The sequence below is a fragment of the Erythrolamprus reginae genome, chromosome 2, assembly GCF_031021105.1.
Source record: "Erythrolamprus reginae isolate rEryReg1 chromosome 2, rEryReg1.hap1, whole genome shotgun sequence".
NCBI classification, from domain to species: Eukaryota; Metazoa; Chordata; class Lepidosauria; order Squamata; family Dipsadidae; genus Erythrolamprus; species Erythrolamprus reginae.
In genome coordinates, this window is record NC_091951.1 from 287,964,638 (window position 1) to 288,036,726 (window position 72,089).

A 72,089-nucleotide genomic window follows, 5' to 3' on the forward strand; every position below is an offset into this window, starting at 1 on the left:
ATTACTATATTTTTCAGTGATGAATTCTCAGAAGAGAAACAAGGACAATTTAAACCATGTTCCAGAATGTAAACTTCTTGTCTCGAAACACAAACATTTTGCTTTGTCCACAAGTTCATGTCAGCATTTGTTTGCATTCTTCTTGGATATTTATCTGGCCACAGCTAACCTGTTTTTTCTGTGTATTCCAAATTCAAGCTACTGTTTCAGACCTCATACAAGGTCAGCTTTTTATGCCTTCAAGGTGTCCTTTCCCATCCTTGGCAGCCAAGCTGCATTTATAATTTCTAGAGGCATTTAAAATGTTGTATTTATGTACCAGCCTAGCAGATTTTTGTGGACTGAACTGTTGTCGGCAAAATGTCCAGTTAAGTAAGGAACCAACACATTTGGGGATAGATGAAACTAAGTAAATTTTATTGGCATGCTCAACTATAGTAATCACTGGGTCCCTCAGTGATCCCCAAGTCTGCAAAGATGCAGATTATATACCTTCTGAAATGATACCTAGGAATTGCAAAAGAGTGCAACCCAACAGGACCGACACAGACTTCAGAGGATAATCAGAACTGCAGAAAAAACAATTGCTGCCAACCTGCCTTCCATTGAGGACCTGTATACTGAACAAGTCAAAAAGAGGGTGGGGAAAATATTTACTGACCCCTCACATCCTGGACACAAATTGTTTCAACTCCTACCCTCAAAACGTCGCTACAGAGCACTGCACACCAAGACAATTAGACACAAGAACAGTTTTTTTCCGAACGCCATCACTCTACTAAACAAATAATTCCCTCAACACTGTCAGACTTTCTACTAAATCTGCACTTCTATTCTACTAGTTTTTCTCATCATTCCTTTCACCCATTTCCTCCCATGTTGACTGTATGACTAATTTGTTGCTTATATCCTAAGATTTTTATTAATATTGCTTCTTCGTTGCTTATTTGACCCCTATGACAATCATTAAGTGTTGTACCACATGATTCTTGACAAATGTATATTTTATTTTATGTACGCTGAGAGCATATGCACCAAGATAAATTCCTTGTGTGTCCAATCACACTTGGCCAATAAAAGTTCTATTCTATTCTATTTAGAAAAAGAATATGGAATCTGATAGCATGGGTTCATCTGACAACAGTATGGGGCAACCCAGCGCTACCACTGCATTTTGGTTCCAAGGAGGCTTCAACCCTGCCCTTTCTATTGATTCTAGTGCCTTCTAACATAAAAAATTTCCTTTATTGTCCCTTTATTGTGTCTACGGAGAGGGGCGGCATACAAATCTAATAAATAATAATAATAATAATTATTATTATTATTATTATTATTATATATGTATATATATATATATATATATATATATATATATATATATATATATATATATATATCTCTCACTGGTGTCAAACTCATGGTGTCACGTTGCCATCATGTGACATATCGTGATGTTTTTCCTCTTCACGGAGCTGAGGTGGGTGGAGCCTGCATGTGATACATCCGGCTTGCAGGCCCCCAGTGTGAAACTGAGTAAACATAGTCTTCCTTCACACCAAGGAAAAGTCAACAACCTGGTTTATATTATCTGTCTCCTTCCTCTCCAGGGTCAATAGGCAGTTTGAGTTGGATATACTTTGAAAATGATTTGTAAGGGATTTGGAAAAGGTGGGAATGTGACCCCAGGACTTTTTTTAAAGCATCATCATCATGATCACAATGATTATTGTAATGATCGCGATCATCATCATTATCATCATAATCTTTTAAAGCTTCCATTTAAGCCTGAAAATCAAAACACAGCTGTTTTAATGAATTGAGATTAAAGAGACGCTGTATTTTACTGTAATTGTAAATGTCAGTTCATTTCTCCCTCTATGTACCCATGATGTTGCCACCTGAATCACTCTCTAATAAGAGTTTTCAACTTTGAAAATCTTTTTTAAAACCCACCAATATAGACTTATAAATGGGCATCCTAAAACACTTATACTGCAGGGAAAGATGGGGGAAAGATCAAAGGCAACATGAGAAAGTATTATTTTACTGAAAGAGTAGTAGATCCTTGGAACAAACTTCCAGCAGACGTGGTTGGTAAATCCACAGTAACCGAATTTAAACATGCCTGGGATAAACATATATCCATTGTAAGATAAAATACAGGAAATAGTAAAAGGGCAGACTAGATGGACCATGGGGTCTTTTTCTGCCGTCAGTCTTCTATGTTTCTATGTTTCTATGTTTTCAATGGGATCCAGACAAAATGACATGGCTGGGGAAAGGGCGGGTGAATAAATCACCTTTTTCTGGTTGCTATTAGCCAATAGATATCACATAATCAATCCTTGGTATCTCAAGTTAAAAATTCAGGTAGCAGATTTAAAAAAGAATTATTTGTAAAGAAATTATATGTAGATTATATCTTTATTTTTCCCCCTCCAAAAAAACCCCTACATATACAGTGGTACCTCTACTTATGAACTTAATTCGTTCCATGACCAGGTTCTTAAGTAGAAAAGTTTGTAAGAAGAAGCAATTTTTCCCATAGGAATCAATGTAAAAGCAAATAACGTGTGCAATTGGGGAAACCACAGGGAGGGTGGAGGCCCTGTTTCCTCCCAGGAGATTCCTAGAGAGGCCCCATGGAGGCTTCTCCCCACCTTTTCTGGTTACAGTTTCGGAGGCTCGTGTTTGTAAGTGGAAAATGGTTCTTGAGGAGAGGCAAAAAAATCTTGAACACCCAGTTCTTATCTAGAAAAGTCCGTAAGTAAAGGCGCTTGTAGGTAGAGGTACCACTGTATTATATAATACTGTTCTGTACACAAAAAGTAATATAAATAATTATCTTTGAAATCAATATTAAAAACCCTCCTTTTTAATTCTTTAATTCTTAACTTAAATATTAGATTAGATTTGTTTTACATTGTATTGTTATTGCTGTGAGCCGCCCCGAGTCTGCAGAGAGGGGCGGCATACAAATCTGATTAAACATAAACTTAAACTTAAACTTTTTCTAATAGAACATTATTGGCATAGCTGCTGATCACATTTGGTAATAAGCCATTGTAATTGCAAAAGGTTTTTGGACATTTTTTCATATCAGCTAGGGAAATATTTCCCCTCACCCTGCCCCATCATAGAGCATGGAGATATTGTACTTTATCATTTTTTCAACTTCAGTCTCAGTGTCTTCATTTATGTTTTCAGAACTCAGGACAGATTGCATTTAAGTGATTTCTCCACACTAATTCCAAAAGAGTGACTAGTGGATTCTTTCACTTTTAGCTACGTTATCCAAACACTCTTTCCCCCCTTTCATTGCACACAGAGTGCCTCTGAAGACAAACAGCTGGAAACCACGCAGTGTGTATATATTATACTTCATACATTATTACTACCAGCTCGGTTAGCACACTGCATACTTTAACTAAATCTTCCTTCAACTGACACTTGTTGGAGTCTGGAATTCAGAGTGATCAATTTTGTATGACCAGTGCAAAACCTCTGTTGGGAAGCAAAATATTGATTAGAATAGTTAAAGTTGCTAATACATGTGCTTCATTTTACGAAGATGAAAACAAGTTGAAGATGTGTCATGCCTATGACTATAATCCTAGTGTTTGAAAATAATCAACATTAAAAGTAATTGCTTTAGTTTTTCATTAGCAAGGGAATAAATATGAAATATTTATTTATTTATTAATTATTTATTAATTCGACTTCTATGCCACCCAATCCCAAAGGACTCAGGGCGGCTTAAACATAATTAAGTGTAAAAGACTCACATAATGTATGCAAACTTCTACAAATATCATAGAAATACCTTTGCAGCAGAGGCGGAGTAACGACACGGACACAAAGAGCTGGATTTAAAATGGGTCATTTTTATTAATTAAATTTGCATAATTTATTCAAATAAATTAGCATAAATTAACTATAACCCTAAACAAGGACCCATAGGGTCAAACAATTGCTTCCGGGGCGGAAAATGACGTCAGAAAAACGCCCTCACCTGAATCTCTGCCATGCACCTGCATGTGGGAGGTCCCGCCATCTAACCCCTACAAGGGGAAGGAAATGTGCGGGACCCAAAGACAGGTTCCCTCCAATTGCTCAGGTCGTTAACACCATGAGCCTTTGGAGAGAACCTGTCAATCATCCCCAAAGCTGCCCAATGGAGAACACGCAGTTGCTAATCACCACCCAGTTTTCTGCCCCTAACCTGCCTACCCAAATGACCAAAGGTAAGCCAATTAGCCTGGGGGGGGGCGAAGGACCCCCTAATCGCATATCCGTCACCGCAGTGTGGAATAGGTGAAAAAACGGTCGCAGGAAATACCGAGACCGCCAAAAATTCCTGTTCAGCCCCCCTAAGGGCGACCCACAGTGGCACACTGAAAGATAGGGAGGGCGGGTGGGTGTTCGCTTTGTCGTCCAGGGCGAAAAGGAGGCCCTGAAGCCTGTCTAGCCCTCTTATAGGGCTGAAAGGCTCTGCCCTGGATGACGTCATCGGCTGGGCCGAAGCTTCCTGAAGTTGGCCGAGATCTCGCGAACTCTCGCGAGATCTCACCCTTTTCCAAAATGGTGGCTGCGCCAAAGGGCCGTGTTTCCCTGGCCCTGCAGCAAATCCGGGCTGGGGAGTGAAGCACCGGCCAGGCATTACAAGGTAGGAAATTATGGATTATAGACAGTGGTGCGTTGCTACTGGTTCAACCTGGTGTGGCAAACTGGTAGCAGCAGGAGGCTCCTCCCACCCATTTGCATGTGCAGAAGCGTTGTGCGCATGCTCCGATTCCTAAACTGCTAGGAAAGATAAGTGGAACCTACTACTGATTATAGGAAAATAGTTTAACCAAAAATCAAAAATTAAGGTGACAATTTTTAAAGTTGCAACTCAAATGGATAACATAATGTGGGCTAATAATATCAGAGCATTCTGCCTTCAATTTAGATACATTCACCTGTGGTATCTTGAGAAATTGTTTATTTTTTGTCATAAAATCTACTTTCACAGTTGTAAAAGACAGAAAACAAACCAAATTTCACCAAATACATCTAGGTATAATCTAAACCTCGGGCACTACGGTATTTAAAAAAACAAAGTGAAAGGGTGATAGATGATTTTAGTATATTTTTTATAATTTATTTCATCCACAAAACCTACCCCACCCCACCCCCATGACATTGTGAATTGCTACCATTTTACTAATGTCACAATGGGCTTTTTTTGTTGTTGCGTTCACTTGCTTTGGTTTATTTTCCTATTGGGAAATGTATTTTAGTTTCTTATATTCATAAATTCTTAACCTTTTTATCACTTTCTTCCTAAATTCCACTACTATTAAAAGCTCGTAAACTCAGTGAAGCAGTTCGGAACATATTTTGCTGTTTTCCTTTGCTGTTTGTCTGATTTTTGCTCTTGTTTCTATAGGAAAAAAAGCTTCGCTTCTTTCTACTTCTGGTTAGGAAATAATATAGAGAATTTTAAAACTCCATTTCTCATTGCTGCAATGTGATCTAAATGTATATGACTTTGGAAATATTAATGGACTATCTGGACAATTCAACTACATCAGATTGTTAAATTCATGAACCAGCTTAGCCAGATGCTATTTATTCTTAAGGAGTTTCACCATCAGCTGAAAGCAAAGCTGTTAACATAAAACCTAATCAGTTAAACTGAATCATTTCCTAATATCTTCTATGTATTCCATTAAGGGATAATTCCTTGTTTTCACAGAACAAAACTTTAAATCTTTTTGTGATGGCATTCTGACTCCTTGATGGTCCCAGTATAACTTGACACTACTTTTCTGACATTTCATAGGATGCTTAGTATGTTCTAGTTAATTGAATTTTGAAGGATAAAAAATGATGTTGAATTATATCCTGATGCTGATTTTATATACCATTTTATACATTCTTTTGGTTATTTTGATAGATATCTAAAATTGAGCTAAAAAAATAAGGCAAAGAAAACAAAAACTGCAAATGTCATGATTGATACATTTCAAACATTACAAATGCCACATAATGCAGAACATATGATTATTTTTAACATTCTGAAAAGTATAATACCAAACAGGATAATTTGAAATTTGAACAGTTTTTTTTAAATCCTCTGGTTTCCTTGTGCAGAAAAGAAAGAAGAAGAGGAAAGGAAAGAAGGAAAGAAAAGGAAAGGAAATTGGAATTCCCATGTTATTAAGTAATGTAACACAACAGATCCAAAGAAAAAGTGCTATTAAAGAAAAAAATCCCACTAAAGAGTTCTGTACTGTTATGAAAATACGGAATGCTTTCTATATGAAAAAAAAACCCCTGTAGCAATTCCGTGTTGCTATTATTGTTCAGTTTTACAGACAGTATTTCACCAGGATTACCTTTATATACAACAGGACCTTTGTGACTTTGAGGTATTCAACAGCTGACAGATTTCAGGAGCATAATGACAAAATTGCTTGGAACAATAACTGTCCTATTAGGTAAAATTTTAAGAGGGGAAATAATGACAGTTATTGTATCGACACAATGATATAAAACAAAACTAGAATAAGGGTTGGCCATGATCCTTTACTGACATTGTACATCAGTGTGGCAAATATTTAGTATCAACATTTTAATTGCATCCCAGCAACCGGTTAGGTCCCACAGAGTGGGCCTTCTCCGGGTCCCATCGACTAAACAATGTCGTTTGGCGAGACCCAGGAGAAGAGCCTTCTCTGTGGCAGCCCCGACCCTTTGGAACCAGCTCCCCCCAGGGATTAGAACTGCACCCACCCTCCTTGCCTTTCGTAAAGTTCTTAAGACCCATCTCTGCCGTCAAGCATGGGGGAACTGAGACATCTCCCCCGGGCCTATACAGTTTATACATGGTATGTTTGTGTGTATGTTTGCTTTTAATAATGGGTTTTTTAGTGTTTTTAAAATTATTAGATTTGTTCTTATAATGTCTTTGTTATTGTTGTGAGCTGCCCCAAGTCTACGGAGAGGGGTGGCATACAAATCTAATTAATAATAATAATAATAATAATAATAATAATAATAATAATAATAATTTACCCACTGGCTTTTTGTCGATTGGCCAGGTTTTTTTAAAAAAATCAATGAAATGTAATGTGTACCATCAATACAAAAGTAAATAATTTATGAAAGTCACCGATTTTCCAATTATGTTGATGGTGAATGACCAGAGTGTCTATCACCATGCATGGGTCTTACCTGGTAGAAAAGCATTCTTAATTCAAGAATTTTCATCTTTTCTCCCTGAGGTCAAGAAGTGCTGACATAATAGTTTCAAAGGGTCCTGGAAAATAAAAACAGTGATGACAAGAGAATGGAAACAACTGGTAAGACAGAAAGATAAAAGGATGAGAGGCTGCTTCGTCAAAATCAGTTTCAAGACTTGGACATCTAATTAACACAAAATCATTTTCATCCAAAACCTTTGAAATTTTCTGTTTCTGAAAAGAAAATATACAGGTTTTTTTGTTTTGTTTTCTGTTTTATAATCCTTTAAATTAAAAACATATGCAAGAGGTTTATGCAACATCATGTGGAAGCCATTATGTGCGTTTTTAGTTTTCAGTTTGTGAAGTAAGTACTGCACTCCTTTCATAAAATATAAGGAAGAGGTTTTAAAGAACAGAACCTCCTCATAAAATAAAATAAGTCCTATACTTCTCAATATGTTGTGGTAAAAAGTATGAGGTGTGGCTAAGTAGGAACTAATACAGTAAATCTTCAAACCTGAAGCTTCAGTCTTATTAATAGTCTGACTATTCCAAAAAGCCTTTCTAGATCATGGCTCAAATGTCCTAAGCTTTGTTTTGATCTACTTTATTTTTTATTAGAACGTTTGGATACATTAAACAAAGTTTGGAAGAAAAGAGATACTCTGATGAACTCTGTAAGCATTCAACAGACACAGAAAAACTGCTGTGTATCCTTGTTTATTACTTTCTCCGTTAAATTCCATATTTTTAGCCAAAAGTATTCTTAAATATGAGTACAACTATCCTTGCAATCTGAAACAGTGCTTGATGAAGGTTCTGGATTTATCTTTAGATGCCAGCAAGCAATTTCCCTGCAGATTTTATTAGACCATTGATGACCAGTCACCTTCCACATAGGAGGAGTCTGTGGATTACCATCTACTTTATCAACACTTGTTCATGTTTAAATAAATGAATTGAAACTTTTTTTGGCTATCAGCTGCAAATTACCCCTTTATGGTAAAGCAACTAATTTCCAGAACACTCTTTTCATTAGGCAAGATTCTATAGCTCCAGAATGCCAAAGAAACAAAAAATATGCCAATATTATAGTAAGCAGCAATAGTGAATAGCACGTCAGATAATGACTTGACTCGAACCCTAACTCTAACCCTAACACTAGCTATTAAATTCAACAGAGAGTTAAACAAAAGTAGATAGCAAGTAAATAATTACTGTAATTTACAAATTAAAGTCAATACAAACAGAAGTTAGTTTCTACAAAAGATAGTAGAGGATTGGCAGGAGTGGGTTACCCTTCCCAGCCTTACCGGAATGGGCCGGGAGCGTGCCTCCGCTTCACCGCAAGTACACACGCAAGATTTCCAGGTTTTTTTTGCTTCTGCGCATGCACAGAAGCAAAAAACCCCAGAAATGGGCAAGCAAGTAAGTGCCCGCTCATCACTGCCTGCCACCATTTGCCCCCCCCCCCCAATGCCTGCTTGCCGCCTTGGGCCTCACTTGCCTCTCACTCTTGGGGCAAACGGCGGCAGTGTGGGTGGTGGTGGTAACTGGCATGAGAGGCGAGTGAGAGGTGAGCAAGATGAATGGCGGCAAGCGGGTGGTGGAGAGGCAAACGGCAGTGGGCAGCGGTGAGAGGACACTTACTTGTTTGCCCATTTCCATGTGGGCGGTGGGGGGAGCCAGTGCAAAAGGCGAGCGAGGGGCAAATGGTGGGGAAAAGCAGCACTTGCGGCTGGGCAGGGCAGGCATAGGTCCGGGGAAGCGCTGGTAGCATGTGTATGCACGTGCATGCCCGGCATCACCACCGAAACTAGGCTATGCACTACATGGCCACCACCGGAACCGTGTTCCCCCCATTTATGCTGGGGCCCACTACTGAGTATTGGGTACATTCAGCCTTTAAAAAAGACAACTAAGAAAAGAGAAATAGTATAATTCTTCAAGTAACTTAAGTTGTGTCACACAGAGTCTCATAATACAGAACCCAAGACACAGAATAACAATCTTAAACTATATGGAGACCAATTGCAGATTGCACATTTTAAAATAGTTTTAAATGTAAGAATAATTTGACATTGAAACCGATTGCCAACAGAATTAATGAATCAATTTTATGATTCTGTTTTCTAAGAACAAATGAAACATTAACACAATGTTTTCTTCTGCAATAAAAAAATAATATTTGTATTTCATATCAACACCATAGACTGGCTTGCAATCTCTAATATTTGTGCATAGGCAGGGCTTAAAATGTACATAATCCAGATGTTCAAATATACAAGAATGTCCGACTGATAAAGAAATGATCCATATAATTTTATCTTTGGGTTGGAGAGATTGAAGAACAATACACAATGTACTGTATATGTAACTAAAGAACATGATGTAATGGTTAGTTACCATTACCATGAGATCTTAAGACATGCTAGCCGGTCTCTAGGCACTCATCAATTTGAATTTAAGCGTGGCACTATAGGTAACCAGAAGCTATATGGCTTGCCCTTCTTACATATCAAAAGGCCAAATAACATTTAATCATCCAAACAGATGATGATTAATTCCATCTAGGAAGTGAAGAAAAATAGCTTAATAGACTTTTGTCACATATACATTAAGGCAAAAACTTAGCTATTTATGCTGTTAAAGAATAAGAGCAGAAATTGTTTTCAGAAATTGAGATAACAAAAAAGGGAACCAAAACAATTTATAGTTTATACCCAGAACTTTAATTTAAGTAAAAGAGGATTTTCATGCCAATGCCAAAGTACAAAAGAGAAGGGGAAGGATGAGCACCAAGAATCATAAGATTGGCTTATGAAACAGAAAAAAAAAAATTCCATTTATATCAAAATGTGCTTTTGTTTAACAGTGCATAGTAAATTGTAATGTAATAATGTCTACTATAATAGTATGGTGTATGTATCTATGTATGACACACTTTTGTGTTGTGGATAATTTCTTCCCTTATTTTCCTAAATTTGGAACTTTTGTCCTTCTGCACATATCGTGAGAAGCAATCTGATTGCAATTGGAAATTTGGAATTTGATGGAAGAAAGGAGAAAATTTTGACAGTGATGGACAACTACCATCCCCTGTCCTAAAGTCTCTCCCATATCTCATATATCTTCTCTTCTATCCCTATATCTTTTTCTGCTATTCTCTCATAGTTACATTTTACTCCTTTATTTCCTCTATTCTCCCTTTAATACATTCTACCTGATTATATTCTCTATAGCCCTCATTGTGTATTATTGTGTATTGGACAAAACAAACAAATAAAATAAAATAAATAAACTGATCCAAGCAGATCATTTCTGGATCCAATCTGGGTTAGTCACCAGGACCAGACGTCTTGTCTTCAAAGCTTTTGGACTCATGATGGAGCCCATCCTCAGGGAACTTAACAGAGAAGTTCTGGACCCAATGATGGACCCAGATTGGATCTTGCAACATTATCCTGAGACATGTATATTCACCTTCATTTGTGGGCCATTTTCTGTTGTGAATTTGGCATCCTCTGATTTTTTTAAACCTGAAATAATGTTGATTTTAAGCTTCATAATGCTATAATTGCCAATCTATAAATTTATCATCAAAACAGATAATTTTATTAGCGTTATGAATTCAATTAAACTATAGTGATACCTGCAGGCCCAAAGTGAACATCATCTATGGGCAGGGGTGGGCAGCAGGAAGGATGGGATGGAACGCAGTTCCACCGGCAGAAATGAAGATGCACGCGCAGCTCCAGCTGATTGGCAGCTGTCACTTCCTGGATTACTGGTCTCAACTCAGCTCTCCTTTTTTCCCCTGCAGCTGCTGCTGCGTCTGCGCTCCTTGCTTTTTTCCTCTTTCCTCCTTCCTGGCCTTGGAACGAGCTTCCCTCTCTCCTGCCTGGCTCCCCTTCAGCCTCATGCAAGCAGAAGGCATGGTTGGAAGCAGCGCAGGCATCATTTATGCTTCTGGCAGCATCCATTCAGCTAGCTACCCAGCCTGAGACAGGGGGGCGACTCAGGAAGGAGAGTGCGGGAAACACGTAGCAAATTGTCAGCCCAGCGAGCAACACTGGTAAGGTTGTAAGTTGAGAACTTAACAGTTCACTTGAATGATGATGATCGTTCATCATGATCATTCATCATGATCATTCAAGCCATTCCCACCTGCTCACATGGCCGGCAAGCCACTCCTACCCAGTCACATGACCATTAAGCCACACCCACAAAATAAGCCACACCCACAGTGTGGAAGTAAAAATTTTGGCTGCCCATTACTGTCTATAGGATGGAAGAACAGTAAGGAAAACAAGGAACTCTGTCCACATAATTGAATTCACTTGGGAATTAGCAGATTCTCATCAACTGGAACAACTCTATGATATTTTTAATTGAATCAGCACTCAATGTTTTCATATGTATGTCTATCAATTGAATTAATAACCAATGCTTATTTTTGAATCATGATTATATGAAAAGATTGTTCCAAAAATGATATGTTGTTACACATGTCCAGTGTCTTTTAATACTAATATATAATCACATGTCAAGAAGCACCTTTTTCCGAAAACATAAATAAATAATAACCCAGGTTCGGGGGGGTGCTGGCAAGCCCCCCAGGCCGGCTGCGACCTTTTAAAACACCTGCGCCGCTTCCCAGCTGTCTCGCGAAGCCGAATGCGGAAGTTCGGCTTTAGCGTTCGGCTTCAGGAGACAGCTGGGAAGCGGCACGGGTGTTTTAAAAGGTCGCAGCCGGCCCGGGGGGCTTGCCAGCACCCCCCCGAACCCCAAACCCGGGTTCGGGGGGTGCTGGGAAGCCCCCCAGGCCGGCTGCGACCTTTTAAAACAGCCGCGCCGCTTCCCAGCTGTCTCCCGAAGCCGAACGCGGAAGTTCGGCTTTAGCGTTCGGCTTCAGGAGACAGCTGGGAAGCGGCGCAGGTGTTTTAAAAGGTCGCAGCCGGCCCGGGGGGGGGTGCTGGGAAGCCCCCCAGGCTGGCTGTCACCTTTTAAAACAGCCGCACAGCTTCCCAGCAGTCGCCGAAAGCCGTTTTTTTGCGGGGGGTTTTTTGGTTGCACGGATTAATTGACTTTACATTGTTTCCTATGGGAAACAATGTTTCGTCTTACGAACCTTTCGTCTTACGAACCTCCTCCTTGCACCAATTAAGTTCGTATCATGAGGTATTACTGTAGTTTCTTTGAATGTAACTTTTATTTTCAACAGAATCAAATTAGTGGTTTAGACTTTCATTGTGAGTTGTATAACGGTTGTGATAGCTTACTTGGATAAGAGCAGTAATGAGCTGATAACCCAGAAAAACTAACAAAATCCAACCCACAAAACCGTTACTAACCAAACTTTCTATTGTTTGGCATATAAGAAAACCAACTAACTTTGAAAGAGATTTCAAATGACAATCATTTAGAAATTGACATATAAAACCATCCTACTTTTTTTAAAAATGCAGAGAGGTACATTACATAGGCACATGTCACTGGAAATATATTTGAGTTGTAAATCTCTACACTCTAACCTCCAATTAACATGTTCTTATCAGGCAAATGCTAATCCCTCCCTCCCTCCCTCCCTTCCTTTTCTTTTCCTTATGTTCCAATTAAATCAAAGAAACAAAATGTTTGAAAAAGGCTGGTACCAATTTTTTTTTATTACCACTCTGTAGTCATGGCTTGATTTTGTGGGCATGGCTTAATTTTATGGGTATGGCTTGATGGTAATTTCCTTTCCTTTCCTTCCTTCTTTCTTTTCTTCACTCTCTCCCTTCCTTCCTTTCTTTCTCTTTCTCTCTTTCTCTTTCTTTCTTTCTTTCTTTCTTTCTTTCTTTTTCTTCTCTTTCTCTCTTCTCTCTCTCCCTTTCCAAGAGGAAACATCCCATTGCATTCTATTCCAATATACAGTGGTACCTCTACTTACGAACTTAATTCGTTTTGTGACCAGGTTCTTAAGTAGAAAAGTTTGTAAGAAGAAGCAATTTTTCCCATAGGAATCAATGTAAAAGCAAATAATTTGTGCAATTGGGGAAATCACAGGAGGGCGGAGGCCCTCTTTCCTCCCAGGAGTTTCCTAGAGAGGCCCCACGGAGGCTCCTCCCTGCCTTTTCCAGCCCTGTTTCCTCCCAGGAGATTCCTAGAGAGGCCCCATGAGGCTTCTCTCTGCCTATTCCGGTCCTGTTTCCTCCCAGGAGATTTCTAGAGAGGCCTAATGGAGGCTTCTCCCTGCCTTTTCCGGTTATAGTTTCGGAGGCTTGGGTTTGTAAGTAGAAAATGGTTCTTGAGAAAAGGCAAAAAAATCTTGAACACTCAGTTCTTATCTAGAAAAGTTAGGACGTTCTTCAGTAGTGGTACCACTCTATTCTATTCTATTCTATTCAAAATTAAACTCAATCACATTACATAGAGCTTCCTGTTGATGAACGTTTAAACTATATACACACACTTTTGATCACACCTGATCAGTGCCGCTAGTATTAGCAGAAGAAAGGGAGGTTTCACTCTTCTATATGTTACGTTGCCTTGATAAAGACAGCTATTGCAATCTTCACATATGCGATTTCATGCCTGCCCATCGAGAAAAAAAGACTGAGATTAATGGATCTGCAACCTTAATAGTTCCTATTACAAAAGTAACTAATCCAGTTTCCAATTTTGAAGTTTTGTGAGTACTGCTTCTCTTTCTGTTTTTCTCAGTCTTGCTACCACAACTCACCTCTGCATCCCTGCGGTCATTTCTCTCAGGTAAATCGTTCATTTGGCAGGGTAAGCAGCAGGTCCCCCCACGGGTTTACAGAAGAGCTCTAGATGGGGCCTCTCACGCTCGTCCTGACCACAGGTGGCAGTTGCCCAAATGTGGGTTGTTTCCACCAGGTTGAAGTAATGTGGATGGAGACTAAGCGCCCTCTCCCCGGTGCCCAGGGAAGAAGCCTAGGGAGAATCCGAGGGATGGTGGCAGCAGGACCAGAGCACCAAGGTGATCCCTGCCAACACTGGCACTGTTCGAGAATATTCACCCCTCCTGTACACTTCTGCTCCAATTAGCTTGGAGGACACCGAAAGGAAAGCAAAGGGGAGAAGGAGGAGGCAGAGATATCTCCTGCTACTCTGCTACCATTTTTTACAGGATCACAAGGTAAAACGCCGCCCAGGGAGAGTAGATAGGAGTTTGTGGGTCCTAAGGTGTGGTAATTAGCAGAGAAAAACACCACAGCTGGCATTTGCTTCGTTAGCAGGGAGCACCAGTCCACCCTAAGTTGTACCTGCGCTTGTATCCAGCAGTATTCTAATTATCCTTAGAATAATTAAATATCCTGTGATTTCTAGTTGGCTATTGATCCATTCCATAATTTTCTAGATTTTATGTGTGTCATCTGTGACACTGATTGTTTTCCAACAGAGGTTTTTGAAAAAGTAAATTCGATGAAGTAAACCACACTGACCCTATCTAGCTCTAGATTATATATCCCCCTTTCCCCCCTGATATGTATTTCTATTCCAGCACCCACGCTATTGCTTTAAAATAAGAGTAGACACAAACGTGAAGCAATATTACTTTCAGCAATCAGTGTAGAAATTGCCAATATTTCATATGTGTCACATGCCTATAAACATGACATTGTTCTGAAATACAGAGAAATTGTGATTTTAAAATGAAATAAAATATGAAATACAGGTAGTCCCTGACTTACGATGGGGATCCGTTCCCACGGCCCGTCGTAAGCCGAGTTTGGTGTAAGTCGGAATATTCCAATTTACATGAATATTCTGACTTACATGGTGGCGGCAGTGGTGACAGCTTCTTCAAGGAACCAACAGCCGGTCCTTATTGGTGCTGCGTTGCTGCAGCCTCCGAGGCTGCTGCTGCCTCCTTTCGGGTGAGGGGATCTCCATGGTGGGCAGCCTCGGAGGTTGCAGCAACGCAGCGCCAAGAAGGACTGGCTGTTGGTCCCTTGAAGCTGCCACCGCCTCCGTTCAGGCGAGGGGATTTCCACGGGGTCTCCGAAGCCACCACCCACTGTGGAGATCCCTTTGCCCGAACAGAGGCGGTGGCAACAGCGGTGGCTTCGAAACTGCCCCCGGGTCATCGTAACGACGAAACGTCGTACGTCAGTGACGATGTAACTCGGGGACTACCTGTATAACCTGTTATGACTCTGTCCAAAACAGTTGGTTTGACAATATATAAACTCAGCTATGTCTGATTAGCAGAGGTGTTGCAGACTGCCATAAGAGGGGGCTAGAGTTCACAGCTTATTTCTCTGGGTCACTTCTCTGTTTGGCTACTCACTGTTAATGGCTATTCACCATATGTAAGCCCTGCAATAGCTCTGCAATCTCTCTGTATTGTAGTTATGTATATCAGCTAAAATGTGTTTAGGCTTGATATCTTTGGTTGCTGTTTATGACAAAGACCACTGGTAAGAAAGACTATGTACTTGGTAATATTTGGATTGTTATTCTGACTTATTATGTGTATGACTTTAGACTGTTTATCTGAATATGTTATTTCTCAAAGTAAACTTTAATTCAAGTTAGTACATCTGTGTGTGGCTGAGTAAGTTATTCACAACTAATCTCAGTCTAAACGTTTCTGTGTGGGCACAACCTTGGTAAACAAAGACTACTCTGCTCATACATTAACATAACCCTTTCCTTTCCTTCATAAAATCAATTGCAAAACTACTAAAGAGGATGCTTTAAATTGCATATGAGGAAACAGTTTGTGAATTTTACGTTGCTTCTTTCAATATACAATAATGTGATGTCTAACTTGAGAAAGTGTAAAAGACAAGACTTCAGGCAGCCCATGTATAAACAGAAAAGGTTTTAAGAGGACCAGATTGCTTTTCATATTCTCTAAAAAAAATATCAAAAATTAAATAATTCAAATTTAGGATAATCTCTGCCAGGACTTTGAATTAGGCATAGAGATTATTTATTTTATTTATTTATTTATTTTTATTTATTATTTAGATTTGTATGCCGCCCCTCTCCGCAGACTCCGCAGATTAGGCAGTGAAGGGCTACCAAAATTTTTACTACCACACTGTAGGCATGGCATATGCAGATCGCCCTCCATTTTCTTTCAACTTCTTTCAGTGCAAATTGGGTGCTCTGGGATGGAGCTCCATTTTTGCTACCCCACTGTGTTCCCCCCTGTTCGGGCAGTAGCCCTCCTCTGAGATTAGGCCATTTTCTATCCTGCTATCAGAAGTGGTATGCAGCCAGTTCGGGTTGGGCGAACCGGTAGGAGCAACGTGCAGGTGGCACCTGCCCAACTTCCCTGGAGTTATGCTGTCCTATTTAGCCAGGCTTTCAAGCCATGCATGTGGAAGGCTGAATGTATGTGCAAAAGGCACATGTGCAACCAAAGCAAGCATGCATAGGCTGGATGAACAGGTAGGGAAATTATGAGAATCCCACCTCTGTCTGCCATCCATAAAAGATCCAAGAAGTTAGATAGCTCATACCTACCTACCTACCTACCTACATACATGCATGCATACATACATACATACATACATACATACATACATACATACATACATACATACATACATACCCTTGTACCTTGAAGTTAACCCTATATGATCTGGATAACTATGAATAACCATCTACCATTCCATACTAATTTTAACAATATTTTTACAATATAAATTTTAACAATAAAAGTTAACAATATTTTAACTATCTTTTGAATTTCTAGGAGGGTACATGTTTGTTAGCTACAATATATACAAGGTACACAAGATAACTGTATATAACATTTAAAGCTGTGTGTATTCCTGTGGCTTTTTGCTAGCAGATATAATCATGAATTAACTACAGCAATAACTATAATGCATCATTGTTTCAAAAACTATTGCAGCCAGAGTTTATTTTTTTTTAAGAGTTTGATCTCTAAAAACTAACCAAGCAATAGTCAATTAAAGAAACACTTTAATGTGGTTGACATGGTTCCCGTTAGTCTGCTATCCAAACTACTTTGACTCAAAATTACACATTAAAATTGTACAAACGTTATGAACTACATAAAAAGCTTTCATAATTAAAAATAAGTGAAACATCCTGGATTATTCTTATTTGTTTAACACTACTACCGCCTACTGGACAATTTGCTGAATACGTAAAATAATCACCAATGTTCGTTTCCAGCATGTAAAACCTTTTTCTTGGAAATACCCTCTTGTTAAACTGTGCAATTTATTCTTGAGTTACAGTGGAGGCAAAATAAGGCAAAAGAACTGAAAAGCATACAGAAATATTTCCCTAAAATTTTGTGGTTAGTCCACTAAGCTGTTTTTATTGTTTTCTAACAATCTGGCTATTTTATTTATTTATTTTTATGTATTAGATTTTCATCCTGCTTTTTATTACTTTATAAATAACTGAAGGCGGCAAGCATATATAAAACTCCTTCCTTCCCCACAGGAACAACCCTGTGAGGTTGGGCTGAGAGAGAGTTACTGATTGAACCAAATTTACTCAGTCGGTTTTCATATCTAAGGCAGAAGTAGCACTCAGAGTCTCTGGCTGTTTAGGCTAGCATCTTAACCACTGCACCATACTGGCTTCTCTGCTTTCCAAAACATGGCAGACTGGAAATGACATTTACTTCACATTCATGTGTATCAACAGCTAAAATGGTACTGAATTTTTGAATGTATGTATTACTCAAGAAACGAAGGAACTTTTAAAATGTAAATAATATATTTATTTATATCCCATCTTTATTTTTATAAATAACTCATGACTTCCTAATATAGCAACTTCTAAATGCAGTAAAAATTGAAACAGCAAATGCTTAAAGATTGAGTTTCAACATTGAGCTTATTAAAACATAATTATTTGGCTGAATCTTCAATTACCGACATATTAAATAGATGCTTCCTTCCAATATCATTGTTGCAATGTGTGAGCAAAAATTATGTCCTGAGAAGAGGCTTCATGTTTAACTGTAATGCATAGCTTAAGAATATTGTGCTGTGGAAGTGTGGATGCCTTAAATATAAAGAACCTTTCCTTACATATTGAACATGGAGGAAAAAAATAATGGAATATATTTGCAGGTAAAAATCTATCCCTAAATCAGAGGTGAAATCAAGCAGGTTCTGACAGGTTCTGGAAAGCTAGTAGCGGAAATTTTGAGTAGTTTGGAGAATCAGTAAATACCACCTCTGGCTGGCCCCAGAGTGCAGTAGGAATGGAGATTTTGCAATATCCTACCCTCCAGGAGTGGGGAGGGAGTTGGCATTTTGCCATATCCTTCCCCTGCCACGCTCACCAAGACACGCCCACAGAACTGGTAGTAAAAAAAAATTGGATTCCACCATTGCCCTAAATGGATATGTTTTGCAATAGGCATTTGCAACAGGCATCTCCATGTGAAAGATGGGCACTTTTAAAATGTGATAAATAAATTAAATTAAATTAAAAAGGTGATGGTTTCTGGATTTTTATAGACTAGATCAGTGTTTCCCAATCTTGGCAACTTGAAGATATCTGGACTTTAACTCCCAGAATTCCCCAGCCAGCATTAGCTGGCTGGGAATTCTGGGAGTTGAAGTCTAAATATCTTCAAGTTGCCAAGGTTGGGAAACACTGGTCTTGATAAGGCAGATCTAACTATATATCCATTCCATATACAGAGGTGTCAGTTCCTAAAACCTTAGCAATATGAACCCATTAGCTGCCTCAAAAGCCTTGAAGACAAATTATGTGCATAGCCCAAATATGTTTTCCTGCTATACAAAATATTCTTCTTAATATTAACTTTAATATTTAAATTAATATTTAATGTTATTTTATTATGTGACAGTTTTGTCTCATTGCCAGCTTGCAGAGACAAAAATTCTAAACTATGAGAGTGTAAGAAAATCCGTTCTATAACTGGATCAATGAAAGGGAGAGAGAGACAGAAGCGAAGGGAAACTGAGTAAAAGAAAACAAATTAAAAAAGGATTAAGAACGAAGAGAAAGGAGGAGAAGAACAAAACAAAACAACTTATTTGCTTGCTCGCTGATATCCTTTTATTTATTTATTCAATATTATTTTTTATTATTTTTCTTTGCTTTTTTAGGTTAGAAATAAACTAGAAACATAACAATCATAATTCTAAACACATCACTTAGAAAAGAAAGTACTAGACTAATAGATTAAGCAAATTCTAAGAAATAGGATTCCGCTGACAGAACAACCGGAAAAATAAAAAAAATATATAACTGCAGGTTGGCAGAGGGGGGGGGGGAAAGGGTTGTCTTACGTTCATTGTTATTGTTGAATGTGGTTTGTTCGACCTTAATGAAAACAACAATTAGACGCATATGATAAGAACACCTTGTCTTGTTCATACTGTTTTGTATTGTTTCTGTGTATATTTTTGTATATAATCAATAAATATTATTTTTTTAAAAAAAGAAAATCCGTCAAATGGTTTAATGTTTTTTATTAATATTAACGTTATTAAATATAATACCATAGCAATTGATAGTGTTACTACAATTAACACTACAAATGGAAACAGAATGCAGGGTCCCAAATATCAGCATAGGTCAATTGCTTTTTATTGTTACAATCTACATATTGCACCAAATGCTATCTATGAAGATAGAAGTACAGAAGATGATCCACTGTCAAAAAGCCTCTAGATATTTTTAGGAACAGTAACACTACTCTTCTTGGGTAAGATTGTTGAGAAGGTGGTGGTGTTCCAACTCTGGCGGTCCTTGGATGAAGCCGATTATCTACACCCTTTTCAGTCTGGTTTCAGGACTGGTCATGGCACAAAAACTGCTTTGGTCACGGTGATAGATGATCTCTGGTGGGCCCGGGATAGGGATTATTCCTCTATCCTGGTGCTTCTTGACCTCTCAGCGGCCTTCAATACCATTGACCATGGTATCCTTCTTCGATGACTCGAGTGGTTGGGAGTGAGAGGCACCGTTCTATGGTGGTTCTCCTCCTACCTCTCTGGTAGTTCAGTCGGTATTAGTGGGGGGACAGAAGTCCATCCCTAGACCCCAACTTTGTTGAGGTGCCTCAGGGTCTTTCCTCTCTCCTCTATTTAAAATTTGCATGAAACTGTTAGGTGAGATCACCCGACTGCATGTGGTACGGTATCAATAGTACGCTGATGATACCCAATTATACATCTCTACCCCGTGCCAATTCAGTGAAGGGGTTAATGTGATGTGCCAATGCCTGGAAGCTGTAAGGATCTGGATGGGAGCAAAGAGGCTCAAGCTGAACCCCGACAAGACTGAGTGGGTTTGAAGGACCATTTCATCTGTCCATCAATTGTTCAGGGGGGGGGGGACTTTAACCCCTCAGATAGGGTTTGTAACTTGGGTGTTCCCCTAGATCCATAGCTGAGCCTTGATCACCATCTCTTGACTGTGGCCAGGGGGATATTTGCCCAGGTTCACCTGGTATACCAGTTGAAGTCCTATTTGGACCAGGAGGCTCTGCGCACAATCACTCAGGCCCTCATCATCTCCCGTCTAGATTACTGCAATGTGCTCTACATGGGATTACCCTTGAAGACTACAGATAGTCTAAAATACAGCCGCATGAGCTGTTATGGGTGTTCCTAGGTACAACAATATAACACCAACACTCTGCACGCTGCACTGGCTGCCAATTGGTCTCCAGTCACAATTCAAGGTGTTGGTTATTACCTACAATATAAAGCCCTATATGGCTTAAGACCAGTCTATTTACGAGACTGTCTCCTGCCATATACCTCTCAGAGACCAATTAGATCACAAGGAGTTGGCCTCCTCCAAGTCCCGTCGAATAAACAATGCCGGTTGACAGGCCCATGGGAGAGTCTTCTCTGTGGTTGCCCTGACCTTATAGAACCATCTACCCCACCAATGTACCCCCTCAATGTACATACTGTACCCACCCTTCTGTTTTTCAGAAAGGCTGTGAAGAACTGGCTTTGTCTGCAAGCCTATATAACATCCTATCGTTTTATATCTGTAACTGATTTTGTACGTATGTGGCTTTGATTGGATAGTTCATTACGATTTATTACAGGTTTTACTAATTTTTGACTTTGTTTATTGTATGTATTATTTACTGTTGTAAGGCGCGCTGAGTCCCATTGGGATTGGGCAGCATAGAATTCAAATTAATTAAATTAAATAATTAATTAAATTTTAATATGTGACAGCTTTGGGTTTTCTTTAAAATAAAGTTTGTTTTAAATGATATGCTACTTCTAGGTCAGTGGACTGAATTCTTCAAATTAAAGGGAAATTTACTGATGAGACAAGTTCTTCATAAGCAAAATCAAAGATCAAATTTTATATTGCATGCATCTTTTTAGAGCCAACATTTATGCTATGAGATGCTTCAGGAGTTATGAACTGTTTTTGTTTAAAGATCTGTATGAAATGATTGTTTTCAATACTGAAAATACATTTCACATAAAGCCACATACATTTTTCATATAAATGCCAGAACACTTTGAATCATTTATAAGACAAATGAATTAGCTATAACAAGAGCAGGGTTACTCAAATTTATTTCTAGCTATAAAACCGTACATCAAAACACTCTATGAAATCAGGAGTTTTTTTAAAATAGTATTCAGCAACTGTATTTCAAAATGCAGCATAAAACTGATGCAGGTTTCACTAAATCTTTAATTTACCAGAATTAATGCAGAAACCAGATGGAGTTCATTAAATCTATACATTCGGGGATTAAAAATAAATCCCTCAACACATCCAGAAAGAAGTTATTTCAACATTTGGAAATCAGAAGCTTGAGCATCTTCTTTTGAATATTTAAAAGTAAAATAAAATATCCTACTTCAGTGTCATCAATCTCTCATGTATTCCCATTAACAAGTTGACAACTGCTTGGGATTTGAAATGAACGTTATACAATTTTCCAGTTGAAAACGTACAATAAATGATTTTGCAACAGCATTTAATAAAGTCCTGAATAATTAAGAATCACCCTAGCTATATCACAAATAATTATGCATTAATATTATTTCCTTCTCTAATGATTAAGTAACCATCTTCTGTATATCCTGTTTCATTTAAAATATAGTTCCATTCATAGAATGTTAAAACATAATTAATATGTTTATCTATGTCACTGCATTAATTATACAAAAAGTAAAACAATTCCACAGTATGTTTATTCATTCGGTCAAAAAGGTTTCACAAAATTACAGGGGTTGTTTTTCAGGAATTAAATTACAATTAGTGGGTACAATACTGACAAACATGTACCTTTATTTTAAACTTTGTTCTGAAAAGAAAATGACCCTACAGTACTCCAAGACTCAAAGCTATAACTATAGAATATACCAGCACCTGGAAAGCATAATATAACAAATTCTGCTAAGGCAAGCAAAATACATCAATTGATAGGCGTGTATGAGAAATTATACATCCGCATGTGAGTGTACTTATGTTTTCATAACATTTTCTTCCGTCAAATTCTTTAAGAATATTTATACTTTAGAAAGAAGTCCTGATTCTGGAGCACTTGCTTTAATGAGGTTCTGGATTTCTTTGAATTTGGGATGATCTTTGTCAGCTATCAACTGCAGCAATACAGCTTCACTAGTGGTAACAATAATCCCAGTGCGAGCAAGGCGCTGGAAAAAACAAAACAGACAAAGCCGATTATCTGCTGAGAAACATTTGAACAATAAATCCACAGATTTTACAATTTCCTCATAACAGTGCATTATCATTTATCTTAAACCAGAAAAGCAACTGTTTTGAAAATAGTTCCACTTCAGTGAAATCACATTTTAGATTAATAATACAAGGATAATAAATAGCAGTTATATATAAATTAATAAATAAATAATTTCTGGGCATGGTTTTTATCATTCAATTGTCATTTTCCCCTGTTCCTTCACATAATTTTATGGGGGATCTGGATAGCCATATCTTCCAGTTATACCAATCCCTTTTCTTTGTCCATTTTGCTTTTCACAATGAATATATTATATTGGATACCTCTTATATTATATCCACCTTTGTGACTGTATTCACAGAAACCTGTCCTATAAAGGAAACATGCTTTGATGATTTTCATATCATAAAAGGACAGGAAGAGCTTGGTGTTTCTTCCAAAGATCTTAGCAGAATATTAATTCTAGTAATTGTATTGTGTTTTCTTATTGATATTTTATAATTGTTCTAAACTGTCTTGGGTTTTGGGATTACAAGAAATGTTGGATATACATTTAATATTTTTATTTAAAAAATCAGAATAACAGAACTACTTTTGTAATAGTAGCTATATAAAAAGATATCATTTTGATTATATCTGATAATAGCTTTTGGTAGTTTGTTATATGTTTTCTGAATATTTATCGTTGTTTTGTCATGTGTGTTTAATAAAAAACTATTTTTTTAAAAAAGAAAATATATCATTCTTTGCTTTCAGAAGATACTGTAAATTACATTGCCAGTAAAAATCCTCAAGTAATAAGCAAATATTTTCTATTATCTAAAACCTTGACTAATATGCCCTAGTGAATTTAATGGGGACAAGCGTTGTCTGTATGCTGCCCAGAGTCATTTGGTACAGAAATGGGCAGCATATCAAAAAATAAAATAAAATAAAAAATAAAAATAAAATAAAATAAATAATAAAATAAATAAAATATAAAATAAAATATAAATGCAATTATTGACTTTGGACAAGCTACACAATTCTTGCCAAAGTTCAAAAATCAAAACCAAAAAAATTACTTGGTTACATTAGCTTGATAAATTCTTCTTCCACAAAACATAAATCTATGCATACCCAAGATAATGGTGCATCAAGATAATGGTGCAACAAATAGGATTTGTTAACTACCATCATTATCTTCTCTAATTTAGGATACTAATTTAGGATTTGTTAACTACCATCATTATCTTCTCTAATTCACGATACTAGACAACACAGTACAGTGGTACCTCGAGATACGAGTTTAATTCGTTCCGGACCTGGGCTCTTAAGTCGAGCAGCTCTTATCTCGAACGACTTTTCCCCATAGGAATTAATGTAAATAATTTTAATTGGTTCCAGCCCTCAAAAAACTCACAAAGTTAGTCTAAATTATGCAGAAAGACATGTTTTTAATGAAGAAATGTACATGTACATATAAATGAATAATGAAGTTTCTTTCACTTAACTTGTAAACTTTCTTAAACTTTTAAATTTACATATGTTCAACTTCTCTGCCACCCAATCCTGTAGGACAGAGGTCCCCAACCCTTTTTGCACCAGGGACCGGCTTTAAGCGATCAAGAGAGGAATGGGTGAATGAATGGACGGAGGGTGGGAAGGAAGGAAGGAAAGAGGGAAGGGACAGGAACAGAGGAAGGAAGCAAGGAAACTTATGAAAGGGGAGAGTAAGAGAGGAATGAGTGAAGGGAGGGAGGGAGGGAAGAAGGTGGGAAGGAGAAAGAAAAGAAGAAATAGAGGAAGGGAAGGTAAAAGAGAGAAAGAAAAAGAGCAAGAAAGAAAGAAAGAAAGAAAGAAAGAAAGAAAGAAAGGGGGAAGGGACAGGAACAGAGGAAGGAAGCAAGGAAACTTATGAAAGGGGAGAGTAAGAGAGGAATGAGTGAAGGGAGGGAGGGAGGGAAGAAGGTGGGAAGGAGAAAGAAAAGAAGAAATAGAGGAAGGGAAGGTAAAAGAGAGAAAGAAAAAGAGCAAGAAAGAAAGCTGCAAGCACCCCCCCGAGCCCCCCAGGCCGGCTGCAACCTTTTAAAACACGCGCGCCGCTTCGCAGCTGTCTCCTGAAGCCGAACGCGGAAGTTAGCGTTTGGCTTCAGGAGACAGCTCCTTGGCGCTTGTATCTCGAATTTGGGCTTGTAAGTAGAACAAAAATATCTCTCCCCTCCCAGCTCTTATCTCGAGTTGCTCTTAAGTAGAGCAGCTCTTATGTCGGGGTTCCACTGTATCAACAGTAGAGACCTTCAGATTTCTCCGTTCTATCATATCTTGAGACCTAAAATGGTCACCTAACATCAAAAAAATCATCAAAAAAGCACAACAAAGAATGTTCTTTCTGTGCCAACTGAGGAATCTCAAACTGCCCAAGGAGCTGCTGATACAGTTCTACAGAGGAATCACTGAGTCTGTCATCTGCATCTCTATAGCTGTCTGGTTTGGTTCTGCAAACCAACAAGACCGACACAGAATTCAGAGGATAATCAGAACTGCAGAAAAAACAATTGCTGCCAACCTGCCTTCCATTGAGGACATGTATACTGCACAAGTCAAAAAGAGGGCGGTGAAATATTTACTGACCCCTCACATCCTGGACACAAACTGTTTCAATTCCTACGCTCAAAACGTCGCTACAGAGCACTATACACCAAGACAACTAGACACAAGAACAGTTTTTTCCCAAACTCCATCACTCTACTAAACAAATAATTCCCTCAACACTTTCAGACTTTTTACTAAATCTGCACTTCTATTTCTACTAGGTTTTTTCCTCATCATTCCTAGCATCCTTTTACTCCCACTTAGGACTGTATGACTGTAACTTGTTGCTTGTATCCTAAAATTTTTATTAATATTGTTTCTTCATTGCTTATTTGACCCCTATGACAATCATTAAGTGTTGTACCACATGATTCCTGACAAATGTATCTTTCTTTTATGTACGCTGAGAGCATATGCACCAAGACAAATTCCTTGTGTGTCCAATCACACTTTGCCAATAAAATTCTATTCTATTCTATTCTAATTAAAACAATAAAAGAAAAGTAGTCTAAGAGGGTTAAAATACTTTCTTCTATTATTTTATTGATATAAGAGGATTCCTCATATGAGTTCTATGTCTCAAATACAGTGGTGCCTCTACTTAAGAATGCCTCTACTTAAGAATGTTTTTAGATAAGAACCAGGTGTTCAAGATTTTTTGGCCTCTACTTAACAACCATTTTCTACTTAAGAACCCGAACCCGGAAAAATTTCCCATGAAATTTGAGAGAGGCACAAAGGCCCGGCCAGTTTCCTGCCATTCCCCCTTTAATCCCAGCCATCTCGGCTGCCAGAGGAGCCTTTTGGTGACACTAAAGGAGGCTTTGGCAGTCCAGAGCAAACAAAGCATTTTCGTTTCTCTGGGCGCTTGGAGAGGGAATAAACCTCTGCCAGTGCCCAGAGAAAAGAAACGCTCCCTTCGCTCTGGGCAGCCGAGGAGTCACCACAGCAAAGGAAAGGCGCCGGCTACAAAGCGAGCAAGCGAGAGGAGAGGGGAGCCCTCCAGCATGGGAAGGAAGAGGCAGCAGGTAGCAGCAGGGTATGGGAGGCAGCCTTGCACAGGGTGTATTGAAGGTGAGTGCTCCTCCTTGCCCCCTCAGAGTCCCTCTTTTTTTTTTTAAGCCCTAAAGTTTTGGATTTTTTTGATTCCCCTAACCTCACCTTCTTCCTTTGGCAGCGACTCTCCTCCATCTCTTCTTCTTCCTCCTCCTCCTCCCACCCAAATTCGGAGCTTTTATTTCTTTCCTAATGTGTGTGCACGCATTATTTGCTTTTACATTGATTCCTATAGGAAAAATTGCTTCTACTTAAGAAAGTTTCTACTTAAGAACCTGGTCAGATCAGAGAACAAATTAAGTTCTTAAGTAGGGTATCACTGTACCAGGATTCCTTTCCTCAGTATATATTACTGTACTATATATAAAAATCAGAACTAGAGTACATTAATTTCCTTAGGGATTTTGCTCCATTGTCATCCACATATTACTATTTTTTTCACCTGTCCTTACATCAAGATACATTTAAAATTGATTTTGCTTATGTTTTGTAAAACTGATTTCTCCCTCTCATCGGAAAGGATAGCTGATAACTTTGTCATACACCTTTATTTTAGTAAGTCATTTAGTAAGCTAATTATTCTACAAATGATTTCATGTTTTCTAAGCTACCTCAGGTTTTGTTTGAATGTATTTTCTTTTCATATTTTTAATTTTCAGTTACTGCTGCCAAAGGAATAAGTAAAATAGAGACTATATAGATGCTAACAAATAATATTAAATAAATGTTTTTCCTTTTCTGTGCCACAGAAATATTTGAAACTACAGGGATATAATACTTATAATTTTTACAATCTAATCATTACTGAAGCCAATCTCACATAACTATCTCATAAAATTACCTCGAGAGCAAACATTCTGTCCATCATACTTCTTGAAGAGGTTGCATCAGCCACAATATGAACTTCCAAACCTCTGCCAATTAATTCCAGCGCTGTCTGCTGAATGCATACATGAGTCTTGAAGAAGAATAAAAGTAAATTATATCAGCAATTATTATATTTACAAATGACATTTACCTTTATTTCAATAGTAATGCTGCTTTATGAAAACTACAAATACATAATAAATGAAATACATACTTCTACTCCAAATAAAACAACACTGCGGATTCCAGGCATCTCTGCTATAGCAGCCTCAACTTCAGGCAAAACCATAGAAAACTTTGTTTTGGGTAAAACAAGTTTCGCTCCAGTTAAGTCAATTTCTTGAACGGTGCTTCCAAGGCCTTTAGGATACTGTTCGGTTACAATGATTGGGATTCCTAAAATCCGTGCACCTTGAAGCTACATAGATTAAAGAAAAACAGAAAAATGAAAGTTCATTTAAATAATAAAATATCAATAATAGTACAATTAAAAGAGTACTTGACTTTCAAAGAATCAAATAGACATACCAATCGTTGGCTTACGCTGATAATATCTCCAAAATACTTGATAGCAGGTCTGAATCTTTCTTGCATATCACAACAGAAAAACACAGTGCTGGACGGTGTGAGATTTCCCAGTGTAGTTATCTGAGATAAAGAAAGAAAGGAATAATAATTATGGTTGCCATCTGATTTTACTTTTAAAATGTCTCGTTGTTCTCAATTACCTTGTGTCCAAGTAGATATACTCAGGATCCCATTGTTTAAACAGAAATATTTTAAATGGGTGGAAACCCAAATCCATGCTATTTTTGTTCCATAGAATATTTAACCCTATCTTAGAATCACATATTGCCAGGTTAATATTTTATAATTCATAAAACCTCTCTTTTAAACCCAAGCTCCTTTGGTAAGGAAGGTTATTGTTTGTGAAAAAGAAATCCAGTGTGTGAAGATAGTAATATAGTTTTAGTATCTTTATCATTATCTTTGAAATGTATGAATGCTTTATCAGATAAATCCAACACTTTGGGGTTTAAAACAATTTTCTTGTTGTTAGTTGTGAAGTCATGTCTGACCCATCATGGCCATATGGGCAACGTTCCTTCAGGCTTTCCTGTTCTCTATCATCTTTTGGAGTCCATTTAAATTCACGCCTACTGCTTCAGTGACTCTATGCAGCCACCTCATTTTCTATCATCCCCTTCTTCTTTTACCCTCAATCTTTCCCAGCATTAGGCTCTTCTCCAGTTGAGCCCTTCCTTCTCATTTGGTGGCAAAAGTATTTGAGTCTAATAGGAGATACTACATGAAAATTAAATAACAGAAAAGATGCTTTCATATATTATGTTTTGCTAAGGCCCTTTTGAAAGCAAAGCTTATTTTTCTAAGTTTAGCTATTCATTGTTTTTCCTCATTCAAATATGACTGCTGAAATGGTTATCTTATTTTTTTTTTCATCAATGTTTTCACTGAAATTCTTGATCTAAAGGACTAGAAGTGAACCTTTATACTAGAAAGGATTGAACTGCTGGACTAGGATCACAATGATTCAGGTACAACTCTGTGCTTGGGAAGTAGAAATCTGACAAATGAATATGCACAGAGCATATTTTCCCGTATCTGAAAGAAAGGTCAGGGATCCTTCAGAGAAGCATCTCACATAGCATGAGTATCTGTTGCCAGGGGAAAAAACACACACTCTCTTTCCTATGTAACAGTGATTATATGCTTGGGAGAATCATTATCATTATCACCATTTGCCTCAATACATTTTTCTCAATTCCTGATCACTATTTTTCCCCTTGGAATAATTCACAAGTTTTATACTCATTTGATATTACTAACACATAAATATTAATTGATTTATGACCTGCCTGCCTGTTTTGGCAAGCAATTATAAAAGTGACCTTTATGATAACTAAGTTCAGCAACAGCCGAACAGACTGAAAATCTTTTCATATTAACTCAAAATATATTATACTAATTTCAATAAAAGTATTCCTAAAAACGTGTAGGCTAATTAGAACGTTTGGGTTGCAATTCTAAGCTAACATATTTCAGAGTAGGACTGATTTAACTCAGATGGACCATTGTTTGAGTATACATTCACAGAACTATGCTCTCTAAGTTTAACTTCTGAAGAAAGAACAAGCAGAATTGAAGTATTGATGTTTCATATACATAATTACATAAAGGAAACTGTACTGTTTTATGTCTGTTTTGTTTTTCTATTTTGGATCTGGCCAACATCAAAACTGATTTCACTATATATTATGTAAGCAGTCACTAGAACTTGAAGATGTTCAATATGAATGAGACACATCTTGGTACTTTTTCTTAGTTAAATTCTTCAGAAACTGGAAATAATATGATTATAACAGTATTGATTTAATTTGTGTTATTAATTAAATCATTATTTCACAAACTGTAATTAAACATATAGTGTATCTGCAGCATGAAAACGAGCAAAATGAAAGAGAAACACATATCATACATACTGTATTGTTCAGAGTATAAGACGCACATTTCTCCCAAAAAAGAGGCTGAAAATTTGAGTGTGTCTTATATACAGAATGTAGCTTTTATTAACCTTTTTTCAGCCCTAACGAGGTGCTAACAAGTGCTTTGCTAGCTACACAATCTTCCCTTTGCCTAATTTTTTCACTGCTGATCCCTCTGACAATCAGCTAAGATTCTGTGCTTTAGAAGCCTTTTTTCAGTCCTAAGGAGGTGGTAACCAAAGAAGCGATCTTCCCTTTGCCTTGTTTCTCTCTCTAAAGAGAAATGAAGTGTTTTAGAAACTGTTTTTCATCCCCAAACAAGGGATAAAAAGCAAGCATGTGTGCTCAAAACCAGCAAACTAATGTGTTGAAGCTGACCAAACTAAGGACTAGCCAGGTGAATAGCTGGCAGGTAGATTATTTTTTCCCCTATTTACCTCCCAAAAAACTAAGGTGCGTCTTATACTCCAATGTGTCTTATACTCTGAAAAATACAGTATATTGTATCTTTCAAGTTACTGCAAATTAAGAAGTTCATTTTAAAATAATACCAAATACTTCTTTATGAACGCTGAATGTAAGCATATAGCTATTACAAAAAGCAGGTATCTAAAGGCAGACTTCTATTACAAAATCTAAAAATGCTGTACAGTGCAATTTAGCCCATGGAAGGGAAAAAAATGATTGAAAGAGAACATGTTTTCCCTGTTTAACTCATATGATCTACAATGTTCCCAGAGTTCCTATAAAAGTAGCTGCTGAATTGTAATATTTCAGGGAACAGAAGATACGACATTATTGACTTTATTTATTAACTGCAATGTAGTTAACAGTATTAGAAAAAAATAAATTAAGATTAAATTTAGTTCCAGACTTGGCTAATTGTAGTCCAATCTCTAGTAAAGCCAGCTTGAATATTATGCATCTCTTTTTAAATAGAGAAAGGGGCCCTTTAAAATGAAATTTTATTTTAATCCTTCATTTAATCCTCTCCCCCTTCTGCTCCAATGTTGTTTCTTGTTTGCTCTTTTTTGCATAAACATTCAAAGGCTAAATCTAGCCTTTGACCCCCTAAAAAAGATTGCAAATCCCAGAGTTTAAAAAAAAATCCAGCCAAATGAAACTTATTTCCAGGGTATTAAATATTCATTCAAAGTGTAGCACTTTCCCACCAAATATAGGAATACAAGATGTCTTGCTTAAGACTTCAATCTTAAAATGATAAATTATTGAATCTTTTTTGAAATATGCATACTGGGTTTTTTTTAATATAAAAAAATGCTATATATAACATAACACCAAAACAACATAGAATGATTTTTATGACTGATATAAAATGTAGGTATTGAAAATGCATCTACAGTGATCCCCCGAGTTTCGCGCTCTCGATCATTGCTAATCGCTATATCGCGATTTTTCCACCCGGAAGTAAAAACACCATCTGCGCATGCGCGCCCCTTTTTTCTATGGCCACGCATGCGTAGATGGTGGAGTTTGCGTTCCCCGGGCAGATCAGCTGCTGGGCGGCTTCCCTGGGTCTTCCCCCTCTTGCTGGCGGGAGGGCGAGCGGCGGGCATCAGCGAGGAGCCGGGGTTTCCCCTTTGCGTGGGCGGCCAGTAAGACCCCAGCGCCGCTTCCCAGCTGAGTCCCGAAGCCAAACGCGGAAGTTCGCCTTTGCCGTCTGGCTTCAGGACTCAGCTGGGAAGCGGCGCGAGCAAACGGCATGGGCGGGCGAAGGGCGGGCGAGCGGCAGCGAGGAGTTTGCGTGGGCGGTGGGGAAACCCCAGCGCCGCTTCCCAGCTGAGTCCCGAAGCCAAACGCGGATGTTCGCCTTTGCCTTCTGGCTTCAGGACTCAGCTGGGAAGCGGCGCGAGCGAACGGCATGGGCGGGTGAAGGGCGGGCGAGCGGCGGGCGGGCGGGCAGGCAGGCAGCGGACAAGCGGCGGGCGGACAAGACAAGCGGCGGGCGCGGCAGCAGCGAGGAGTTTGCGTGGGCGGTGGGGAAACCCCAATCTTCGGCTCCTCGCTGCTGCGGCGGAAGTAAAAACACCATCTGCGCATGCACAGATGGTGTTTTTACTTCCGCACCGCTACTTCGCGAAGAATCGATTGTCGCGAGGGGTCCTGGAACGGAACCCTCGCGATAATCGGGAAACCACTGTACATCAATCTAGTACACAGTTCTTCAAAGTTGGCAATTTTAAGACTTGTGGACTTAAACAAGTTGAAGTCCACAAGTCTTAAAGGTGCCAAGTTTGGAGACCCCTGGTCTAGTACCCATACCACTGTCATATTTTAACTGTCAAGGATAGAGAACTGACTGAAAAAATGAATCTTTAACAATAAATTCCAAGGGTTAAAAAGTACCTTGAAAGAAAAACTGACCCATTTTTTTGCACATCAGATCTCGGTCAATCCCCAGGACAGTGTACTAGTGTGACAGATTTCTATTGGAAACTGTCGTATTTTATAACATTTTTAGCTTGACTTAAACATCATGATGACTGTGTCACGGCTATCTGATATGGCATAATACTGCTGATAGGGCCAAACAATAATGGTTGACTAATGTTGACGGATATTACTAGTGATGGAATATTAACAGTGGCTTTCAGGTTCCAAAATAGTGATAGTGAACCTTTTTTGGCTCGGGCACCAAAAGGGTGTGCGCGCATGCGATGGCGTGCATGCAGGTGCCCACACCCAATGCAATGCCAAACACACCCACCCACATGCACACAACCCACATGCTGCCACCCCTGCGTATGCGCACAACCCCACACACTGCCCTCCGGTGCATACGCACAGGACTCATTGAAGCTTTCGGTAGGCCTATTGGGCTGTTTATTATTCTCCCCAGGGTTCAGGAAAGCTTCTTGAAGTCTGGGGATGGCAAAAAAAATGGCCCAATAGGAAGTTCAGAAACAAACTTCCGATTGGGCTGTTGGAGCATTTTTTGCCATCCCCAGATTTCAGGAGGCTTTCCCGAACCCCGGGAAGAGTAAAAACGGCTGAAAAGAAGGCTGAAAATCTGCTTGCCTGCACTGTAGCTGACATAGGGCAATGCCTTGTGTGCCCTCAGATATGGCTCCACGTGCCAACTTTGGCACGCATGCCATAGGTTCTCCATCACTGTTCCAAAATACAACACAGAATGTCTTTGCTCATGCTCTACACGCAAGGAAACTTTCACTGAGACTGAAGACTTCTAACTGAATCTAATGCCATTTCTTCTCTCCTTTACTCCATTTTATAGAGAGTCCCTAGAATGAAATAATAGGATAGGAAATAGACATTGCAAAATTGAGACACCTATCTGGGGTAAACTAGGGTAAATTAAGACTGTCAGGTAAAGGTAAGGGTAACTCTTAATCCTGCATAGGAGGTTTAGAGTAAATACTTCACAGTTTGCCATATGGACTATCCTATACATTAATCTTATTTCAATAATCAGCAGCATTGGAGCTCTAATAGAATAACATATGCTATTGCATAGACATGCTTACTTGCTGTAATATTTACATTACTTACTTACTTACTTATAATACAAACAGTAAAACCAAAATAATCGGAATAATTTAGGCTTAACAGTTTTAAAATTATAAGAATATTTTAAAAATTTCAAAAGGTGAGGAATTTCAATATGGGGGTTTAACAGTTGCTAATATAGGCAGGGAGAATGCACTCATATGGTTGTGTGGGCCTCTGGGTCCCCCCCACAAAGTTACATTGTCATGTTTTGACTCCTTGGCAGAAGCCAAAAGATTGGGGGCTCTCCTCACCTCCGATGGCAAGATGTTCCACAATGCAGGGACAGCGGCTAAGAAGGCCCTCTTCCTGATTTAAAATGGAACCTAGTAACAGCATAACATTATAAAGGTTATAAAGACGTTTGGGTGCTTCAAAGTCAGTATTTAATAATTGCTGAAGATGTAATAGTCATTTATTTTTATACTCTGATAATGAGAATCTGAAGCTAACTATATTTACTTTTTTAGAATCAGTGTTACAAATTTTGCACCACATAATTCAACCTATGAACCTTCAGTCAGCGACCGTTCCAAGTTACAATGGTGCTATGAAAATGGTTGTGATTTATCCTATACGTTCCAGCCAACCCAGCACCCCGAAGGTCAGGTGACCGCAATCCGGATGCTTGGCTACTTATTCATACTTATGTTTGGTTGTCAAGCGACCTTTAATCACATGCTTGTCATTTGCAAACTTCCCTGACAGCTTCCCCAAAACGTCAATGGGGAGGTTAGCAGGGAAGGTTGCAAGTTGCTGGGGTAAGTCTCCCCAATCGGTGCACCCTCAGTGCTTGTGCCACTTGCACACCCATGCACCCTCCACAACCTATATTGCTGACCTATGTGATGCCTCTCGTGCACCCTCCCAGCCGCCACCTTCCCTTGCGTACTCGCCACACCCTCATGCCATATATTTATTTATTTATTTATTAGATTTGTATGCCACCGCTCACCATAGACTCGGGGCGGATCACAACAGCAATAGAACAATTAATAACAAATCCAATAATTTAAAAACATTTTTAAAAACCCCATTATTAATCAGACATATATACAAACATACCATACATAATTGTATAGGCCTGGGGGAGATATCTCAATTCCCCCAAAGGTGGGTTTTAAGAAGTTTACGGAAGGCAAGGAGGGTGGGGGCAGTTCTAATCTCTGGGGGGAGCTGGTTCCAGAGAGTGGGGGCCGCCACAGAGAAGGCTCTTCCCCTGGGACCCGCCAAATGACATTGTTTAGTCGACGGGATCTGGAGAAAGCCATCTCTGTGGGACCTAATCGGTCGCTGGGATTCGTGCGGCAAAAGGCGGTCCCAGAGATATTCTGGTCCGATGCCATGAAGGGCTTTATAGGTCATAACAAACACTTTGAATTGTGACCGGAAATTGATCGGCAACCAATGCCATGCTTGTCATATACCAGTGATGGTGAACCTTTTTTTCCTCAGGTGCCAAAAGAGCTTGTACACGCACTATCATGCATGCACAAGTGCCCACACTCATAATTCAATGTCTGGCGAGGATGAAAACAGCTTCCCCTCCCCCCAGAGGCCTTCTGGAGGCTGGAAAAAGCCTATTTCCCAACTTCTTGTGGGCCAAGAAGGCTTGTGTTTCGCTCTTCCCAGGCTCCAAAATAATAATAATAATAATAATTTATTAGATTTGTATGCCGCCCCTCTCCGAAGACTCGGAGCAAAAGCTTCTCTGGAGCCAGGGGAGGGTAAAAATGCCCTCCCCCATCCCCCTCGGAGGCTCTCTGGAAGCCAGAAATGCCCTGCCAGAGCCTCTGTGTGAGCCAAAAATCAGCCAGCCGACACACACATGCATGTTGGAGCTGAGTTAGGGCAACCGCTCACGTGCCAGCAGATATGGCTCCATGTGCCATCAGTGGCACTCGTGCCATAGGTTTGCCATCACTGTGATATACCCTTCCCAACACCCCTCTGATCCTTACCCAGCAGCCACCTGCCTGCCTGAGGGCCTGGGATTTGCAACTGCTTGTCAGCTTCCCCACTGATTTGGTTGTGGGAAGCCGGAAGGGAGTTGCTTGCCTGCCTAAACAATTTACAGATTCAGGCAATGAACACAACCAGCAACAAAGATTGCTGGATTATCACTACCGAGCAGTGTTCCCTCTAATTTTTTTTTTTTTGGGGGGGGGGGCAGAAAAGTATAGTGTCTGAGCGGCAGTCCCTTCGGGACTGGGCGGCACAGAAATAATAAATAAATAAATAAATAAATAAATAAATAAACAAATAAACAAACAAAAAATCCACCCTGTTTTGCCTCAGAGAATTTCAAAATAAAATACTGTACTGTGTGTCTATAACAGTGAGCTCATAATAGGGCAACTCTATCAATATCAAAATGCCACTTAAATAGTTGAGCTAGTTTCAAACTAGATTTTGATTTTCTTTCTCTCTTCCTTACTCCCATTCTTTTTCTTTCTCTTTTCCTTCCTCTCTTTTTTCTATCTGTTTCTCTCTCTTCCTCTCTTCCTCTCTCTCTCCTTCCCTCTCACTCTTTCCCTCTCGGCTTCTGGGCAGGTTTGGAAAACTCTGAGTTGATGATGATTTTTAAGTGAGCGATTGCTCACTGCTCAGCTTAGAGGGAACTATGCTACCGAGCAGAACATATTTGGGCTAACAAGACTGACAATTTATTTAAAGGCTTAAAGGGAGGGGTCCCCAACCTTGGCGACTTTAAGAGTTGTGGACTTCAATTCCCAGAGTTCCTCAGCCAGCTTTGCTGGCTGAGGAATTCTGGGAATTGAAGTCCACAACTCTTAAAGTTGCCAAGGTTGGAGACCCCTTCTTAAAGGCATTCCAGGAGCCTCGTGTGACCAGCTGAGATTAATAGCCGAACTAAGAAACAAGCCCAATAAAATCAGAGGGACCAATTCATGTGGTTTAACCTGTATGTTCAGCGTTACGAAATCCCACTCACAAGGCACTTTAGCCCAGATCACCTTCTGTGGCAAACTAGCATTCCCTCCACCATTTATTAATTGTTATTAAAGTGTGATCTGGGAATACTCAAGCTTTATCCAATTTTATCCACTGTTATTTTCCCACTAACCATTAAAACGGAAGGAAATTCACTGATTAAACTGAATGTTCCACTTTCTGGATATAATGAACAAGGAGTCAGTAAAGATGCCAACCTTAACATAGTGGTGATTAGATTTCCTAAGCAGGGAGTGGGATTCTTCTCTGCTGCCTGCCTCATTCCTCTCTTCACAGATCTATTGGCTAGAGAGCACAGCACTGCCTAATCCAGTGCAGATCCTTCCAAGAGTTAATTGCAGCTGCTGTTGTTGGAGATAACTGATGGAGTTTTCCTGAAAGCACTGAGGGGAAGGTTTAAAGGAAGATGCAACTAAGGAAAGAAGAGCAGGAAAGACGAAGGATCTGGTCTTTCCTGGGGATGGTGCTATGTGCCAAGAGAGAAAGAAGCACAACTTGAGATGAAAAATGAGGTCACAAAGCAATGGAGGCTGAAATCCCTGTAGCGGGAGGTAATGCTGGGCTATGGAGAGTGGGAACAGCAAGCTTGCAGAAGTAAACATCCCCTTGAATGGACTGCAAGGCAAGTTACTGGTCTTTCCCACAGCTAACCAAGAAATGCCCACGATAGCATAACAAACCATTGCTTGGTGAGAGAAGGTGGTCCTGCAGCAGATCACTGACCTCCAAGATCCTCTTCATGCAGCACACAATGGTTATTCAGCATAGACAACTTTGCTTTTTTTGTGTGTGGATCAGCTTGGTCAGGCTTTAATCTGCCTCAGCAATACAGAGGTTATGTCCTCTGTAAAAGTTAGGGGGTTGGATCCAGGTGTTATTGTTAATGGACCCTACACACGCAATGGGGTAGCGAAAATGGAGCTCAACCCCAGAGCACCCAATTTGCACTGAAAGATGTTGAAAGATGTTGAAAGAAAATGCAGGGTGTCCTGCATAAGCCACGCCCACAGTGAGGTAGTAAAATTTTTGGTAGCCCTTCACTGCCTACACATACACACACACACACACAAACATACACCAAAAAGCAGGAATGAGCTCTCCAAAACATAAACATTTGTTATTCTTTTGGTGCTGGTAACCAATGAATTGGGTTTAAGCAATGCGTTGAATAATGTAGTGTTAAATAACACATTGAATGACCAATGTTTTGTGGGACTAATCTAAACCTGGTTTACAAACCAGAAAAAAACTTTTGTTTTGAAAAGGCCCAAGACCAAAACCACGTTTTACTTCACATGTCCCCCAATATACAACACACTGTTCCCATTCTCGAGACACACAACCAACATTAGAAGCCAAGATGGACTGGTTCAAATGCACCAGCACAAACTGTGATGGGCTATTGAATGGTTCAGGGTGGTGTAGTGTTCAGAGTACAGCACCGCAGGCTTCTTCAGCTAACTACTAGCTGTAGTTCAGCAGTTCAAATCTCTCCATCTGCTCAAGGTTGACTCAGCTTTCCATCCTTCCCAGGTGGGTAAAATGAGGACCCAGATTGTTGAGGGCAACATGCTGATTCTGTAAACCACTTAGGAAGGGCTGTCAAAGCACTATGAAGCCGCATATAACAGTGTTTCCCAACCTTGGCAACTTGAAGATATTTGGACTTCAACTCCCAGAATTCCCCAGCCAGCATTTGCTGGCTGGGGAATTCTGGGAGTTGAAGTCCAGATATCTTCAAGTTGCCAAGGTTGGGAAACACGGGCATATAAGTCTACATGCTATTGCAATCCAACCTATGTAGCCAGGGAACCAAAACCGACTTGCAGAAGGTGCGCAGGCTGGTTTTGACCCCTCTGCTGTCGTCCTGCGGATTTCACTTTTTCCCGGCGCCACGTGGGTGTGTTGCGTGTGTGTGTGTGGAAGGCTCCCACTGGACGCCAGACGGCGACAGGGCCTTCGCTTCCATGGGTCGAGGCGGCACTTGTTCTCGCATTCACTTAAGAGACACACAAAACGCACACACGTACCCACAGCCGCGCGCACGCCGGGGGGCACGCGCAGCCCGGCTCTCTTCACACACACACACACACGCCCGCCGCCACCCACCTGTATCTGCAGGGGCACCAGGCGCAATTTGCACCGCTCGTTCACCAGGAATCCCTTGGGCAGGTCGACGTACTGGCTCCACTCGTCGGAGAAGAGCTGCACCACGAACTTGCGGTGCATGTCGAGCTGGTCGCCGTAGAGGCTCAAGAACTTCTGGATGAGCATCTCGTAGCCGGAGCCGCGCGGCACCGTCGAAGGCCTGGCGAAGACCGAGAAGCAAAAGAGCACCGGGACGGACCCAGGGCCGCCGACCCCTCCACCGCCGCCGCCGCTGCTGAGCGGGAGAGGAGCGACGGCGGCTGAAGGCTCCGAAAGCTGCTGCTCCGCCGCCGCCGCCATGTTCGCGGGCAGCCGCTCCAGTTCCGCTCCGCCGGCGCAGCTCCTCCTCCTGTTACTGCCTCCGCCGCCGCCGCCTGGCCAGACGGGAGGCGCTGGCGGCCCCCAATCGCGGCTCTTGCTCCTCCTTCTCACCATAGGGAACCTGTCCTCAGACGGGCGAGGCGCCGCCAGGTGGGGACGCGGAAGGGCGGAAAAGGTCGCCGCTCCCCTCTTGTTTCAATCGGTGTAGTGGTGGGAGAGAGCGAGAGAGTCGCTCCTCCTGGCCCGACCGGTGCGCAGACGGGCGGGCACCTTGGGCTGTTTCTGAGGCAGCGGACCGGGACGGCACTGAGGCGCTGTGGCGGGGAGCTGCGGCTCGTGTCCGAGTCTTGGCCGCGGCGCCTCTTTAAGAGGAGGTTTAGAAGAGAGGGCGGTCTCTTCGGAAGCCAGGCTGCCACTCGTGCCCGTTCCCCCACCTCAGAGAGGCCCATGCCAGCTGCGCCCCGTCCACTGTGGATTTACAGCGCCTGCAGAGCATTATAGCGAACCGAGAAAATGGAAGAGCGTGTAGTAGAGAGCGATGTGGAATGAAGTCAAGCAGGGAGAATCATACAGTCCTCCCCTCCCCCTTTTTTAAATGACCGGCTTACAAAACCAAATTTAATTTAAATTGATTTATTAAATTTATAAGCCACCCAACTCTCGGACGGCGTAGAGCAAAGTAAAAACAATGTAAAAAAATAGTTAAAAACAACTTCCCCCCCCCCTGACTTGTGGACTTCAACTCCCAGAATTCCCAAGCTAGCAAGATTAGCTAATCGTGCTAGCTTGGGAATTCTGGGAGTTGAAGTCCACATGTTATAGAAGAGCCAACTTTGCCTACCCCTGCCCCAGAGATTTGCACCACCACCATCACTCTCCGGGCCTTCCACAAGGTTTTAAAGACATACCTTTACCAGCAGGCCTGGGGCCCTTGAACGTGAATGCTCTGCTTTGGTCTACAGTATTTTATTTTATTTATTTGTTTTATCAAGTACCCACCTATAGCGCCAGGCATGGGGGAGTTGAGACACCTTTCCCCCAGGCTTTTTTTATATTTTATGTTTGATATGTATGTGTTGTTTGGTTTTTAAATATAAGGTTTTATATAGTGTCATGTTCTAGGCTACCAGCAGGGGGAGACTTTTGGCGGGAGTAGTCTTGTGTTCTGATTGGTTAATTGGGAAGTATAAAACCCTGTCGTTGTGTTTTGTTACCTCAGTTCTGTGTTTAAATAAAGTTGAGTTATACCAGCTGTGACTGCTCAGTTCCTTCACTACACTGGCGACGAAGGAAAGTTGGATCAGAATCCACATTTCTAGCTGCCGTCGTGAGGAAAAAAGAACCGGTAAATCAGAATGTCAACACAAATAGTTTTTCCTCCGTTTAATCCTCAAGGGGAATCTTGGGAAGCTTATCTCGCCCGATTTGAGTGCTTCTTGATTTCAAATGATTACAAAGATCTTTCTGGAGACAGAAAAAGGGCTTATTTCTTGAGTTTTTGTGGGACAGACATGTTAGAGACTTCCCTGTCATTATTTGCCCCTCGATCTATTCATGATGTGCCATGGGGGGAATTCCTTACAACTCTACAAAACCATTATGCCCCCCCACCGTCTCGCAGCGCTCGTAGATATTTATTTTATCACAGAAATCAAGCAGAGGGGGAGACAATTAACCAATACATGGCAGCCCTCCGGCGCGCAGCAAAATCCTGTGAGTTTCAAGATTTGGATGATTATCTTTTGGATCGTTTAATTTATGGGGTGAGGGATGCCAGACTTCGGCGCAGGCTTTTAACAATGTCTGAAGTGACACTAGCGGCTGCGTTAAAAGAGGCTAGGGCTGTAGAGATGTCTACACAGTCATTGGCAGAGATGGATCTGCCTGCAGACACAGCCACTACGCATAGCACTGCAGCTGCTGCAATTTTGCCACCAGAAATAGAAAAAAATTTGAGGCAAGAAGAGGAAGAAGAAATTAATAAATTAGCCACCTCATCCAGGCAAAGGCAAGCACCTTCGGGAGATTCCCGTTCCCTGGGGGCATCGCGTTCCTCGTGTGGGGGTTGTGGCGGAGATCACCCCCGAGCACTCTGTGGATTCCGCGAGGCTTACTGCCGCCGTTGTGGAAAGCAAGGTCATATAGCAAGGGTCTGTCGTATGCGAAGGAATGCCAGCACGCAGCCTTTTCCTGTCAGAGAGCCATTTTTTCAACAGCAGAGGGCGTGGCAGAGGGAACCGTTCGGCCGCCGTGACTCCTGCAACGTCATTCAAATTGCGACTCCAATCAACACTCTCCAAGCTCCGCAGCTGTCATCTCAGCAAGGAAAAGCAGCGAAGTCTTCGAAAATCTCTGTGTACGTGCGAATTGGTGGATCTTTGTGTCCTATGGAACTCGACACAGGGTCCTCTGTCTCGTTGATGTCTTGGAGCACTATCAAGCGATTGTTTCCCCGCTTGTCTAAAAGTCGTTTGGGCCCGTGCACTGTTTTCTTAAAGGACTATCAAGGCAACGTCATTCCCACTGTGGGACAAGGTCATTTTCCTGTGCAGTACAAAGGTTTTAAGGGGCGGTTACCCATTGTTATTGTAAATGGCCCTTTTATAAGTTTACTGGGATTGGATTGGTTTTCAGCATTGGGGTTCACTATAGAGGGTATAAATGTTGTTAATGATTTAACCATGTCTCAACAGTTAGCAAAAGAGTTTCCTACAGTTTTTGATGGTACTCTAGGGAAATATTTGGGCACACCAGTTTCTTTGACCCTCGATCCATTAGTTCCTCCAGTTCGCCTGAAGCCCCGGCGAGTGCCTTTAGCTATTAAGGGTAACGTGGATTCAGAATTAGATCGTTTGATTAGCCTGGGAATTTTAGAGCCGGTTGACCAAGCCAAATGGGAAACCCCTTTAGTGGTAGCAATTAAACAAGATGGATCTGTGCGTTTATGTGGGGACTATAAGTGCACGGTTAACCGAGCATTAGCACACCATTCCTACCCTGTACCCATGGTTGCCCATCTATTACATTCATTGGAGGGAGGAAAGGTATTCGCGAAAATTGACCTGTCTCGTGCATACCAACAGTTAGCAGTGGACACTGAGACAGCTGATATACAAACAATCATTACCCATCGGGGGGCGTTCCGTTGTACTAGGTTACAATTTGGAATAAGCTCTGCCCCTGGAATATTCCAGGGGCTTATGGAGCGCCTACTATATGGAATCCCTGGCACCTTGCCATATTTCGATGATGTGATCATAGCCGCCTCATCCCGCCAAGAGTTATTAGAGCGAGTCAGAGCCGTACTTCAGAAGTTCCAAGACGTGGGGTTGCGAGTTAAATCGGAAAAATGTATTTTTGCTTCTCAAAGTGTTGAGTTTTTAGGTTTCCTCATAGATAGCAAAGGAATTCATCCTACCCCTGCTAAAATAAGAGCTATCACAGAGGCTCCGGAACCAAGATCCAAAACCGAACTACAATCTTTTTTGGGTTTATTGAATTTTTATGCAATGTTCCTCCCTCACAAGGCTTCAATTGTAGAACCACTGCATAAATTATTGGCTAAAGGGATTCCATGGCATTGGGGTAGAGCGGAGGCCAACGCATTCACGGCCATTAAAGAGGTGTTGGTATCTCATGATATTTTAGTACAATATAGCTCACACTTGCCATTGATATTAACGTGTGATGCATCCCCTTATGGGGTGGGCGCAGTTCTGGGTCACATTCTACCTTCAGGAAAGGAAGCTCCTATAGCATATTATTCAAGAACATTAGGCCGCCCTGAACGTAATTATGGGCAATTGGATAAAGAAGCCTTGGCTCTGGTGGCGGGAGTCAAGCGTTTCCATCATTATTTATATGGCCGCAAATTTAAGTTAGTTACGGACCATCAACCCCTCCTGGGAATACTGGCGGGAAATAGACAAACGCCCGAAATTCTTTCTCCTCGTTTAAATCGTTGGGCCCTGTTTTTAGCTAACTATTCATATGATCTGATGTACCGACCAGGTCGCACCATTCCTCACGCGGATGCGTTGAGCCGATGCCCGTTATCTATTCCTGTTACAGACCCTGCTCCCATTTCCACCGTATTAGCCATAGAGTCGTGCCCTATCAAAGTATCTGCTGCCACAATTGCTTCCGAATCAGCAAAAGACCCTGTTCTCTCTGTGGTGACGTCATGGATTTTACGCGGTTGGCCCTTTTCTTGCAGTGAGCCTTCTTTTGTACCGTACTGGGTCCGCCGAAAGGAACTGTCTGTGTTACGGGGATGTGTGTTATGGGGTTCAAGGGTAGTTATTCCCCCTTATTTACAGTCTAGAGTGTTGGAGTTAGTACACATTGGCCACCCCGGAATAGTCCGGATGAAAGCGTTAGCGAGAGGCTACATCTGGTGGCCAGGGTTAGACAAGGCAGTGGAAAATAAGGTTGCCAGTTGTCAACCTTGTCAACAAAATCATACAGCCCCTCCTGCAGCCGCCCCCCTTCAGTGGGAAAATCCCAATATGCCTTGGTCCAGGATTCACATCGACCTTGCGGGTCCGATGGAAGGAAGGATGCTTTTGATAGTGGTTGATGCGTACTCGAAGTGGGTAGAGGTCAAGATTATGTCATCTACAACAACAAGAGACATTATCAGGGGGCTATCAGCTCTATTTGCAACTCACGGGTACCCTGACGTTATCGTTTCCGATAACGGTCCACAATTTGTTTCTGGGGGTTTTGAGGCCTACCTCGCGGGGTTAGGTATTCGTCACGCTAGGACTGCCCCGTGGCATCCGGCCAGCAACGGCATGGCGGAGAGAATGGTGCGCAGCACTAAAGAGATGCTGTCTAAAATCACCCGAGGTACGCTGCAGGAGAGAGTAGATGAGATGTTATTGGCTCAACACACCACCCCTTGCACTTCAACATCAAAGGCCCCCTCTGAACTTTTAATGGGACGGAAATTGCGAATTGTGTTAGACAGACTTCATCCTTTGTACACTGAACCTGAACGAGAAATTACAGCTGCTCGATGTTTTAGAGCCGGGGACTTGGTTTTTGCCCAAAACTTCATGGGTTCGCCTAGATGGGTTGCCGGCACTGTTAGCGGTACCCGGGGGCCTCGAGCATATACAGTGTTGTTGTCTGATGGGCGAGAGTGGCATCGTCATGTGGACCAATTAAGAGCCAGGTCAGCTGATGTACTTGACCCAGGGATAGAGGAAGAAGGTCCTGGCCATGGGGAGGGCATTCCTTGTTTGGAGTATTCCGTCCTAGAGAGGGATGAGTTACACATGGGTCCTCCCCAGATGTTTACGGGGAACGATGGGAAACCCCCAAAGGTCCCAACAGTCGAAGCCGAGGGTTTGGCCGAAGGAACAGTGGAGTTAAAGGGCCCACAAGTGTTATCTAGAGAAATCAAAGGGCACCAGAGCATGCCTCGTTGTTCGGGGCGCACCAGACGTAGGCCGGCATACCTGGATGATTTTGTATGCTCCCCCCCCCTAGGGGAAAGGAGTGTCATGTTCTAGGCTACCAGCAGGGGGAGACTTTTGGCGGGAGTAGTCTTGTGTTCTGATTGGTTAATTGGGAAGTATAAAACCCTGTCGTTGTGTTTTGTTACCTCAGTTCTGTGTTTAAATAAAGTTGAGTTATACCAGCTGTGACTACTCAGTTCCTTCACTACATATGCTTCTTTTTTAATATTAGACTTGTTCGCTATAATATTGTTTTTTATTATTGTTGTGAGCCGCCCCGAGTCTTCGGAGAGGGGCGGCATACATATCTAATAAATAATAATAATAATAATAATTATTATTATTATTATTATTATTATTATTATTATTGGTGGTATACAAAGATTTTTATTTTATTTGTTTGGTTTGTCAAGTAGGTATTGGTGATATACAAAGATATAACAATATTTGTATACATGATACTACTAAGAGAAACATTAGAACAGGAGACGGAAGGCACGCTAGTGCACTTATGCATGCCCCTTGAGATGAATCGGTTGAATGGTTGTAGGTATTGGGTTATAAGATTGATTTTTTTAAATTTGGGGTTCTGATAAGACGGTTAGGTTTTTATAATTATTTGATTGTATTGTTTCTTATCTTGTAAGCTGCCCTGAGTACGGATAAGAGCGGCCCAGAAATCCAATAAATAAATAAACAATAGATAAATAAAACCCCAAAAAGAAAGACAGTTATTCAACAAACATCCATTTCTTCTAGGGCAGAACTGGATGGTCTTACTCAATGGCCCAGAGCCTGCCGGCAGAGCCAGGTTTTCAGGCCTTCCGGAAGGCTAGGAGGGTGAGGGAGATATGGGTTTCCAGGGATAGTTGATTCCAAAGAGCCAGAGCTACCACAGAGAAGACCCTCCCATGCAGCCCCACCAATTGGCATTGTTTGACCGATAGGATTTGGAGAAGGCGGACCCTGTGGGCTCTAATCAGTCACTGGGAGCTATGTGACAAAAGACAATCCCATAAATACTCTGGCCCAATGCCATGTAGGGCTTTATAGGTGATAACCAACACCTTAAATTTAAGCACAATCATTAAAATAGAACCCAATGACAAATTACTATTATGGATTCAGGCATTCCACATAACCTTGTTGGGCTCTGAGATGATAAAATTGCCCGGCTACTGAAAATTTTAACTAGAAGCATTCCAAATGAACATATTTCATGAATGGTATTTGTCAGTTGGATGGCTGTAAGTTTGGTAGAATTGGAGATGCCAATTTAGGCTCTTCAGTCCTGGGTCTTCCCACACATAGCTAAGACATACATTAATCTTTGAGCCAGTTAATTCTCCTAATGGTGCAAGCAAAGGGAAAATCTTTTCTGTATTGGCACTGAAATGCAATGCTGGAGCCAAGCACACAAGAACATTGCTACTGTTCTACCAAATTATTTAAATGCATTGGTTATCTATCCCATCCTGTTGTCAATTAAAGTTTAACACATTGATTGTGGCATTTCACCATTGTACTAGGCAGTCTTTTTTGCTCTTATGAAAACAAGAATGCTAGGGAGGATCCACTGCTGGATGCTGAAGTTTGTTCTTCCCACAAAGCAGGCCATAAAGAACATTATGAGGATGGTAATGGTGAAGGCCTCAGGAAGTTCAGATGGGCAGAAACATCCAAGTTCTAGCAGAAATAGGTGAGCAATGCAGCTTGATGAAAACAGAGTCGATAGAACCAGAACTGCATCTGTTACTGTGCTCAATACATCTATCTATCTATCTATCTATCTATCTATCTATCTATCTATCTATCTATCTATCTATCTATCTATCTATCTATCTATCTATCTATCTACCTACCTACCTACCTACCTACCTACCTACCTAAAACACCTTATTTTCCCAAAAACTATCCTCTGAGGTGAGGTGAGCCAAGAGAAAATGAGGTGAGTTGAGCCAAGCTGGCTTTTAGGGCCAAAAAGTAAAGCTCACATTTTCATTTTTATTTTTTTGCTTTCTAGCCTGATACCTTAACCAATAGACCAAACTGGCTGAATATTTCCTATTTCAGACTTGAACCATGCCTGTGTTGATAGTATACTTTTATATTTGTTCCAGATCTGATGCAAAAAAAATCCCAACCATTTGGTAACTGGGAATATTTTTTTAGGTTTTTTTAGATGTTTGGTTATCCTACTTTTGGGTTTTTTAAATAAATTACTCAAAATGATGAACATACCTAATACTTCTTTCTCCTCTCCTGTTTTCTTCATACAACCAGCAAAAATATAAGGTTATGATATAACTCAGTAGCTAATCAAAGTAACATATAAAAGCAAATTTCAGATGTTGATACAAAGTATGGGCTGCTTTTCTGGTTTCAACTTATGGATGGGAAAGACAGCAACTAAATTTAATTGTTAACTTGATAATTTCCCCTTTAATTTCCCCTTAATACTGTAGCTAATGTGATAAATTTCCCTTTAATTTTGATTTGGCAGCAAGTTCTGGAGTATATACATTTTCACAAGGCTTATTACATGCAACTCTGGGATTGTAGATTGTGCACTATTGAGATAGGAACAAATGACATTTTATCAAATAAGTTGTACTTTTATCAAGATTTATCATATTAACTTCCTTGGAATAAAATAGCTTTCACTGAATTTTTATTAATTTTAACTGAGATGAGTTCAGTGGTTCTTTATGATAATTAAAAATCACAAAACTGTGAGGAAACCTTTTCTTGGATTACTACATTGCTTTTAACCATTCAAGACGTTTGACATATCTTCAAATAAAATATTTAACATGTTTCAATTTCTGTCTTTCTTGTTACTAAATAATGAATGTAACCTAATTTCAAACTTAGTCATATTTCTAGTCACTTGTATTCTAAAGCCTGAAATTGCTATAAAATGCAGAATTTGATGAATCTGAAACTACAGTGGTACCTCGAGATACGAGTTTAATTCGTTCCGGACCTGGGCTCTTAAGTCGAGCAGCTCTTATCTCGAACGACTTTTCCCCATAGGAATTAAAGTAAATAATTTTAATTGGTTCCAGCCCTCAAAAAACTCACAAAGTTAGTCTAAATTATGCAGAAAGACATGTTTTTAATGAAGAAATGTACATGTACATATAAATGAATAATGAAGTTTCTTTCACTTAACTTGTAAACTTTCTTAAACTTTTAAATTTACATATGTTCAACTTCTCTGCCACCCAATCCTGTAGGACAGAGGTCCCCAACCCTTTTTGCACCAGGGACCGGCTTTAAGCGATCAAGAGAGGAATGGGTGAATGAATGGACGGAGGGTGGGAAGGAAGGAAGGAAAGAAAGAGGGAAGGGACAGGAACAGAGGAAGGAAGCAAGGAAACTTATGAAAGGGGAGAGTAAGAGAGGAATGAGTGAAGGGAGGGAGGGAGGGAAGAAGGTGGGAAGGAGAAAGAAAAGAAGAAATAGAGGAAGGGAAGGTAAAAGAGAGAAAGAAAAAGAGCAAGAAAGAAAGAAAGAAAGAAAGAAAGAAAGGGGGAAGGGACAGGAACAGAGGAAGGAAGCAAGGAAACTTATGAAAGGGGAGAGTAAGAGAGGAATGAGTGAAGGGAGGGAGGGAGGGAAGAAGGTGGGAAGGAGAAAGAAAAGAAGAAATAGAAGGGAAGGTAAAAGAGAGAAAGAAAAAGAGCAAGAAAGAAAGCTGCAAGCACCCCCCCGAGCCCCCCAGGCCGGCTGCAGCCTTTTAAAACACGCGCGCCGCTTCGCAGCTGTCTCCTGAAGCCGAACGCGGAAGTTAGCGTTTGGCTTCAGGAGACAGCTCCTTGGCGCTTGTATCTCGAATTTGGGCTTGTAAGTAGAACAAAAATATCTCTCCCCTCCCAGCTCTTATCTCGAGTTGCTCTTAAGTAGAGCAGCTCTTATGTCGGGGTTCCACTGTATATATATGCCCTAATTTCTAAGTTATATATACATGTACCCCTGCTTAAGGTATATTCCTGACATTTAAATCTTAAATAATATATAATAATCGTTTGATTTTTTTTAACCCCGGAGTTGTTTAATTTTATCTTCATGATGAAAAGAAAAATCTTATACTCCAAAAAATACAGTATATACTAAATGAATGCAAAATCTCTCTATATTCAGTATTTCCAATAGCCTCTTATAGCATTTTCCAAATTAATTATACATGCCATGAATCTTTTTAATATATGAATGCAAAAATTATAGCTGCATATATGCCCTTAAAATAGGATCCAAACACCTGCTTTTTTTTTTTTTGCATTTGGAAGGCATTGAGGCATTTTAAGGAGTAAAGTCTTGGCGCTTTTTGGAGTATAAGATGCACATCCCCCCCCCCCTAAAAGAGGGTTGAAATGTTGGTGCATCTTATATACCGAATACAATCATTTTTGGCCTCCTGAAGCCCTACCCCCGCATTGGCCTGTTTTTCACAAAAAAATTAGTGTGCAGATGGTTTGGGAGGCCTGCAGAGTGCTCCTGGGGGCTGGGGGAAGGCAAAAACATCCCTGTTTTGTGAAAAAATAATGGGCCCAGCCTTCAGGAGCACTCTGCTGACTTCCTAGACTCTGCACAACCGTTTTTGCAAAAAAAAAAAAAAAATGGATGAAAAAATGAGCCATCATGGGAGCATGCCCCCGTTTTTTCACAAAAACTGAAGAAAAACAGGCCTGTTTTTGCAAAAAATATATATATATATGGGTGCACAGAGGGTTTGAAAGGCCTGCACAGTGCTCCTGGGGGATGGGGAAAGCAAAAACACCCCTGGCTTTGCAAAAAACAGGCCACACAGAGGGTTTGGGAGACTTGCAGAGTACCTCTGGGGTCTGGAGAGGACAAAACCTTTTTTCCCTTACTTACCTTTTTGAAATCTTGGTGTATCTCATACACCGGTGTGTCTTCTAGTCCAAAAAATACAGTAGGTGTTCCAGAAACATTTTATGTCAATTATTGAAAACAGGTTCTTGAGCTAAACTGAGATTTTATCTGGTCTAGCAACATATATTTTCTTACATGTTATCTATATATAGCTGTATTAGCAATAAATTAGAATATTCAATAAAGATATGCTGTTTTCCCCAAAATAAGACATCCCCTGATAATAAGCCCAATTGGACTTTTGAGTGCATGGTAATTAGGCCAAGCGCTTATTTCAGAGTTCAAAAAAATATAAGACAGAATCTTATTTTGGGGAAAACATGATAATCAAGTAGTCTCCCCAAAATTTGGAAATCGCAAATTCTGTCATGCAGCAGTAATGATTTATGAAGAGAAAGACCATACAGTAACATCAAGTGGCACTTGAACCAAGATAACAGTTTTGACATGGAAACATTAGAAATGTATTTGTCAGTAAGTGGCCACTTGAGAATAAATTATAAAGCATTATAGCCCTTGTAATACTAATTCAATTACATGAAATCCTGAGGATAAATCTATGGCCCAAATAATGTATGCCATCTAATATCAAAAATTCCATACAAATGTGTCTGAATTCTGGGTTGTCTTTCCCATCATATATGTCATTTCATATTTCTTAATAGGGAAGCATACGGTTTTGCAATAATCCTATATTAGCTTTAGAACAGCAGAATAACAGAACTGAGAGGAACCTTTTAGGCCATGGAATTCAGTCCTGCTGTTACATATAGGAATCCAAATTAAGGTATAGATGGCTTTCTAGCCTCCACTTGAATGCATCCAGTGAAAGGGCTTCCATTTCTGTTTGGATAATGATTTATTTTATTATTTGTTTATTAAACAACTACCTATCTACTGGAAGGAACAAAATAACAAATAAAATATAAGTGAAACAAAATTACATTTGAAACAAACCAACAAACAAAAACACTGTCCCAATAAAATTTGCACTCACTAAAGTAACCACAAGATGCCACTTCTATCAACATCCAGTATCTGACAGCACATTTAGAAGATCTGGCCAGGTGATTCTTTTTCATCCAGGGCACCCACAATAGATCCACTTTGCATGAGTTAGTGGGACTGGTAGAAACCATCAGGAATGGGCAGTTCTGAAAATAACCTAGCTTATGTTTGTAGGGCTTTGAAGGTGACAAGCAGCACCTTGAACTCAGTAGTGGGCTGCTGCCTGAATGGGGGGGGGGGGTGAGGGGAATGCAGTGGGGTAGCGAAAATGGAGCTCAACCCCAGAGCCCCCAATTTGCACTGAAAGATGTTGCAAGAAAATGCGTAAGTCACGTCCACAATGTGGTAGTAAAAAATTTGGTAGCCCTTCACTGCTTGAACTGTACCCATAAGGCTTCTGTGAACTAGTGCAGTTCATGCAATCATGTTACATGGGGATTTGCTGTGGGCCTCCCCAAGTTTCTGCATTACAGGCCAGCTTACAAATACTCTTCAAAGGCAAGCCTACCTAGAATGGCATTGCAATACAGTAGTTCCATTGGGAGGTGGCTAAAGGATGACTGACAGTGCACAGTGACTCTGAATTAGGAAAGAGTGCCAATCGCACACAAGATATATTTGTTCAAAGGGTCTCCTTGCTGCAGTTGCCATTTCTCTTTGAGCAGAAGCTGTGAAGCCAGGAGACACCTGAGTTGCACACTAGTGCCTTATTTAATTTTCTGGAAATCAATCCCCCTTTTATTCCAGTGTTTTGAAGCACTGAATTTGAACCAGCAATTTTATCTTGCTTGCAGTATTTATTTGCCACACTATAAAAATTATCTGCATAGCTAAAAACCACAAAATACATTAATTAACGAACCAAAAAAATATTGAATAAAAATAGTACAAAACTGAGACAAAGTTCAGGAAAGTGGGTCACAAGCTGCCGAAGAGTATAAAGATTAATACAACTGTTACATTTTTCCAGAAATAGACTGGAAGGTACATAGCTCAAATTTATATAATGGTCCTAATTATGTCTAGAAAAATAGACATGTTAGCCTACATTTTTGCCTATGTGGAAGAAACATCCATGAAAGAAAACAGTAATTTATAATGCAGTCTTTACAATAAAGTTATTTACATTTGTTCAAGAAAAGTCTGAGCAGTTTTGTTGAGACACAGTCATTCGTTCCAGTGAACAACCTTGGAGCTTTCTTCCAAGTTCAAGGTTCTTTATTATTATATGCTTATCTGCAGTGAACCACAGTAACCTTTTCCCTACATCATTTGTGGTCCGGTACGGTCTGAATTATCTTCCTGATTTTGACTGCACTTTTTGGTCAACTGCCAGATTTTCTTGGCTAAACCACATAGTTCAATGATGGTGAACCTATGGCATGGGTGCCACAGGTGGCACGCAGAGCTAATATCTGCTGGCACATGAGCTGTTGTCCTAGCTCAGCTCCAATGTGCACTTGTGTACTGACCAGCTGATTTTTGGCTTGCACAGAGGCTCTGGGAGGGCGCTTTTGGCTTCCAGAGAGCCTCCAGAGGGATGGGGGAGGGCATTTTTGCCCTGTTCCTTTTTTCTTGTGATTGGTATTTCTCTTTGTGCGACCATTTTATTCTTTGCCATATTTAATATTGTCAGTACTGATATATATTTTAAAACTATAGCAGTGTTATTCTTTCTACCTAGTATTACATTAGATATCCTTATATAAACCAATGTTTATATAACTTTTCCCTTAATACTTTTATACTTTAGTTACTACATTTTCTAAAAATCCTATTAATTTAAATTCTATATTCCAAAAGAACTAGATATTTAGATAAAATTATACCACAAAGTTCTATCTTATTTCCATTCTCGTGCACAATTGTTTGTTAGATTTTAGTTAATTGAAACCAGAAAAGAAACAATAATTACTTCTGAAATAATAATGTGAGCTTATCTCAGGTTTTTACCTATAATTATAGAAATGAAAAAGTAAAAATTTGAATATGTAGACAGAAAAACAGCACACATGTACATTTTACAATAGATTACATTTATCAACTTCTAAATTTGAATTACCTTTTTTAATGCACACTGCTGCTTGATAAATTAGCCTATTTTTTCTGTCTACCTCTATAAGCAGTATAATGAATTTTCCCAAAAGTCCTTTTTCAAGAGGCAACTGGACAAAAAGTCCAGCTACCTCTTGAAAAAGCACCTTTGGGGCAACCATGAACTGAATGACTGAGAATCTCCACAGGCATTACAATGAATTGTTTCTTCAATATTTTCATTTCACCTTTTATATTTTATTATATGCAATTTGCTCAGAAATTGTGCAACTAACAATGAAAAAGAGTAAAACATTAGGAAAAACATATTTTCTTTTTTAAATCCTACTTTTTAGATTCCTCTTAACAGATTTAAAATCAAAATAAGAAGCCCACTTAATTCGTATTTACTTTACCAAGCATAGTTATCTTAGGCACTTCTTCCTGACCTTCCAAACTACCAAAATGAAACTTAAAAGACAAACTTAAATAGATTAAAACTGAAATTAAATGTAAGCGGGGAGACTTGTAATAAGTGCATTTTATATCTGATATATATTTGCAATACGTTCCTAGAGGAAATGAAAAATCAGTAAAATTATCTTGCAAATATAATGAAATGAAGGAAAAATAATTAAATATGGACATTTTGCAATTGGATTTGTTGCAGGTAGAAAGCTAGATGGATTGCCATTGTTTAACTAAGTCAATATGACTTATCCCAACAAAGCATTTAAGTGTTTTTTTTAATCCAATAAAGGAGATTGGTGCTCCCTGAGCTTTCTTATTTTCTTATAGACCATGGGTATCAAACTTGCTGTGTCACATTGCTGTCATGTGACATTTTGTGACGTTTTCCCCATTCGCAGAGCTGGGGTCGGTGTGGCCTACGCATGACACATCCGGCCTGTGGGGCCACCAGTTTGACACCCCTGTTGTGGACGGTTCATTACCCAAATTAGGTAACATCATCAGAACTAGTAAAGAATGCAGTTTGATGTCCAGCAAACTTCACTCCTTAATAGCACTGATAATGTTACCTAATATGGGTAATAAAAAGTCTACAAGAAAAAAGCCCAAAGAGCACCAAGGACCCCTCATGTCTTTTATCTGAATTGACAAATTAAGCCTATGGTTGAAGTCTAGAATAAATTTTATTCTATTCAGTAGAACCTATTTCTGAACAACCATGCAAAGAATAGCACTTAAGAGGTGGCTAATAACAAGTGTTCAAAAAACAGAACTATACAGTAATCCTTCTCTCCACTCTAAATTAAATATAGTACTGTATCTCTTTAGCATTTGACTATTCTAGAAAGATTATTTTAATACAGGTTATAAAACCTGTAATAAACACACACACACACACACATACATATATATATATATATACAAACATATAAACTGTTCAAAATAAATAAATAAAGGGAACACTTAAACAGCACAATATAACTCTAAGTAAATCAAACTTCTGTGAAATCAAACTGTCCACTTAGGAAGCAACACTGATTGACAATCAATTTCACATGCTGTTGTGCATATTCAACTTTGTACAGAACAAAGTATTCAATGAGAATATTTCATTCATTCAGATCTATCTATCTATCTATCTATCTATCTATCTATCTATCTATCTATCTATCTATCTATCTATCTAGTGCATTAGAATGTCAAATCCTTACTGCAGAAAATAATAATGAAGTTTTATATGTCCAGGTTAAAGTTATCATGCAGTTTCTTTCCAATACCGGAAAGAACATTTTATGGCCCAATGAACACTTGATTGTACTAATGATTGGGTTTGCCTATAAATATAGACTTTGATTGGTTAAGTATAATGAAACATGGGACTCATTTATATAAAATGATTATAAAATATTATAAAAACAATTATAAATGATCATTTGATCTGCCAAACAGTGTCAGCATTGAAAAGATCAGTTCTTAAATTTATTTAATCTTTTAAATAAATCCCACAGCAAACCTCACGTTTCAATGTTTCTTTATCCCACTGCATTATCTTTGTTATGAACCAGCTCCCCTGAAATAAAGGAATATCTGTGTGGATAGAAGAGGACATTCTTTTAGAGCAGTGTTTCCCAACCTTGGCAACTTGAAGATATTTGGACTTCAACTCCCAGAATTCCCCAACACTGCTTTAGAGTGCCAGGTTGTGGATGAAGCTCTAATACACTTTCTAATATGTTACCCATTCCAGATACAACATTTCTATATTCCAATATTATTTATTAAATAGTCCTTGAGTTATTTATTTATTTATTTATTTATTATTTAGATTTGTATGCCGCCCCTCTCCGAAGACTCGGGGCGGCTCACAGCAGAGAAAAACAAATCATAAATAATCTGAATACATTTAAAACATTTAAGATTTAAAAAGAAAACCCCATATAATATATACACAGTCACAAGCATACCATACACAATTTAAACATGCCCAGGGGGAGATGTCTTAGTTCCCCCATGCCTGACGGAAAAGGTGGGTTTTAAGGAGTTTACAGAAGGCAGGTAGAGTAGGGGCAGTTCTAATCTCCGAGGGGAGTTGGTTCCAGAGAGCCGGTGCCGCCACAGAGAAGGCTCTTCCCCTGGGGCCCGCCAACCGACACTGTTTAGTTGACGGGACCCGGAGAAGGCCCACTCTGTGGGACCTAATCGGTCGCTGGGATTCGTGCGGCAGGAGGCGGTCTCGGAGGTATTCTGGTCCAATGCCATGAAGGGCTTTAAAGGTCATAACCAACACTTTGAATTGTGACCGGAAATTGATCAGCAGCCAATGCAGACTGCGGAGTGATGGAGAAACATGGGCATACCTAGGTAAGCCCATGACTGCTCTCGCAGCTGCATTCTGCACGATCTGAAGTTTCCGAACACTTTTCAGAGGTAGCCCCATGTAGAGAGCATTACAGTAGTCGAACCTCGAGGTGATGAGGGCATGAGTGACTGTGAGCAATGAGTCCCGGTCCAGATAGGGCCGCAACTGGTGCACCAGGTGAACCTGGGCAAACGCCCCCCTCGCCACAGCTGAGAGATGGTTTTCTAATGTGAGCTGTGGATCGAGGAGGACGCCCAAGTTGCAGACCCTCTCTGAGGGGGCCAATGATTCCCCCCCCCCAGGGTGATGGACGGACAGATGGGATTGTCCTTGGGAGGCAGAACCCACAGCCACTCTGTCTTATCAGGGTTGAGTTTGAGTCTGTTGACACCCATCCAGGCCCCAACAGCCTCCAGGCACCGGCACATCACTTCCACCGCTTCGTTGACTGGGCATGGGGTGGAGATGTAAAGCTGGGTATCATCGGCATATTGATGATACCTCACCCCATGTCCTTGGATGATCTCACCCAGCGGTTTCATGTAGATGTTGAATAGCAGGGGGGAGAGGACCGACCCCTGAGGTACCCCACAAGGGAGCGACCTCAGAGCCGACCTCTGACCCCCCACTAACACCGACTGCGACCGGCCAGAGAGGTAGGAGGAGAACCACTGAAGAACAGTGCCTCCCACTCCCAACCCCTCCAGCCGGTGCAGAAGGATACCATGGTCGATGGTATTGAAAGCCGCTGAGAGGTCAAGAAGCACCAGGACAGAGGATAAACCCCTGTCCCGGGCCCGCCAGAGATCATCCATCAACACGACCAAAGCGGTTTCCGTGCTGTAACTGGGCCTGAAGCCTGACTGCTGGGGACCTAGATAATCGGCTTCTTCCAAGGACCACTGGAGCTGGAGTGCCACCACCTTCTCGACAACCTTCCCCATAAAGGGAAGGTTGGAGACTGGACGATAGTTATTAAGTACGGCTGGGTCTAGGGAGGGCCTCTTGAGGAGGGGGCGCACAAGCGCTTCTTTATAGAGAGTTGGAAAGACTCCCCTCCCCAAGGAAGCGTTGGTAATCTCCTGGGCCCAGCTCCGTGTCACCTCCCTGCTGGCCGAGACCAACCAGGAGGGACACGGATCCAGTAAACAGGTGGCGGAACTCACAGCTCCAATGGCCTTGTCCACTTCATCAGGTGTCACCAGATCAAACTCTTCCCAGACAGGTGGACAAGTACGTGCCCCAGTTATGACTGCAATTGGAACCAGGATTGCTGTGGCTAAGGAATGCAGTGATAAAGTACAATGTCAGAGAATTACACTACTTAGCTAAGGCAATTCAAGTAGTCTTGGTTGTCATAATCCATCATATGTGAATCATTAAAGAGAAACAGAGGGAACTAGTGTGGAGATGCCACAGGGGAATGGGGGAGGCCCAAGACAGACCACCTGTAAGCTGGGAGAGGGAGCTTGGTATGGTGTGAGTTCAGGCCAGGGAATGATTGTGTGGGATGCATGCAATTCAAAGAAAGACGGCGGGAATAAATGATATTGCAGGGAGACCATGGAGACACTGTAGGGTGGGTGCATTCATGTTTGCAAGCAATGTTGTGTGAGCAAAGGAAAAAAAGTGGGGGTTTCCCAAACGAGTTGTGAACTTCCATGCTAGTTTCCTCCTTGATGGTGCTTACTGGAAGCTGGCAGGAAAGATCATAAATGGGGATCTTTGAATGTATGTAACTGGTTGTAAGTGTAAATTGGTTGCCAGGCTCCCGAACATTGTTCACGACCTTGAGGGCGCTGCAACAGCTGGAACTTTGAGCATCAGTTGCAAGTCCCTTCATTCAGTACCCATTGTATGTTCAAAAAGTTGCTGAATAACTCGTTGTAACCCAAGGACTACTTGTACTACTGCAATTTTTACTTCTCTATTCTAATTCTTACTTTGTTAATCACTCTAATCTGTTTACATTATTTTACAAGGGATAAACTTCTCTTTCAATTTAGTGTAATCCCTGTTTTTCATTAGTGTGTTGCATAATTCCATCTTGTTAATGGAGATGGTAAGCAAAGCTAAAAGCAGCACTGATCCCTGAAATACGCTGTAAAGTGCTTTTGATGTCAGAATACGAGATTTAATACATTATTGAACAAATTTTATTCTTACATTGAAGAATTGGATCTTTACCGCAGGGTTATGCAATGATCCAGCTTCAAAGTACAGTATATTTGGAATGGATGGGGGTGGTTGTGTCTCATCTGTTGATAACTCCTTAAAGAAATCCAGCCATTTCTTCGGTTTGCATGGCACATTTGATTTAAGGAGGTGCTAACAGATGCAAAAAGTGTGCATCCTCAATTCCCATCTCCCCTTCAAATCTGGATAATTGCACAGCCCTAATTTGCAATATACTAGGGGTAGGTTCCACTTACCTTTGCCATAGGTTTGCATTGCAATGTTTTGCGTCTTCCTTCAAGCGAATTCACTTCCGTGCATGCTCAAAAGGTGGTTTTAGCCTGAAACACAGTGGAAGAACTGTTTAGTTGTGCTTCAGGTGAAGAAATAAAGGTTAGTATTAACTCGCTAGAAGATGGCAGGGATTTTTTTCACAGCAGAGGCCAATAGAAGCCATCCAAACACTGAAACAACCACCAAAAATTATGAAAAAAAGATGGCGGCGCACACGTATGGACACAGACAGAACTGCATCTGTGACGCCATCTTGACATCACCAGCGGGTCGTTAATGGTTCGGGTGATCTGGTCCAACCTGGGAGGAACCCACACTTGTAATATACCATACATATTACCTGGGGTTTTAAAACAATGGACAAGCAAACCCGGACAGATAATATTATCACATGTTAATAAAGATTTAAAATGACTGACACCATCTGTCTTTTCACCCATAATCTAGAAAATGAAATGTATCTAATAAACTGAGTTGAAGTTCATGAAAGCTTATGTGTTTTAATTAAATTCATTAATTAGAAAAGATTCTGTCAGGTACTTCCTTCTTTTTCTTTTGCTGCTATAAAGTAACATCCTCCACTAACCTAGACAAAATTATTGGAATACTGTTATATTCACTATAACATTTATAATATGTTTAATCATTCTAATATTTTCAATGAGGTCAGTACATCGTTTTCTTTTGGACCAGTAAAAGGAAACATTGCCTTGAAAAGAATAGTCCTTTAAATCTTAAATACTAAAGTCATGTATTTATTAATCCTAAATATGCCACTTGAGTGCTTTCCAGTAACCCTTTTGGAACTAAAATACTCAATTGCATCTTTAATCTTTTATTTCAGGAAGGAGCATGGGATGCTAAATCTAAGCCTGCCTTTAGCTGTACTCTCCTTTATTTGTAAGTGAATCTTTATCCAGTTTAGCTTCTTTTTTATTATTTTATTTTTAGAATCTTTAACAGTATGCAAAAAATGAACAAGAAAGTAAAAGAGAGTAACTGTGACAATAGTCTTTGAGGAAAAGATAATGGCATGTTGATATGCAGGATTAATTTAATAATAATTTAATAATACCTTAGGGAAAAATGGGCATTTCCAGCAGAGAAGGCTCAGCAAGTTGCTAATGTTTGATGCAAAATTGAAATATCTAAAGTAGCTAGTGATTGATAGAAATTAAAGGAGTGGGTGTATCGGTAAAAAGTAATTTAGGTATTTTAAACTATCTTTTTAAAAGTATGAATATGACATTATGTATATATATATATATAGGCATAGACACTCAAAATATTACACAGGGTAAAACCCGAACTCAGAACAATCTACACACATATACCCATGAAAATCTACGAAAACATATATTCAAGTCCCAGTGGGTATGGCTAGCTGATGAGGCCAAAATAAGGCCAAAATAGATCTATCCTAGTCTCCCTTCAAATTCAGCAAAAAAACATGTAACACACATATATATATGGTCCCACTCGTCACCTTTAGGCTGGTGTTTTTTGCTGAAATTTTAAAATTAAGGGAGACTAGAATGGCACCATTTCGGCTTTGTTTTTGTATATATATATATATATTTTAAAGAGCCATGGGGGCGCAGAGGTTAGAACTCAGTACTGCAGGCTACTTTGCTGACTGACTGCTCTAGCAATTCAGCAGTTTGATTTTCACTAGCTCAAAGTTGACTCAGCCTTCTTCCGAGGTCAGTAAAATGAGGATCCACATTGTTGGGGGCAATATGCTGACTCTGTAAACTGCTTACAGAGGACTGTAAAGCAGTATGAAGCAGTATTTATTTATTTATTTATTTATTTATTTATTTATTTATTTATTTATTTATTCTATTTTTATGCCGCCCTTCTCCTTAGACTCAGGGCGGCTTACAACATGTTAGCAATAGCACTTTTTAACAGAGCCAGCCTATTGCCCCCACAATCCGGGTCCTCATTTTACCCACCTCGGAAGGATGGAAGGCTGAGTCAACCTTGAGCCAGTGATGAGATTTGAACCGCTGACCTTCAGATCTACAGTCAGCTTCAGTGGCCTGCAGTACAGCACTCTACCTGCTGTAAGTCTAAGTTGTCTTTCTATTTATATATAAGTGTAGGTGCTGTTGCTATTGCCAATATTTGCTTTTTTCTACTTTACTGATATTTTAACAATAAATATGTGAATACAACTGGAGGAAAATTGATACTTTCACTGTCAATTTGCTGAACTATCACCCAATAGTTTCACGAGATTCAAGGATCCTAGCCATTTAAAATGAAATTTAAATTATATAAGTACAGTATTTTAATGTCTCTGCAGCGAGGGATTTATCTGCAATTGTAGATAGCAGGGCCAGCCTACAATGTTATGGTGCTTGAGCAGGAGACCCAAAATGATCTTCTGTAGGCCTTGATTTGTGCCAAAATTATGAAAGGTCTCAATTTACCTTGTTTCTTTTCTACAGACTTTCAAATCCCTTCTCTTGCTAGCAATGCTCTTTCCAATGAGCAATTCCTGTCAAAGCATTATCATGCACACCGGCAACTGTGGATTGTTATCTGCCTTCCTAATTCAATGTTAAATAGATTTTATCCCTCTGTCATGTGGTTTTCTTTTCATGTAGAATGTCTCCACATGTTGCTTCAAAATCTGACTGTAATAAGATAGTGCTTTGAATTATCTTAAAAACCCAGCAGTCTTTCTAGAGACTAAGAAAGTGTTACCAACCAGCAAATTCAGTGAACAAAGATTGCATGGGACCAAACAAGCTCAAGAGCTGAAATCTCAGATCTAACAGCACCCCTCTGTTCCTTTGGGGGCTTTAGCACCATTGTTGTACCTCTACATGACTTGTTAGCTGTTACAATTCCCTGTTTGTTGCAGCATATTAAGGCACACAATCATTATATTCGCTCCTGTTGTGAAGTCAGTATCAATATATTCTATAATAAGCTATCTGACAGTCAGTACTGTAACATTTACAGACTAATAAAGTCATTATCAGCTGTGCAGTTCAGAGTAACTGAACTTGCTGCCAATATCTTTTGAATGATTTCTGTGGTCAGTATCTGCATGATGTCATTTTAATTTGTTTTTCTGCAGTAATGGAATATGAAGATTTTTTTGAAGGCTGACTTCATTCACTCATTATGGTAATTCATTCATTCTAGAGATTTATATGGCCAAGTGGTCAACAAAGAACTCTGGGTGGTTTACAAGTTAACAGGTCAGGAAAATTTAAAATAACATTACATTAAATCAAATACACACGAAACAGCAAAACTATCACATTGCATACAGTGCTCCCAGAAAACAAAACAAACTATACTATCATCACATCAAAACGATCTCATTCAGCAGATTGGTCCAAAGCTCTGGAAAAAAGCTAAGTATTTTAAAATCTAAACCCCTACCCCACCCCAGCATGTCCATCTAAATTTTGGGAGCTATGCTGTTTCACTGGGGTTTCTGAGGCACAGCACTGAATTTAGCCATCAATGCCACAATTTTAAGAAAATTTACATTGCTTAGTACATAATCCCTTAAGATTCCAATATTTAAGGATGTCCATCCTTTCTAAACTGATAGGACAAGTCAGGGGTGGGTTTGAAACATTTTAGCAACCGGTTTTCTGCCTGGTTGCTGGGTGGGTGGGGCCAAGGGGGCGTGGCCTATTCACCCTCCTGCATCATGGCAGGGGAACGTTTTTGCCTTCCCCAAGCTCTGGAGGCTTTCCTCAAGCCTCTGGAAGGGCAAAAATGGCCTCCCCCAGGCTCTGGAGACCCTCCTGAGGCCAGAAATTAGACCATTTTCGGACTTCTGGTACTTCCGGTAGGCCTGTTTATCGCCCTCACAGACTCTCTGTGTGGGTCTTGCACTTACCTGGCATCCAAAATGGGCCATGTAGAGACTCTGGAGGATAGGACATGGTGGGTGGAGTCAGGCAGACCTTGCAATTAGTGGTTCAGTGAACCAGAAGTAAAATTAACATCTGGTTCACCCGAACCAGTCCAAACTGTCTGAATCCCACCCCTGGGACAAGCAGAGACACTTAAGGAAAGGTGGTACTGTAGCTAACCTGTTCCTGTGCCATACAGAGCTTTAAAGGAGGTACCTGGCATATTGAGTTGCACCCAGAAGGAAACTAGGAGCTATCACACCAATAAGATGTTATACAAATAAACCTATCACTGTATGTGCTGCCCCTTTCTGGACCAGTTACAGCTTCCAGGTGGTATTCAAGTGCAGCCCCATGTGTAACAGATTACAGTAATTCAAGGCATGAATGGTTGTGAGTGAGGTCTCCTGGTCGAGGAAAAGCTGAAATTGGTGCAGATGAATCTGTGCTAAGACCCTTACAGCCATGGCTGCTACCTGTTCCTGAAACAGATTGTGTAGGGCTTGTAGGGCATGAATGAATAACAGATGCTATGTAGGGCTTGTAGGGCATGAATGAATTTGTCCAAGTCCATGGCTGCTATGGCTGCCAGGAATTCCCGCACTACCTCCAACCCCAGACATAGAGATGGTAGACTGAAGTTTCCCAGAACCATAAGCCTGGGAACCTGCATTGCCAGCCCAGAACAGAAGGTGTACCATTACATTGCAGGAAGGACGGTATGTGAGCAGCAACCCTCACCAATCCTTTTGGCCCAACCTCACATCCAGTGTTGTTTGAGGATAAGACCCTACTAACCAGAGAGTCACAATTACAACAGTGAGACCCCCACCTTTGCCCTGTAATTGCAGTGGTTACCACACTGAAAATCCCAGAAGGTGCATTTCAAATAGAGGGAACCTCCCATGGCCAAAAAGTTTTCAAGGATACAGGCCATGTCGAACATGGTCATCCAGGATTAAGTGAATGAAAACCTTATACAGTACTTCTATTATACTGTCATGTTTTCAGACTTCCATTTTGTTCAGAAGCACAGTATGTAGGGGTACTTCTTTTTTATGATCATTATTATTATCATTGTTGAGTTATAAATATAGATGCTGAAGTTCCGAATGAGGCTAGAAGGCCCATTGTGTGCATTTCTGTCTGTGTATCTTCGAACAGCTCTTGCCTGTCTAAGAGAGAACAGCTTAATTGGCTCTTTTTTCCAATGCTGCCCCAGAGGAATGTTTTTTCTTTCACTGATGACTGCTATTTGGTGCCTGCATCCCATCGAAGAGGATAACAAGCAGGCTTGTAATAGGACCAGAGGGAGCAAAAATAGCATCTTAAAGGCTTAACTGGCTCTTAATATCTCTTCTGCTGTCACTGAGCATCTGACTGACTGTTTCCCAGAGTGGTTAAAGGAAGTAGCATTAGAAAACAGATATGTTTGTTTGTTTGTTTATCAAAATGTGTACAAGTTAATAGGTATTGTATAAACATAAACGAAAGCAAAGTAAGTATAGGTAAATTTGGACAATAGGACAGTAAGATATGGGTGGTAGGCACAATAGTGCACTTATGCACACCCCTCTTAGGAATGGGGTGAGGTCAACTGTAGACAGTCTAAGTTTAATGTTTAGGGGCTTTGGGGAAGAAGCCCCAGGGTCAGATAGTGCATTAACAGTCTACAAAGTTGTGTCCTCCAAGTTTGTATTTTGTGTTCTGATTCTTTTTGCCAATGTGTAAGACAGAGCATTTGTTGGCTGAGATTTAAAGTTGCCAGTTATTAGACCACTGTGATACACAGTCTAGGTCTTTTTGAAGGTTAGAAGGAAGTATTGTTGGTGGTGCTGAATAGTTTAACATCGTCAGCAAAGAGAACGCAGTTACTTATGATCACTCAGGTCGTTTATGTAAAGAATGAATAGTTTTGGTCCTAGAATGCTGCCTTAAGAGACACCACTGTTGACAGGTGCAGGATATGATAGGGCAATACCTATTAATGTACACAATCCCCTGAGAAGTTGGTGTGACTTAATCTAAAATATAAGGGATTATTAGAGAGGTATGGAAAGACTGTGCCTCTTATCTCTCCCTGCTCCTTCTACTGTATTTTATTCTCACATACTTCCTTTCTTACATGGCTATGATGTGTTATCTTTCCTCCAACTAACAATCCAAGCAAGAAAACCCATACCCACCACTAGCACATACAGTTTTCTATATCATGGCTGCTAATAGAGCCCCCTTACCTGTATACCGAGTCTGACACTTGAGGCTGACAATGAAGGCTTCATTTTTTGGTACAGACTTCCCAGCTTGAGAAATTATATATCAGTATGTTAATAACATTGTATTAAAATAATAGTAATTACATTTGTTGTCTTTTAATTGTATAAAGGAGCAATCATTCTGCAGCCTTCTGGTTTTGTTTTAACAGATCATTTTTTGTGCTTTTATCATCTACAGAGAGAAAATTTAGATAAATTAGGAAAGAATTGATCGTTTATGTTGCCATTTTCTTCTCCAATATGCTTATTGATTGGTTGATTGATTAATTGATTGATTGGATTTGTATGCCACCCCCTCCAAGAACTCAGTAGATAAATTTTGTAATATTGAATGACACATTTTGTAACTGTACTTGTAACTCAGAGGAAGTCTATAATTTGGGCCTCATTCTTATGTAACAATCTTAAAGTTTAAATCATATATTTGTGGCTATACCCCTATGCAGTGATATAAAAATGAGTTCTAAAATCCAGTAACCCAACTTAGAAAACTAAATAGAATATCAATTAATGGCTATTTTGTGCAATCAGATATAGCCCCTCGTCTTATCCTACTCCACCCGCATTTTTAAATATGTAGTAATCTTTGGAGGAAGCTATTACCACCATAAGAAATAAATGTCTTGGACTGATTCTTCTGTTACCAACAGTTACTTTGCTACTGAGCAGTGAAGGGCAACCAAGCATTCTACATCAATAGTAGATTGCTTTGTCAGCTTGCTGTCTGTAAGTTATTAATCATGCCAGCCATTGATGCCTGACCTGGATAACATTGACACTTGCTACAATTGCTCAATTTTTTTCAGTGCTTCGAAGCTAAGCACAATTCAGCTTGAAGGTAACTTGGGTACCACTATAGCATGTTAAGGTGCAGGATAGATTGAAAATTCAGAAAATATCCCCCAAATGTAAATCACTTCCATATTTTTGCCTTTAAGAATTGACTAAATGACTAAATTATCTATGCTTTTAAAGGCAGTTTGTAGAACAGCCTTGTGTGACATTTTAAAACCAACACAAAAATCACAGTCACTGCAACCAGGAAGGATGTGCCATCATGACATCCTAGATTTTCCTATCTCTTCTGACCCCAGAAAACCACTGCCAAATGCCTCCAGGTCTCAAGGATATTACCAGTTCCATTTCTACCACTAGCTACTGTTCTGTCGGGCTCTCTGGTAGACTCCTCCCAAAAATTCACAGGTACAAATTTCAGACACACACACGTTTGAAAATTCAAAACAATGTTCTTTATAATGAAAATTCACTTAACCTAAGCCCTCTTTTGGTATAACAACCTCTTTTGGTATAGCAAAGAGCACTCATCTCCAACCAAACTGGTAATTTGTACAAGTCCCTTATCAGTTCTGTGATACTTAGATTGCAGCTGTGAGGCAATTCACAGTCCTTCTTCTTTCACAAAGTGAAACCCACTTTGCTCTGGTTTAGTTTCAAAGTGGGGAAAAATCAGCACACAAAAGGTCAAAGTCAGTAAAGCAGTCACAAAACACAACGATCAGATAATCCTCCACAATGGCCAAACCCACAGACTGCTATTTATAGCAGCCTCACTAATTACCACAGCCCCACCCAACCACAGGTGGCCTCATTTTCTTTGATAATAATCTCTCAGTTGTTGTTACTAATTACCACAGCCCCATCCAACCACAGGTGGCCTCATTTTCTTTGATAATAATCTCTCAGTTGTTGTTGCCTATGCATCGCTCTCTGCATGCGTGGCTGTATTAACTCTTGTTCTGAATCCAAGGAGGAGCTAGATAATTGATCTCCTTCTGAGCTGTCTGCCACACTCTCCTCCTCCCTGTCTCTCATGTCTTCTTGATCAGAGGAGCCTTCATCATCAGATTCCACCGGGGGGGGGGTGGAAACAGGCCTGCAGCATGTGGATGTCTCCCCCACATCCACAGTCCTTGGAGCAGGAGCTGGGCCAGAGCTAACCACAACAGCTACCAAACATGATAAACATGGCAGCTCTTCCTTTATGACTGCAGCTATTGTTAGGATATTAATGTGGCCATTCCCTGCCACAAAGTTATTTATGCTGCCTAGCAGTGTGTTGTTGGATGTATTTATATAAATGTATGATAGAGAGAAATGCAAAATTAAAATTATATTGATGAATAAATTCTCAAATGACATAAAATAAAACAGTGACCAAATCATAACTTTTCTGAATTCTATTATGCCACCCATTCTTTAATTTTGGTTTAATTCCTCTTAAAATTATAACTAAGGGGCAGGGAAAGGAGAGTTTAAAATAGGAGAATAGCTTTATTGCATTTATATGATGACATCTGCTGGCAGGACTTAGTAATGCTCAATTAATAGCTTAAAGATATTTGGTAATTTTCCCATTGTAAGTAACCTCTTGTAAATTTAAAATATATAACAAATAATATTAAAATGTTAAAGTGTATATGCAGAATAATTTATAGCCAATGCAAAATGAATACAGTACCTTATTTCCTATGAAATAAAGACTACATAATAAGCAGACATTCTTTTGCGATAATTTAGAATGTGTGTAGTAGAGGCAGCTAGTGAGTTCTGCTAGAGCAGTGATGGAGAACCTTTTTCCTCTCGGGTGCCAAAAGCACATGCACAAACACTATTGCGCCTGCATGACTGCCCACACCCATAATTCAATGCTTGAGGAGGGTAAAAATTGCCTCCTCTGCCCCCCCGGAGGCCCTCTGGAGGCCAGAAACAGCTCTTTTCCCAACTTCTGGTGGGTCCAGGAGTCCCATTTTTCACCCTCCCAAAGCTGCAGAGGCTTTCCTGGAGCCTGGGGAGGGCAAAAACGCCCTCTCTATCTCCCCAGAGGCCCCCTGGAAGCCAAAAATGTCCTCCCAGAGTCTCTGTGTGAGCCGAAAATCAGGTGCTTGTGTGCATATGTGTGCTGGAGCTGAGCTAGGGCAACGTCTTGGGTTTCGGCAGATATGACTCCGCGTGCCACCTGTGGCACCCATGCAATAGGTTCGCCATTACTGTGCTAGAGTGTGAATATTTATTTTCCTGTGGATCTGTGTGCTGCTTTCTATTCTTCCAGCCAGACATTTATTTTTAATTAGCCTTGTTTAAGCAAGTGTTTTACTCATAATCTTTTAGCAGTGACTCTAATCATTTGAATACCTTAAGCTCAAAGACACTTCTATTTCTACTAGTTTTTTCTCATCATTCCTATCATCCTTTTCCTCCCACTTAGGACTGTATGACTTGAAACTTGTTGCTTGTATTCTAAGATTCTTATTAATATTGATTGTTTCTTCATTGCTTATTTGACCCCTATGACAATCATTAAGTGTTGTACCACATGATTCTTGACCAATGTATCTTTTTCTTTTATGTACACTGAGAGCATATGCACCAAGACAAATTCCTTGTGTGTCCAACCACACTTGGCCAATAAAGAATTCTATTCTATTTGTCATTCAGAACCCTAAGATGCTTTACAAAGTAAGAATATTTTAAAACTGACTACTTTCCAATAAGGCCCCCAGATCTAGACTGTAAACAAAAAAATCTGGATGACAGAAAACAAAAAGGAGTTAATGTTTTCAATATTTCTATGCTACCATCTGATGATTGTCCAGATTTTTGCAGACAGGACTTCCTTCATTTTGTCTGCATTTTCACAGATACCATATGATTTTGGCAAGTATTTAATATCAATGCAAACAAGCTTGGGTTTCCCCCCCCCCCCCCAATAAGCACTGTGTGGTAGAATCAGAAATACTTTATCTGGTTTTCCAGATGTTAAATTTTTCACAGTTGATTGTTTTCATAAATGTACAAGTGCCCCTGAATAGTATTGTGAAATCTCTGGGAAGCTCCCTTTTAAATAGCTTTTAAAATTATTTGTATTAATATAGTAACAAAGAGAAACATTACTCAGGTAAATAAAATAAGGAACCAAAATTGACCCTCACAAAGAATAGAAAATAAATTAAGTAAATGCATATGAAATAAAAAGCTCAGCTCTTAAATAGCAAATTACACTTTCATCCCAATGAACAATATCGATTATATTTTCAATTTTTTATATATAAAAGTGAATTTTATTTAAACACACAAAATACAAACAATTAAACTCACATAGAAAAGGAAAAAACATTAAAATAAAAGTTGGACATTTTGTGACGTGCATGTAGTACAAATCTAATGGTGCTTATTTACTATTGCATAAATTATTTTTCAAAATAATATTTCTATTATTTTCAAAAATGTTGATAGAAAGCTTATTTCATATTTCCTTTAACAATAACTGTTCTCTTGAAGAACTGAAGCCTGTGGCTGTCTTCTTCATTCCTACCTCCATCACAGTAGAATTTTTCTTGCTAACTCAATTAGAATTGGGATAGACAGTGCATCTGAGGATTAAACAGTTAAAATTATTTTAACTTTGGATGCCAGAACATCAGCTAGTAAAAAATAACTGAAACCATTCAAAGGACAAGGAGGATGTTGTGGTTGGCTCTGGCCCAGCTCCTGCCCCAAGGAATGTGGAGGTGGATGCAGGGGAAACTTCAACATGTCATAGGGCTGTGTTATTGCCGACAGAGTCAGTTCAGAGTTTACTTTCCTCGGACAAAGAAGGTGGGAGTGACTTGGAAGAGGGGGGCTTGACACACAGCCCAGGCAGTCAATCTCCATTATCTTCCATTGATTCGGATGAAGACGTCTTGGACCCATGCAAGCGCAGAATTATGAGTAGAAGAGACCAAGTAAGGACATATTACAGGAGATAAAAGAGGCCACCTGTGTTTGGGTGGGGCTTCAGTAATTAGGGCTGCTGCTATAAATAGCAGCGTGTGGGTTTGGCCGTTGTGGAAGAGTATCTGATCGCAGTTCTTCAGGAATCCTGTGTTGCTGTTTTCTGGATTTTGTTGATTTTTCACACCTTTGAAACCAAAGCAGAGCAAAGTGTGTGTGTCTCACTTCCTTGGAAGAAGAAGGGGTGTGAAGTTTCTTCACAGCTGCTAGCTAAGTACTTAATGACTGCTTAAGGGAAATTGTACAGATTACCCGGTTGTTTTGGGACGAGTGCTCTTTGCAATACAAAAAGAGTGCTTAGTTTATTTTGAATTTTGTGATAAAGAACATTCTTTTGAATTTTCAAACGTGGGTGTGTCTGAAATTTGTACCCTTGAATTTTCGGGAGGCTCCTACCAGAGAGCCCGGCACAACAGAGGATTTTTCTATAGATGGAAATATTCTCAGTTATTACAATTCAGATGACCGAGTAGGGTTTAGGAAGCTAGAAATAACATCTTCAGTACAGCAATAGCTGTAAAATAGCAATAGGAAAATTCATACTAGATTGTCTTCTCTGTGCACAAACCACTCAAGAGTTGCCTAGTTTCAATTTGCTGTATTTATTTAAGACATTTCTCTTCCACTGTTCTCCTCCAAAAAGGTGTTCAAATTGGCTTACAAAAGTAAAAGAATGAAACGTAGTAAAAATGCATGGCAAACTAAAAATTCCAGCAAAAGTAAAATCAAGCAATTTAAACAACAAGAGTACTTGGTGGAACACATACAGAGAGGGGGGGGGGGGAGAGAGATCCCAAGAAAAAAGGTCAAGCACCAAAATATTGCAATAGAGGAAGTCTTCCTTCACATAGTCATAAATGATACCAAATTGCATGTCTAAGAGGGGCATAATAATTGACTTTGTAGAATTTTAAAGGTTATAATTAGCATATTGATGTGCCCTAGGAAATCTTCTATCCATTGCAAATTACTCAGCATATAGCAACAGAAATCTATTACACTGCTAGAATAGCATTCTAATTTAGTTGAAATTCCAGCCACTCATATCTTTCTATCTGGCTGTTAAAATATATCTTCCATCTATCTTTTGACCTTCCTCTCTTGTCTGCTTTCTTATCCTACCCTGCATGACTGCAAAATGCACGGCCCTCTCTACCTTCTTGAATAGTTCTTTTCTCTGACCTTCCCTTCAATTTCTGTGTGGTTTCAGCATTCTACATTCTGTCTTTTTCTCTCCTTTCCCACTTATGCCTAAATCTAGCTTTCCCATATTTTTGAATATATTGAAAAAAAATGGGGGGGAGGGGAGAATGCTATGCTGTGAAATAATGATTTTATTTATTTATTTATTTATTCATTCATTCATTCATTTATTTTGTCCGATACACAATGAGAGTTTTAGTGAGTATACATATAGTAAAATACATGATGAAGGTTATAGAGGAGATACTCATAGTAAAATATATCTACGAAATAATAGAAAAGAAGGTATAATAATAGAACATATCAATGAAAGGATAGAAGAAGAGATATAGGAATAGAAGAAAGGTATAGAAGATATAGGAGAGCAATAGGACAGGGGACGGAAGGCACTCTAGTGCACTTGTACTTGACAGAAATATGAATTGGTGAATGTAAAGGGCCAATAACTTGGGAAAAGTTTGGAATCAGGTAAATGAATCCTTCCCTAGTTTCTCTTCTCACCAGGTTGTGTGAAAAATAGACTACTGTATAAATATACAGAAACCATTAAGCTTACTTTACAAACATATCCACAAAAGCACACAAAGTAGAGATATAGGATGTAAATTTATAGAGATATGGGTCCTATTGATCTTCTATATGCAGATATTGTACTGCTCTTTCAGAGGCAGAATGTCCAGAAATGAACATTTTATACACTTAATGACCTTTCTCAAAAAGAACTACTAGAAATTAGCCATTTAAAAGCCAAGGTCAGGGTGTTTGCCAACCGTTCTAGGACACATTTCTGGCAACTAAACAACCATCTAATAAAACATGTTAAGACCTTCAAATACGTAAGGATTGTTTCCATGTTATGGGAAACAAGTCTGCCATTTTATTTATTTTATTTGTCAAGTACATATTGGTAATATATATAGATATAACGTTGTTTATATTTATGAGATGGATACTGATAAGAGGGAACATTAGGACAGGGATGGTAGGCATGCTGGTGCACTTAGGTACTCCCCTTCCTGACCTCTTAGGAATCGGGTGAGGTCAACAGTGGATAGTCTAAGGGTAAAGTTTTGGGGGTTTGGTGCAAAACCACAGAGTCAGGTAGTGAACTCCAGACATTAACCACTGAGTTGCTAGAGTCGTATTTTCTACAGTCAGGTTTGGAGCGGTTCACTTTGAGTTTGTATCTGTTGTGTGCTCGTTTATTCTTGTGGTTGAAGCTAAAGTAATCATTGACAGGAAGGACATTGTAGCAGATAATTTTATGAGCTATGTTTAGGTTGTGCCGAAGGCAATATAGTTCTAAGCTTTCTAAATGTAGGATTTCAAGTCTGGTTGCGTAAGATATTCTGTTGTGAGTAGAGGAGTGGAGGGCTCTTCTTGTAAAGTATCTCTGGACACTTTGAATTTATGTCCGAAATGCGGTGTGGGTGTCAGACAGATGAGCTGTATTCAAGGATTGGTCTGGCAAATGTTTGGTATGCTCTGGTTAGTAGTGTGATATTACCAGAGAAGAAGCTACGTAGGATGAGGTTAACAACTCTTGAAGCCTTTATGGTGATGTAGTTGGAGTGGACTTAGATATATCAGCTTAAATATGAAGAAAAGAGCTTCACTGTACAATTTTTCTACCTCTCTAAAGGAGCCCAACACATATTTGTAGCAGTCAAAGTCTTTCCACCCAGGCTTGATTCAAAAAAATTTGAATCCCACCACTTATTTCTACTTATCACCAAACACCCTGATCACTCTGATTATTTTTTCATCTCTAATTGCTATTAACAATACAATATCATTCTATTTTGATGAATAATACTATGGGGACCATTGAGTCTGTTAACTGTTGTAGGGGGAAACTGCTATTACTCAGAGATAGGCTCAAGGTTCAAAAGGACGTTGATAAATTTGAACGCTGGCCTGTATCCAGCATTTTCAGTTAATAGAGAGAAATGTAAGATTCTGTACTTATTTAGGAAAAAACAGATACAGAGATAGAATATACATGGTGCCATACTTGGCAGTAGTACTTCTGAAAAGGATCTAATTGTCATGGTAGACTATAAATTAAACATGAGCCAGCAATATGCTGCAGCTTTCAAAACAGTTAAATTGGACCGTATCAACAAAAAAGCAGTGCTCAGATCATAGGAAGTGATAGTTCGACTCTAAGCTACATTACTCAGACTGTACCTGTAATATTTTTCTAGTTCTGATTATCTCAGCTTCAAAAAAAAACCCAAAAACCCCCCAAACCCTGAAGAACTAGAAAGTGTTCAGAGAAGAGCAATGCAGGGTTGGAGGCTAAATGCTATGAAGAATTGTTAAAACCCCTATAT

The 72,089-nt window shown here is 39.9% G+C and overlaps 1 protein-coding gene across 1 annotated transcript; it reads right to left on the bottom strand.

Annotated features, from left to right (window-relative positions):
• Nucleotides 1-21,758: 21,758 nt before the first annotated feature.
• Nucleotides 21,759-39,227, bottom strand: ISOC1 (isochorismatase domain containing 1). The gene is made up of 5 exons (XM_070742836.1): nt 38,526-39,227; nt 27,940-28,059; nt 27,626-27,829; nt 27,386-27,502; nt 21,759-22,867 (listed from the first exon to the last, which is right to left on the bottom strand). Exons 1-5 carry the CDS (start codon nt 38,997-38,999, stop codon nt 22,721-22,723), a joined length of 1,062 nt encoding a protein of 353 aa, XP_070598937.1. The 5' UTR covers nt 39,000-39,227; the 3' UTR covers nt 21,759-22,720.
• Between the last annotated feature and the right edge of the window lie 32,862 nt (nt 39,228-72,089).

Bases quoted from the DNA above. Each gene is read 5' to 3' on its own strand.
- ISOC1 (XM_070742836.1), bottom strand. From the start codon at position 38,999: ATGGTGAGAAGGAGGAGCAAGAGCCGCGATTGGGGGCCGCCAGCGCCT. The intron at 28,060-38,525 runs GTGGGTGGCGGC...TCTTTATCTCAG, and splicing joins TGGTGCCCCTGCAGATACAG to ATAACTACACTGGGAAATCT. The intron at 27,830-27,939 runs GTATGTCTATTT...TAATCTATGTAG, and splicing joins TCAGCGTAAGCCAACGATTG to CTTCAAGGTGCACGGATTTT.